Genomic DNA, 70,571 nt, shown 5'->3' with positions numbered 1-70,571 from the left:
TTAATTGAGGAACTGGTTATGAAACCTTGCCATGACAACAATGGTGCTGCAATTTATGTTGGAAGGGCCGCGACCGTGCACAATCCTTTGTTTTAATGTTTATGCTACAGTTGAATATCTTAACAAGAACGCTTCCATTCAGTGGTCAGTTCCTCCGACACATTTCAAAATCTATTGTAGTTTGTACACGGCCAAAGCCAAAAATGCTAACAAAAACATATAACAAAGAAGTTTGTCAGGCTTCATAACCATTGCCTTTAATTAACTATCCTTGAACTCACGCCTTCTCGACAAACATTTCGGTTACCTTAAGTGTTGGAGACAACCCGAGTCGACAGTACAAGTAAAAGCCATGAACAATCTACGTTACCACGACATGTTAGCGGTGACCTTTCCTATAATCACTCGGAAAAAGGGTATGTAGTTTATTTCCAGGGGCAGTGTCACCTGCTTTTAGCGTTTATTTTTAGCCGCATGTACGTTTGGCAGACATTTGATGAAGAGTTCGTTTTATATTGCTTCATGTAAACCTACCTGGTCTGCACCGGAACCTGGCTGAATAGTAACCTCCATTAGGGTTGGGTATGCTGTTGCTGATTGAGGAGCCTGTGGAGCGGGCTTGAGGCTTAGCAACACCTTCTCTAACAGGAAGGACGGAAGCTTCTGCAGCTTGCACCAACTCGTGAACAGCCAACCACGAAAATGAACGCAAGATCATTCTATAACGAGAAAAAACTTTTACTTTGCAAACAAGACAAAAGAAGCTACATTATATTTTTAATATGCAATACAAATTTTTAGCAATATCTCCGTATTTTCCGAATTAGCCGAGTGGACTGAATTACTTTGGAATTACAAGTGCAACACAGTAGCAGATGGGCATTTTGTCTGCGCATGATCAACCGGGTGTCTTCTCATGGGCGTATCCGCTGTCATGCGCCTGCTCAGCGCGTACACGGCGCGGTTTTCCCGCCATTTTGCTGGATCAAAAAGTAGAGAGCATATAAACAATAATGGCGGTCTTCGCGGCGAAATGTTTTTTTCGTAATTCAGTTCATCTCGCTTCTCTTGCTGAGCACAAAGGATGTGAAAAAATCACGTTTTACAATGACAGCGTTTCTGAAGCGTCGATCGCCCACCTGTAAAACCGGACAGCGCGCTCTACAGAACAAAAAGGCGCCAAGCTTGTGTTCGATTGCTTATCTGATGAGCATGCGCAGACAAAATGCCCATCTGCTGCAACACAGTTAAAATGACAAATTTACAATAGTATAAAAGAAAACAAACGTAGGATAAATAATTGAAACAAATTTATTATACTAAACAAACCAAAATTTTAGGACATCACGCTGTGTGAAGCCCCTACCACATGAACTTGTCGAGTGTTTACAGGTAACTTTCAAATCTTCCCATAATAGTCATCACTTTCTTCTAACCTTGTGCGCATTTATTTTTACCGCATTCCTCTTCCATGTGGTATGGTTGGTGTTTGAATCCTTGCATGATAATTATATAGTCATCGTAGGTGAATTACAAGGGTCATTCAAGGTGTAACATTTTTAGTTCTTTATACAAGAAACGGAAAAGAAAATACCCTGACCAATCAGGGATGACGGAGCAGGAGAAACACGCGTGCACGTGCAAAAGTGGAGTTCGCGTGTTTCGCGCAACCCACTATCACTGAGACAAATGAGAGACTATCCACAGACTGGAATCACTAAATTTGACGCGGAATTTTTAATTCCTCCAACAAAAAATCAAACAAAACGAAACCAGAAACACAAAAACAAAGCCAGAAAAATCTGACTTCTTTTTTACTTTGACAAATGCAAGTCCTGTTTTTTTTTTTTTTTTTTTTTTTTTTTCTTTTTTTTTTCCTGGCCATCGTAAGTCTCGCAGGACGGAGAAATACAGTAATACTGTATATCAAAGGCGCTCACCTCACTTTCCTCTTGAACTCTAAGTTGTCACTCTGGCTGTTTCTGACGTTACTTGCAGACGGGCTTGATCCGAGGCGGGTACGAAGGTCAACGTAAGACAAGCCAGACCTGCTAAGATGGACCGACAGCTGCCGGATCACAGACCTCAGAAACCTGACCCCTACCATCAGAGCGACAGCCCCTGGATTTGACGCATCATGTCGCTCGCTAATGCCATGAACGGTTTCAAGTGTTAGGTTCTCGGAATGCTTGTTCATTTCAGTGACGATCGTCTCCACGAAGCTTACAAGGACGGCTTCGTCAGCATGAGATAGCAGTTCAAATACGAACGAGTCAAGGGAACACGATTCCATGAGGCTGGCGCGAGATGACGACTTTTGAGCAGTGCTGCTGGAGCCCCTTGGTTCTTGCGCCATGTGCACATCTGTGGAGTTCACTGGATAGTAGCCTAACACGGTTGACGCGACCGAGTACCAGTTTTGGGTGAGCTGTATCAAAACTGGCAGACTATCGCTTGATAGATCATCAGAAACAGCACCAGCGCTGGGTGCAAAACTGATAAGATCGGGGATCACTTGTGGGTTATCAGAAGCAGTTGTCGCATTTTCCGCACTCGCAGTTGTTTCACTTGCAGCCGTTTTTGCCTTGTCCTCAGAATCTCCTGGTGCAGTCTGCTGCTGCTGTTGTCCCTCGCCCGACGAACACCGTCTCTCAAGAGCAGTCAGGGTATCCACAATGCTGCGGAAGCTGCTTGAGATGTCGTCAAGCTGGGCAAGCAGGTTGCTTTCCAACATGGCGGGATCAGCCACTCCTGTTATATTGATTTCCGTCATTATTTGTTCATCGTCTGGAGATTGAGGAACTTGCGGCTGAACAGTCGCTTCTCGTCTGGCTGGGAATGTTGTTTCTTGTCCAAATAAGAGGTTTCCGTATTTGGTGAGTCGCAGCTTTTGGTTGGCTGTGAGCTTGATCCAGCGATAGTTGTTCACCAGGAATGCCAAAGCTGTTTCACCTTCCTTGTTCCTCGCAGTAGCAATCTGGGGAAAATATGTACATGTAGCTTTCAAAACAAATCCAAAATCAAACGCGAGTACAGTAGGTAGCTGCCTGAGTTAATGCTTCATGAAAATAATTATCCCAAAGTGTGAAAGATGAAAACATCCAATTCAAAGTTCTCACCTCTGAATATGACAGAAGGCGAGAAAACAGCTGACAGATTAGCTTATCTTCTGCGGCCTACGAAATAAAGAACAAAACAATAAACCATTAACCATTGGGTCATTGACTTGACTCGCCTCGATCAGCGTTGCTATTTGCGGGTCAGTATAATATATACCTTATTTTTTGTAAATAAATATATTGTTGTTGTTGTTCTTGTTGTTGATGTTGATGTAAGATCAAAGGAACTGTAGCAGACTGATCATTGACTCGGACTTTGGACCAAAAAGGTTTAGGCTGCTGAAAGGTGAGCAACTTTTATCCGTTCATGTCAAGTTGCCAGTTTTTAGAATAAAACCGTCTTGAGTTATCCAATAAAATGCCGCGGAAATAATTGACATTTTTGGTAAACAGCATTTTATAGTGTATATTTCTTGTTTAAGCGCTTTAGAGCCTTAGTATAAAGCGCTCTAAAAATAAAAAATAAGTCTGATTAGTATTATTAGTACTACTGAGTAATAATCAAAGATTAGGGAGTGCGACACCAGGCTCTCTCTCCTTTGCCAAGTTGGTGATGATGTCATCCGCCACTGCAAAATGTACGGGGATGTCAGATACGAGTCCCAAGATCCATTCATGCAATCAACGTTGTCCGATACAATTTCGACTCCAGTCTGTATTAGGAGTCTGTTCTTTCTACGTCAAACGCAATTAAACAAATACTATGGACAAACGTATCTCACAAAAAAAGAAAAGAAAAAAAAAAAAAAGAAAAAGCCAAATACTGTAGGTCTTTAAAACGTGAAATTCACTTTTATGACCAAAGAAATTCAGCTCAATACCAGCTATACATAAAATTGACTCACCGCCATCTTTTCTCGCGTAGTATCAGCAGTCTGTGTTTTGGGGATAATCTTGGCCATCCCTTCAACATTGGACACGTTGTACACATTGCCACGCACACCCACCTCCATCTCTATCTTTTCGGCCTCCCCATTCTCCACCTGACAACCAAGTAATTGTTACTGGATATTTATTACATGAGAGAAATGAGATGTTGAATAAATGATAGATAAATTTTCTCAGCCAGTGACGCAGCCATACTAAGAAAAAAATTCGAGTTTCTCCTAAAAGGAGTCGAAGCTAAGACCTTCCGATTACCAGTTCGTATGCTCTACCACTGAACTACAGGAGACACGTGGGAGCTTGGCCATTAAACTTGGTTCATGGGACAAACATGCTACATACTGTTTAAGGACGGTGCGTCCTTTTGCTAAAATAACTGCGCATATGTTCTGCGCATCTCGGGATGGTCTGAGAAAAAAGGGTTTCTTAACGGTGGTGCCTGCTAAAACGAACATAGTTTTGCCCAGTTTACATGTATAACTACGTGGGAAAAGCAGATCTTGGCAAGGATTATTGGACTCTCAAAAGGAAATTAGGGGTAACCACGCAATTGTCAAGGCAGTTAACATCGGCAGAGCGTAATTGGCTAACAATTTTAGTGCGCCCACACCTCAGTGAGTTTGACGTGCAGTACGTGTTGTACCAAGCTGGCGAGTCCTCCTTCAGGTGCCGTCATCTCACTTGACACCATGTGGTGATCCATTTCCACCAGAGCTTGTCGGAGTTCTTTTGGATCAGAAAATGTCACCATACCTAAGGCAAGAAACCATGTGTACGTTAATAATAAATATTATTATATTTTCATTGTTAATTTATTATTAACAATTATTTCACAAGCGCGCGTACGATATGAGATGATAGATAGCCAACGAGGCGTGTAGCGCCGAGTTGGGTATAATCATACCATAACCAACAAACGCGAGTGGAATAATTGTTGTTTTCAAAACAACTAAGATATATTGCTAGAACGTGCCGATTTTGCTTTGCAAGAACAACGAAAAACAATTAATAGCGGCTATTCTTTGACATGGTATAATCCCGGGCATAATGGCTGATTTTCCATGGCCGTTAAGCCAATGAAAACTCTGGAACTGCATTATCCAATGATCACGTTTTATTCATTAGGAAAAGAGAGCTTTCATGTACTACCTCATCATCATCATCATCATCATCATCATCATCATCATCATCATCATCATCATCATCATCATCATCATCACCATCATTGAAAACCCCTTACCAGTCAATGATTCTCGTCGACTGTTCACAATAGGTATTCTTCCTCCTTCTCCAACATAGCGCCTTGACCAAGGATTGTAATTTATGCTTGAAGTTGTTGGAGTCAAGTGGTTTCCTCTCTTTGCCTCAGCAGGTTTCTTGGGTGTCTTTTTTACTTTGCCCTTCTCACGTTTTTCTAAGAATCTTTGTTTTGGAGTCTTAGTACGATAGCACTGAAAACAGATAACAGTTCAAAGTGGTACATTTTTTCCCTTCCTTTTCTTTGTCCCCTTTTTCAAACATGATTCCTAGGCTATGATTTGCAGCCCCCTGGATACGACTATCTACCTATACTAGTTTTAATACTGAAAAGAAGAAAGATCCTCGCAGTTAGTACGCAACTTAAGCAGTTGCAAAAAGAAAGCCTGAAAAAATTCAGGCTTGAAGGGGTTTCAAACCCATGCCGACCTCTGCGATACCGGTGCAGTGCTCTACCAACTGAGCTGGTCATATTGTGAGTTCTTAATATACCTGTCAAGGATGAATAAATGAATATGAATATATGAAACATCATAATTATATTGAACTGCGAATGAACGATCAAACAGAAGAAAGATCCTCGCAGTTGGTATGCAACTTAAACAGTTGCGAAAAGAAAGCCTGAAAAAAACCAGGCTTGAATGGGATTCGAACCCTGAAGCACGGGCATCACAGAGGTCATGGGTTTGATTCTGCTTATAGCGGACACCTACATGTTACTTTCTAAACAACCTGTTATTTGGTTTTCACGGTCAGACTTCCAATTAGCGTAATCAACTCCCCTCAAGATAAAAGATGGACACAGAACTATGATATTACACTGTAGTTATCATTATTCTTCCTAAATGTGTATGATAATGAGGCTGTTGGCCAAATTAGAAATATTTTGGAGTGATTTTCCTTTCAAGAATAATATGATAATCTTACAAAGAAACTTCATTGGTTAAACAACACTACCTTTCTCCCCTCCATGGTAACCGGTGGTATTGTTGCCCTGTAAGCTGAGGGATATCGTCCTTGAAACAGCTTCAACAGAATCCTTGGAGTGTAGCTGGATGGCAGGTTCGTCACGGTTAAACTGTTCCCCAGCCCACTGGGCGGCAGATTCTCTGTGCAAGCGATAGCAAGTGCATGAAGTGGAGTCATGCCATTAAATGCATCCGAGAAAATCACATCCTCCATTGAACACTGCAAATTGGGACTGGAGTTATCTACAAATGGCAGAAAATGTCTCCATTAGGAAGTGGTCATGAAAGTGTGCTAAAGGAGGATGCACTGGTCTTGGGGTTAATACATTGTAAAGTCAAACTTCAAGCCTACATGGCCCATACATTACAGCCAGAGCTCAATCTGGTTTGTGTTACTGTAGCATGAACCAACAAGGTACAGTAGTCTGTAGGTAGTCCATCATAAGGTTACCCCCAGCAGTACAGTGTACGTTGACTGTACTCATTTAAATGTACATGTATACACCTGGGTGAAGAGAGACAATATGGACTACATTGCTTCCAGCGACCATCCTAGCCTAACTACAGTGTACCTACCCTTCAATCTTCTCATTGAAAATCTAACTGAAAGTCTGATGTGTAATACCCACTACTGTACAGTGCCTCCTTTGAAGTCGAGCAATTATAATAAAACATGGCTTAAGCATAAATGCGTAGTCCATGTCCTCAATACTACAACTGCACCTTTATTACTCTCCACAAAATCCAGAATATACATGGCAGCCTTAAAGTTGTGACACTGGATAGCTGTCATGAAGGGTGTGTATCCACGGGCATCACGCTCTTTCAGCTGCAACAAGATGTACAATGCAATTTTACTAAAAAAAATGACATCAAATAAATTACAGCTGTAATTAATAAACAAATCCATGGAAAAAATTATGACAGTAAGACCTGTGACTATTAAAATTTTTTGAGATCCGTTTTTTTTTTTTGAAAGACCATTTGCCTACACACAGGTAAGCCTGCAGTACATGTCCACCAACAAGGACAAAAACTGGAGATATCTAGCTTTCTAAGTAGCTGCACTGAAGCTATGGAACTCGATGTACCCAGTAGTACATGTATATGTTTGGCTTCTTAGTTTACTGAATCGTTTTTTTTTTTTTTGTTATGTCACATGTTAATTAATACTTACCATTGGTACAAATTCTTTTGCAAAAAGAGAATCAGTCAACAGCAGATGCAAGCCTGCTACATCTAAAGAGACATCCTTTGCACTCTCGGAGTCAATGCCTGTAGATACATCAACCACTGTCAGAAAACAGACCATCATGTCAGTTTCAACTCTATAATCACAAGCTACAGTATTCCTGTGTCCCATAAGCTTAAAATACAAACTATTACTACATGTACAATACAGTACTACATGTAAATTTACTTACTAAAGCTGTTCAAGTGCATTACAGAGTATTTCTACACTCCAATGAGATTTTGAGTAAAATTCACTGGTATGGTGATTAAAGGTGAAAGTGCAGTCTCATTAAACACCACCAATAAAAAACCTCCAGCACTTAAGTGATGCTGCTAGCAATGTGTGGAGTTGATGGTTACTGTGTATACAGCTGTTTCGACAAAGGTTGTCCAAAAAAGCATAAAAGCATACGCAACAATGCCTAAAGGTAGTCTAGGAAATATGCAATAAATTTCCATAAAAGTGCAGAATCCATATTGCCTGCCAACTCAAGTCTTCGCTGTACAGTCAAGGCATTATGAATTCTGAGCTTTTATTGAAATATATTGGGTATTTCCCAAACTACCTTTCAGCATTGTCGCGTACGCTAATATAAGCTTTTTTTGGACAACCTCTGTTGAAACAGCTGTATGCAGCAGAGGTGTGATTGTAGTAATCTAAGTTGTTCCCTCCCTACCTTTCCAGCGGTCCTGAAGAAGACTAGCAGTGTCTGGTTGTCCGCCTTTCTCAGCGTAAGTTGGATTGTTGCAGCAAATGTGCAGCACATTCTGGTTTGAACAAGAATGCTGATGAAGTATTTGCAAGACTCTCTTGCTGATAACAGCAGCGTCTCCTGCAGCTTCCTCCTGAATCTGCCCCTGGCTGTTGGCAATGCCTATTTTTTTGGAGCCTTTGACAATCCCTTTACCTCCTTTTCCAATGTCTTTGCTGCTGTTTAGCTGCTTGAGCCAATTCAGTGCTTCTTTGATCCTTTGCAATGTGCCAGATTGTACCGCTTGCAACAGACGTTGCTCTTGAAATGCTGCCAAGAAAAAAATTGACATTAAGGACAGTGCCTACTAATACCAAAGTATTTTTGTGTGGTTCATGACTATGCGGGAAAAGCAGATCTTAGCAGGGGCTATTGAAATCCTACACATTTTTCAGAGATAAATAAGCAACAATTATTCTAAAAAGCAGTAAAATACAAAGCAATGTATGGCATTTTTTTTTGTTTTGTTTTGTCCAAATTGAAGCTTTATTATATGTATCTCTGAAAAATGTGCACGGTTACCCCCAATGTTTGTTTTGGATACCGAAAGCACTTGCTAAGTTCCACTTTCTCCACACCACCCAAAAATATCCTTGTATTGGTACATGTAGGCACCACCCAAAGGAAACCCGAGTATCTTGAGATGCAATGAAAAGGATGCGCAGTAACAAAAGTAGTTACATGTACACGTATCCAATTACATTGTTACATGTATGTGCTGGACAATTGAAGGGCGGAGAGCATAACTGACCTGCATGTACATGTACTTGTAAATGACATTATTTTTATACCACTTTTTGTTGTTTTAGCTCAGTGTCACCAGAGGTTTTGCACGTGGCATTGAATTCCTTCAGGAAATGTTGCTTCAATGTGTTATCCACTACTTTGCACTTCGTTTTGTGATAAAAACAGAAATCTTGTCCATAGTCACAGGTTTTCATTGCAAAAGAGGTGCAAAGCAGCGGAAACAAATCCACCATGTTTTACATGTCATGTAAAACATAGAGGATCATACACTTAAAAATTCAAAATATCAACAAAATGGACAACAACACATGAAGGCCTTCCCATTCCTATGCATACAATGTACAAAATCAGATGTTGCACAAGAAACAACCAATATCCCTGTTCTTGGATTCATTCATTACATGAGTGAAGCTACTCACATTAATATTATTTTTCACACCACTTCTAGCAGTATGCAGGATGTTTGTCCCATGAACCTAGTTTAATGGCCTTAGCTCCCATGAGTCTCCCATAGCTCAGTGGTAGAGCATCCAAACTAATAATTGGAAAGTCTTACTGTAGGTTCGACTCCTGATAGGAGCACTCAGATTTTTTTTTTCAAGTGTGTCTGTGTCACTTACTGAATGATACATCATTCTCACCACTTCTACTGTTAGTAATTAACAATTTCTGAACCTTACTTGTCTAACACCAGAAAAGACAAAACAGTGTAGATAAATGTACAGCAACCACACTTACCTACAAATACCATTAACATCCTTTCAGGTGGTGAACTGCCCTCCGGCGCCTGACCTAGCCTTGTTCCAAGACCAAAACTTTGTACTGGAGGAATTTCCCCGACATTTGGGTTGGATAGCTTGGTACCATATGGCCTTGGGTACAGACAGCCATTTATATCAGTCAGCAAAACAACATCACAGTCACTTGTTGAATGAAGCAAGGGATATCCGTGGCTGGAGAAATTAACATTACATGGGCGAAGGCCATCAATTTTGAGACCGGCCATTGTATCTTGAGCAGGAATTGAAACATCATCGTCACCCTCTTCGTCATCATTTCTTCTTCTCTTTTTCCCAGTAATGATTTTCTTGTGAGAAATTGATGTTACTAAAGATGTTGGTGTTAAAGCCGCTTCTCGACTATTGATGGATTCAGCTTCTATCGTACAGACGCCATCATCATTATTATTTGAAACATTCACATCACTACTGCAGGTGTAAACTTTGCTACTGTCAATCACTTGTTCCAAGGCGGGTCCCAAGAAAAATGCCTTGCTGTCAGAAGAACGCCGGGCAACTAGAGAAATCCCCACTGATGTGGTTGCAATGGCCACGGGCATGAGGCCAGCAAGCAGTTCTTTGTTGCCCAGTTTGCTTGAACTGCCGACGATGCCCTTCGGAGTATGCTGAATGCATCCCCTGTATAACGAGCTCGTCAGTAACTGCTGGGCACCAGAACTTCCATCTGACGTTTCACCTTCACTTGGCACAGACTCCAATTCAGAGACTTTGAACACCCTTAACGACGACTCTGAGGGTGACATCACGTTTGCTACCTTGACAATGACATGAGGGCCATCAATGGCAGCAACCGTGCCTAACAGTTTGTTCTCACTTTCAAGAAAAACAACATCTTTAACCTCCCAAATTTCTGAGCCACTGGTTACAGTCTTGTTGGAGCTCTGAGCCTTTCTTCTTACACTGGTGTGAGGACTAGAGGATCGCACAACATCATGGTGACTTGAGATTAATTCCTCTTCAACAGTCCTTCCTCGTGGAGTGTTCACTGAAGAGGATTCTTCAGTTAATGGCAGAGCAGCAGTGTCAATCTTGTTATTCAAAGGCTCAACCCTGATTTTTGTAACAGTGGTACTGGTTCCTTCGGGTGACTCATGGCCCATCAGACGTCCTATCAGGGGTCCCCTTATCTCACAACACTTGTACACCAAAGCACCAGGGAATCCTGGGAAATGCTGACGTAGCTGGACTTTGTCATTGACACTAATGTGGCTAGCTTCACTGGTTGCTTTGCTTAGCTTCTGTTTGAAGTTTTGCCGTTCTTCAGCAGGTAGTAAACCCCTACAAGCAATACACACAAACAAAAATTAATAAAAATACTGGCAACCCATTGCACATTGATACAACACCTAACACTAATTTACTTGTTCAAATAAGGGGAAAATAAGCAAACAATAAGAATAAAAGTTGGCTAAAATCTGGCTAAAAAAGAACTCCGTATGCCTTGAGCTTTCAAAAATCAGACTGCAATCTTTGATGAGTGAAACAGGAGAGCTGTCAATATTTTGCATGTACGTAAATGCAATTATACAATGTAGGTTAGTAAGGTGCTTGAAGGGCAAGGTTCTACTACTAACAATGTACATAGTTACAGTGTAATTTTCTTTGGCTTAAAAATTTCCAAACCAGTTTGATATATATTTCCCTTTATCTCAGATTATGGTTACCATAATGAATACTCCACAAAAGAAAATAAAAATTAAACTGGTTTGAAAAATTTTAAACCAAAAATAAATTCAAACCACAATGATGCTAGACTCGATCCTCGATACTCAATTCTTGCGAGCATGGAGTTGAGACTGTCAACTTACATTTGAGCGGTACTGTACACATACAATTCACAAACTCAAAACTTACCACCAGAGCACTTTACCAGACTGTGTCAGTACACTTGATAAGAACTCACTGCAGCTGATGGACAGAATTTTCTCTCCCTGAAGTTCAGGGAATGACATTGTAGGATGAGAGAGTTCCTGTATGAGAGCTGGAGGGTCTCCACAATTGGACTCTGGGGAAAAATGGACTCAAATGAATAAGACATGCATTGATGTTCATGTACACACCCACAAATGCTAGTACATTTAGTCAAATGTTATTAAACCCCAACCTTGGTAAGAGGAAAATAATTATTATAGAAAAAAGTTAATACAACACCAGGCAGTAACCAGTGACTCTGGTGGTATTTCATTACACAGTCAGCACCCATCAATTATTACCTCTAATTATTACCTCCACTATCAATATTTAATTTAATTTAGATTATTTAATCTGGCTCCCTGACATTTTTAGCTTCTTACATATTTCAGGCAGTTAGTAAATATTATTAAGTTCATTCTTTTGTAAATTAACTTTAACTTTTGTTATAATTAAAAGTTTTGAACATTGTTGTTAAAAAAGTTGTTAAACTCACACTGTATTTTCATTTCTACTTTCATCAGTTCAAAGACTAAATAAGTAATGGAAAGGTAACTACATGTATCATCATGTAGTAACCTAATTAACACTTTTCATTGCCAGATTACTGTTCAAAAAGAGGGTTTTAGGTCCATACACTCTGCTAGAAAAAAATGTGTGTGACTGCTAGACAGTTCATGGACACGTTGTGGCTCATCAAAATTGTTTTGGTTTAAAACTTTTCAAACCAGTTTGATGTTTATTTCCATTTGTCTCACATTATGGTAATGAAGCTGCTGCACAAAGGAAAATAGACTAAATCAACTACAGTACCTTACTGATAAACTAACTACTGATAAAAGAAATGACAATGAAGCTGCTTTACAAGGGAGCCATTTGTAAAAGAAACAAAAAATATATATCTGCCAAAGCAGCTATGTTAGGTACATGTAATCTAGTTTTTCATTTGCATGACTGTAGTTCCAGAAGGACATAAATTTCAAGCATTTTGTTGACAGTACACATACCCACTCATACATGTACATGTACACTGCTGTAGAGACAGACAACATCAAATAAAGTTTCTTGTTTACAATGCACAAGTCTGGTCTCTAACCACAGATCTTCTGGCCAGAACTCTGGCTGAAAGTCTAAGTGATAAAATAACCACAACTGTGCCTTCCCAAACACTGTATGGCTAAGAACTTGTAAAATTATTATAATACATGTACACTGATCTCACCTCTCAGAAGCTTGTCATAAAACGTGCAAATCTTTCCACTTGCTGTCACAAGTGAGCAGCGCACACTAGATGATGATAGAAGACAAACTTCTTCAGAGTCCAGACCTAATGCCTCTCCTAAGGGGTGAGGCTTTGCTAATGGCAAGTATGTTGGTTCTTGGGAGGGCGAAATCTCCATGGCAATGTCACATGCTACATCACTTTCATAAGGCCAGTGATAAAGGATTCCAGTTCCTTTCTCAACCAGTAAGAATTCAGAATGCATGGCAGCGATGTGTGAGAAAACAACTTCTCTACCCTACGACACACAAAATAACAGAAAATACCATGAGGGGGTGCTTCACCAAGGGTGGTGCTTATTTGAAGGGATTCCCTTATTTAAAGATTTGCAGTAATTAATGCTTTTAAACAGACTCTTGTCCAAAGATGGAGGCCATAAACTGATCTACAGTAACTGAACAGAAAATCAATAGCCCTAGGCCCAGTTGTTCAAAGTCTGATTAAGCTAATCCTGGATTAACATAAACGTTCATTCACGTTTAATTACTAATCAATTATAAAGATTTTTGCCCCTTGGTTTTTTGCCCCGGCCGGCCCGGGACTTGAAATAGACCTGCAATGTAGAACTCTTCAGTTCAAGACCTTCTCTGACCAGAAGCTGAACTTGTTTCACAGTACCCAGTGACTGTGAGAACATAGCCAAATGGTCTGTCTCCTGTTAGTTGTATGTGAGAGGTTAGTCATTAAGTATACAGTCATTTAAAATATTTGTTTTTGATGTTTGATGCCTTGGTCCCATTACCACCCACTGTTACAGTATAATTATTTGCAGAGAACACATAAAGTTCTGTCATTACAGAATGTACATTGTACAGCTGTAAATCTACAGTAAATGCCTTTTCTACATGCTGTTTGAAAATTGAGTAAGTTCAGTTTCAGTTCCATAAGATACCATAATTTAATTAGTTCACTTACATTTTCTGCTTCCAGCCACTCCACACCACCAATCTCTGGATAGCAGAAATCAGCGTCACTACAGCTTGCGCACTTACTCTCGTTTGGAGGCCTGTCTTCACGTCGCTGTGCACTAGCAGTTGTAGGTCCCCTTGAAAAGGCACCAGCTTCAGCTAGTTGAGCTCTAACAACGCGAGGCTCAAGACGCAACGATCCCCTTGACCCAAATATTGGCCCATTTGAAGAACTGGAATACAATGGGATTGAAACACTACCTGCTGGGAACAAAAAGGGTGTGGAAAACTGCCTCATGATGGGATAATTTGTGGTGAAAACTGTCCTTTGAAGAAGTGTTGGCGAAGACACGGACCGACGAGTGTTGGAACTCTGCGAGGATGACACTAATCTGCCATTCAAGGGCATATTTTCTGCAGAGTTTTCCTGCTTCTGATTAGTACTATTTTGAGCTTTCGATTTGTCAAATTCGGTTATTCCTTCTTGATTTTTTTCCGTCTTATTTGAAGTTGATGGTAGTGCATTTTCCATGGTGGTGGTTTCATTATTGGGATCCATGCTTTTAGCTGAGCTGTTTGTTTGTACTGATGCGTCTGCTTGGCTACCACGACTCTCGTTGTCCACCAGTGACGAGCTGGTACCAGACGACTTGTCCAGATCAACTCCTTCCGTCTGAGATTCACGTGTAACTGCAGCCGGAATGCTATTATTAGCAGCTGGCATGGCAGACGGAATAAACCTCTGTGCTGTCCGGTAAGTAACAAGCCCATTGCCAAAAGCTGATCTACTCGAAGTACGAGAAAGCTGGTTATTAGGAGAAAAAGAAATAGAAGAACCTGCGAATACCGGCGATCTGCCGGGGAGAGTACTTGTGGTCGCTCCACTACTCAAAAACTCGTTTTGAAGTTGACGAGCATAGGCTTCATCGCTTTGAACTTGAAAGCTCGGTTCGTCTGCGGTTCCTTGAGGACCCCACGGTTTCTTTGTAGAATCAATGTTTTTCGTAACACATTTAAACCTCCCAACACGTCCATCGTCAAACAGAAGGCCCACATACTCGGGTCCGACCGCCACTTGTTGTATTCGACACCCAGCAAAATCCGGCAACGTGATAATATTTTTAGCTTCCTCCGACGCGCTCCCATTGTCATTGGATTCCTCCAACACCTTACTGATGTACTTGAATATTTCATCTTCAATGGCGTCTTTCGATTTATCCTTTCCGAGACGAATGAATATTATCCGAGGAGATAGAATTGCCGACACATCGTTTTCACTATCATCGTCCGCCATACTTGATGGCGTCTGAACTGAAACTACTTTCCAGTTTCTCGCGACTAAAAAAATCGCACCATGAATCGCGTGATTGTGCGTGACGAAGTACATGACAGATGAAACATTGCGTGACAGATTGCTTAACACGCCTAGTGCAATTTCTTGCCAGTCAACAGTCAACTTTAAACAATTTCAGACTGATTGGAAACGTAACATTTTCTTTTTTATTGAACTACAAATAAAAGATGCTTTGAGAAGACGAAAATAGTAGTGTTCCTGTACTTCTTCCACAAGCAAGTTCCCCTGCAATGAATACCCATGGAGAGGCGGGGGGTGGGGGGAGGGGGGAGGGGGAGTGAATTCGGTTGTTGTTTGTTGCTTGTTTTGCTATTTGCTTCTTCGCTTTTATTTTAATTTTGTTTTGGCTTGGGCCAGACAACATTAACGAGTGAGCAAAGTCATTTGGCTTCCCTTGTTCAAAATAATAGCAAAAACGAATTATAGATCCTAGAGTAAAGCAGAATGCGCTATAATACTCGGCCATTGCATATATGAATCCGAAGTGGTTCAGGCTTGTCATCCAGGTGGGGTCTTGCATACTACGCGTCAGCTCGGTTAATCCGGCTAGCGCACCCAGTGAGATCTGGATACGAGATTAGAGCTGGCTTGTTCCAACCAAGTTCCAACCCTGCCTCCGCCGAGAACAAAATTAAAACTTTGCTTTGACCAGATGAAAATGTATGCAGAACACATCGTTCCGTAGGCCGTTTTGTATTAATAACGTTGCTAATTGTTCCACTGGTAACCGTTTTTTCACTTGATTCTGCTTCAACCGATGCCCAAGACGATTTAGGACAAAGCAAAAGTAAACGACGTTCTCTGGTGCCGTTTTCCCTTTACTGTCTGAAATGAAACAATTCTGGCTTACCTATTCCGGGTCTAGAATAACATAACACACAGAATATTAACCTGAAAACCTTCCCAAAAGAATGCAACTCTTTTTATTCTGAGTAAACCGTATTCCGTTCCGATTCCGCCGAGACCTCAGGGGCTTATTGAATGTTCATACTGAAAACAGACTTGGTGCCCCTTCTTCCGCCCGACCAGCGTATATTGCATCTCAGTCCACGATACTCCAAAAAGAACGCACCCTAAAGGCACTGTGACACTAGGCAATTTTTCTTGCAATTTGTCTCCCAGTTTTGTTGAGACACAAGTTGCACGAACTGTTGCCTAGTGTAAAATACCCTGAAATGAAATTATTTTGTTGCCACCTCGCCCTTTGCGCAAAGTAGAAGTCGTTGCTACTTGGTGCAACAGTGACTGCAACAAAATTATTGCGAGGGATGTTTACTTCAAGGCATATTTAATACACTACATAACGTTTCGTGTAACTTGTGTCTTAAGTGCGCAACAAAGTTGCAAGACAAGTTGCTTGGTGTTGAACAGCGCCTGAAACACTAGCCAATTTAATCGGTTCGTTGCAACTTGTCTCGCAATTTTTTTTGAAACACAAGTTGCACGAACCGTTCCCTAGTCGGTAACATGCCCTGAAATGAACAAATCTTGCATCGACCGTGCGAGACAAATTGCAAGAAAATTGCTTTATTGGTGCAACAGCGCCTGTTTGATCGCTCAAATTCGAAGTTAAACAAGGCGTTGCTCTGGAATATTTTTATAAATGATGAAAATGTGAATACCGCGAAAAAAAGCAAGTGACTGAATGCATTAAAAATTATAATGCTAATTACTACACGTTTGTCCGTCGAATACGTCGGGCGACTGCATGAAACAATATCAACTGTGGTTTGATCACGACAGAAATTTTTTATCGTAGCATTGTGAAGAAATTTCCAATGCCCATAGGATTTTAATGTGCATAAAACAGCTTGTTTCTTGTGGACGGCAAGCTTTTGCTTCACCGCACAGTCAGTGTCGCACCCAACCCTTCGTTGTCCGTCAGATTAGGAAGAAGGACAAACAATGTTCGGCTGCACTGCACTCACTCGTCTTTGTGCTCTGGTCTTCTGCCTGTCGATGTCAAACTTCTCTACCGGTGAGTGCATATGCCGTTCAGCTTTATGAAATAGTCACAGCTGTTTGCGATTTGTTATTTGTTTGACACGAAGTTACCGAGCCATCGAGATTTTTTACTTTATTTCTGCGTGAATTACCTTACTGAGAGTTGAGAAGTTTCAGTACGCTGCTAATGTCGGTACAAACGGTCTCATTACACCGGCGATACGCTACGGTAACAATGAAGCTGGCTTCGAAACGATCTCCGGCAGTATTGATTGGTTACCGGATGATATCATCGAAATACTCAAGTTTACGGCAGTGACGAGCCAGTCGCTCATGCAGACACCGTGGGAAACGCACCAATTTAAATCTGATTAGTTGTTCTCAGGGTGTGGTTTATTTGTTGCAAGGACGTTTTAGCTAAGATCGATCAACGTTCACGAAGGTGAAGATACGTCTGGTACGTTGTACTTTCACGGGCCCCAACGAAGACAATGACCCTTTTTAAATTGTTAAGGAACCTTTAGGATAGAAGATATAGAACTTTAGTTGAACAATTTTGAACAAGCAAAATGCAAAGGTTAGAAAAACACTGCGTTGTTGCGAGGGCCATCTTTTGTAGAAACGGAGTTGAAAATTGAGATTGATTTTATTTGACTGATTGTATTTTATAACTTATGATATTAAATTCACCGGTTTATGTATCCATGTACACTTCAATATAAATGTGAATTCTTCGGAACACCTATATGTGACTCGCACGAGGAGCATTCTTTGTTGAAGTGTGATTTCTGAGATTGTGCAGGTGCATGTTCAACGGTGCTAGGTCACGAGAGAGCAAGAAATTTATCAGTTGGCTTACACATCGAGAGTTTGCGAGATAAAAATAGGAAAGGAAAACTAGAACTAAACAAGGCAAAGTTAAATTTAATTTAGAATGTCCGAAAAACCTAAAATAGAAAAATTTCAGCCGACCCCAATACATTAATTATACATGCACTACCAGTCATATATACTAACCCTCGTCCAAAAACGGTGAATATTATGAATAGAGTTTGAGTTGCAAAATTGTATTCATAATAAATGGGGCTGTGTGGAAATCTTGCCACAAACAAAACAAGTATTTGACAATTAAACGGAAACAAGCAGCATGATAGCAGGAAAGCACTTGGTCAATAGCTTGTGCCAGAGTAGCAGATTAGACGCCTTTTTAGGCCTTTTTTTTTTCTAGATCGTCCATTGCGGAAAGAGCTTTTTTCGTCGCGGGTGAAACAAATGACGGAAAAGGCGTCTCCTGTAGCAGGTTTTAAACTGATCAAAAGTTTTCGTTTACGATAGCATGCTGATGTTGTCAAATCAAAGGCAGCAAGGACCGTCAGGAAAGTAAAGCTTGATCAGTTTCATTTAAATTGTCGCCACATTTAAAGGTTTCATCCCGACTCAAATAATGACCGCCTTTACCACGACAAACGAACATAGAAAGTTACAATGAATAATAGACTAGGATTGCCGTACTGCATAGCAAACTGCAATTAACGCATGCGCAGCGAAGTACTTCCGCGGTCTCATCATGAAAGTAACTTCGAGCCACAAAGATTCGCCTCAGTAGTCTACCGACAAGTTTCAAACCAGTTACTTGTTCTACGTCGATTTATATCGGGGGAAGTAATCTGCTATGCGCAAGCGTAATGTTCTGGCCAAACTGTGGAAAAGGTACAATTCGTCCGTTGCTCTGTCAAAGGTTTCGCTGTAGGAATTGATCAACCGAGACTCAAGCAACAGGAACCACCTCGAACAGAATACAAAAAAATATCCTACGAGCAACTGCACAGCTCAATAATAGTCAAATGAATCACAACACATTAGGAAATTGTCCACAGGCTCAACTGGTTGGAACCGTGCTCATTGTACAACTTCACAAACACAAAACACTGTATTTATAAAGATAATAATAACACTGATGATGCGGTAGCTTTTATCTCAATGGTCACTCTTCCGGGTTTTATTGATGCCCGCCCGAATTTCAAAACTACACCGTCAGTGATAACTTGTGAACTGACGTTTGACTTTGTTGAGTACCCCTCCCCCTCCTCCCTCTCACTCCTTCAATCACTTGCCCTGGGAGTCAATGGTGTGTTTTGCTGTCATTCTAATGGAATGCCTCTGAACTGTGTTTTTCCATTACATTTTCAGGTCATGGTTTATGCCCAAAAGATGAGCTCCAGTGTGATACCAATAAATGCATCAGCAAACTGCTTCGTTGTGATGGTGAATTTCACTGCGAGGATCGCAAGGATGAGATCAACTGCGGTGAGTAGGAAAACCGGTCAAACCCACTGTTGTATTTGTCTTTCTGTCGTCTGTCTGCCTGTCTGTCTGTCTGTTTTTTTTTTTTTTTTTTTTTTTTTTTCATTTTTCTGGTAAGAATGTCCACATTTGGTTTTCCTACTGGTTTTCCTAGCAAGTTGAAACAAAATTGGTCATCTTGTGACACGTGACATGCGCGTAGATGTTCACATAATTTATGTGGCGAATTCATTCCTTCGTCTGCGTGACATCTATAGTTACTAACTCGATTTGAAAGTCGTGGCGTAAGTTGTCCAAAACCTCAAGACGCCTCCATCGGATTTCTTGCAATTAATCCCATTGCATGTGTGGATGTTTTTTTATGGGAACCTCCACTCTGACAACAAATTGATGGTAAATTGTCGGAAATAGTGTCTAAATTCTACATTCAATCACTTGCCCCGGGAGTCAATGGTGTGTTTTGCTGTCTTTCTAATGGAATGCCTCTGAACTGTGTTTTTCCATTACATTTTCAGGTCATGGTTTATGCCCAAAAGATGAGCTCCAGTGTGATACCAATAAATGCATCAGCAAACTGCTTCGATGTGATGGTGAATTTCACTGCGAGGATCGCAAGGATGAGATCAACTGCGGTGAGTAGAAAAACCGGTCAAACCCACTGTTGTATGTGTCTTTCTGTCGTCTGTCTGCCTGTCTCTCTGTCTGTTTTTTTTTTGTTTTTTTTTTTTTGTTTTTTTTTTCATTTTTCTGGTAAGAATGTCCACATTTGTTTTCCTACTGGTTTTCCTAGCAAGTTGAAACAAAATTGGTCATCTTGTGACACATGACATGCGCGTAGACGTCCACATAATTTATGTGGCGAATTCATTCCTTCGTCTGCGTGACATCTATAGTTACTAACTCGATTTGAAAGTCGTGGCGAAAGTTGTCCAAAACCTCAAGATGCCTCCATCGGATTTCTTGCAATTAATCCCATTGCATGTGTGGATGTTTTTTTATGGGAACCTCCACTCTGACAACAAATTGATGGTAAATTGTCGGAAATAGTGTTTAAATTCTAAATTTTAGTTTAAAATAGTTGAACAATTTTGAACAAGCAAAATGTAAAGGTTAGAAAACACCGCGTTGTTGCGAGGGCCATTTTTTGTAGAAACGGAGTTGAAAATTGAGATTGATTTTATTTGACTGATTGTATTTTATAACTTATGATATTAAATTCACCGGTTTATGTATCCATGTACACTTCAATATTAATGTGAATTCTTCGGAACACCTATATGTGACTCGCACGAGGAGCATTCTTTGTTGAAGTGTGATTTCTGAGTTTGTGCAGGTGCATGTTCAACGGTGCTAGGTCACGAGAGAGCAAGAAATTTATCAGTTGGCTTACACATCGAGAGTTTGCGAGATAAAAATAGGAAAGGAAAACTAGAACTAAACAAGGCAAAGTTAAATTTAGAATGTCCGAAAAACCTAAAATAGAAAAATTTCAGCCAACCCCAATACATTAATTATACATGCACTACCAGTCATATATACTAACCCTCGCCCAAAAACGGTGAATATTATGAGTAGAGTTTGAGTTGCAAAATTGTATTCATAATAAATGGGGCTGTGTGGAAATCTTGCCACAAACAAAACAAGTATTTAATTAAACGGAAACAAGCAGCATGATAGCAGGAAAGCACTTGGTCAATAGCTTGTGCCAGAGTAGCAGATTAGACGCCTTTTTAGGCCTTTTTTTTTTCTAGATCGCCCATTGCGGAAAGAGCTTTTTTCGTCGCGGGTGAAACAAATGACGGAAAAGGCGTCTCCTGTAGCAGGTTTTAAACTGATCAAAAGTTTTCGTTTACGATCGCATGCTGATGTTGTCAAATCAAAGGCAGCAAGGACCGTCAGGAAAGTAAAGCTTGATCAGTTTCATTTAAATTGTCGCCACATTTAAAGGTTTCATCCCGACTCAAATAATGACCACCTTTACCACGACAAACGAACATAGAAAGTTACAATGAATAATAGACTAGGATTGCCGTACTGCATAGCAAACTGCAATTAACGCATGCGCAGCAAAGTACTTCCGCGGTCTCATCATGAAAGTAACGTCGAGCCACAAAGATTCGCCTCAGTAGTCTACCGACAAGTTTCAAACCAGTCGATTTATATCGGGGGAAGTAATCTGCTATACGCAAGCGTAATGTTCTGGCCAAACTGTGGAAAAGGTACAATTCGTCCGTTGCTCTGTCAAAGGTTTCGCTGTAGGAATTGATCAACCGAGACTCAAGCAACAGGAACCACCTCGAACAGAATATAAAAAAATATCCTACGAGCAACTGCACAGCTCAATAATAGTCAAATGAATCACAACACAGTAGGAAATTGTCCACAGGCTCAACTGGTTGGAACCGTGCTCATTGTACAACTTCACAAACACAAAACACTGTATTTATAAAGATAATAATAACACTGATGATGCGGTAGCTTTTATCTCAATGGTCACTCTTCCGGGTTTTATTGATGCCCGCCCGAATTTCAAAACTACACCGTGAGGGATAACTTGTGAACTGACGTTTGACTTTGTTGAGTACCCCTCCCCCTCCTCCCTCTCACTCCTTCAATCACTTGCCCTGGGAGTCAATGGTGTGTTTTGCTGTCATTCTAATGGAATGCCTCTGAACTGTGTTTTTCCATTTCATTTTCAGGTCATGGTTTATGCCCAAAAGATGAGCTCCAGTGTGATACCAATAAATGCATCAGCAAACTGCTTCGTTGTGATGGTGAATTTCACTGCGAGGATCGCGAGGATGAGATCAACTGCGGTGAGTAGGAAAACCGGTCAAACCCACTGTTGTATTTGTCTTTCTGTCGTCTGTCTGCCTGTATGTCTGTCTGTTTTTTTTTTTTTTTTTCATTTTTCTGGTAAGAATGTCCACATTTGTTTTCCTACTGGTTTTCCTAGCAAGTTGAAACAAAATTGGTCATCTTGTGACACATGACATGCGCGTAGACGTTCACATAATATATGTGGCGAATTCATTCCTTCGTCTGCGTGACATCTATAGTTACTAACTCGATTTGAAAGTCGTGGCGTAAGTTGTCCAAAACCTCAAGATGCCTCCATCGGATTTCTTGCAATTAATCCCATTGCATGTGTGGATGTTTTTTTATGGGAACCTCCACTCTAACAACAAATTGATGGTAAATTGTCGGAAATAGTGTCTAAAATCTAAATTTTAGTTTAAAAAATAGAAGTAACATTCAAGTGTGCTAAAATGTAGATGTGATTATCACCTATTTTCGATTTTAAATTTCCTGGGCGCCGACATGTTGGATTTTATGACGTCATACGGTTGCTGCTATTGTTATTCAGCAGAACCATATTACGTCATGAAATCCAAGATGGCGGCGCCCGGGAAATTTAGAATTAAAATTGGGCGATAATCAAATTCTGTTTTGTCTGACACAGAAATATTATTTCCGTGTTTTCCAACGAAATTTAAAATTAAATAGTATTTTCAACGATTTAACGTTTATTTATTTCAAGAGTGGAGGTTTCCTTTAATGTCTTTTTTTCCCTTTCCCTTTTTTTTCTTTTTTCTTGTCGTTTGGATCACAGATATGAACGAAACAACCAGAAATGCTACAGACGACACTTCCTCGGCCAACGAAACCACGCCACTACCTACTCTCACAAGCAGCATCACCACACAACCACTCACCCACCACCCTAGCGACAACAAAACTACCGAATCCACTCCCCCTACGAAGCGTAAGTCAAAGAAGTTCAAAAGAAAACGCGTCAACTTCGACAATGGTACCAAACGAAGAACCAAACGTCCTTATCACTACCAGAAAATTCCAGCTTGGTCAGCAAAACTACTTTCAACGGTGGCAGTGAACACAAAACCAACTCCTATCATCACACACTGCTCGGCACAGGAATGCCGGAAGTGGATTGCTTGTTGGCATGACGTGAAGAGGTCACACAAGTGCGCATGCGACCAAGTGACGTGCAGTCGAGAATGGAAAGGAAGTGCGCATGCACGTGCAGGAAATGACAAGGACACGAAACTGACAGGTATGGGAGGGGCTTTTTCTTAGGAGAATCGCTTTGGAATTACGGCAACAGGATATTTTCAAAACTTAAACTAGTAGTGAGACCTTTAATTGTTGTATTGAAGTTTGACAAGATTCGTTATAGGTGTATTTTAGTCGAGTGTCAATGGGAGTTCTCTACGCTTTCTGAATTATTTCACGGAACATGGTACTGACTGACCACATGACGCATTCTAACCACATTAAACATGGTATTTCGCTACCCTAACTATTCTGATTGCATTTGGGACGACACTGTAATTATAAGGAGGGGAATGAGCACTGAGCGGAAATTATGCGAGTATGACTAATCGAGAACGCCCTGAAAATTGTACGAGCAATTCTACCTGAAGCACATTTTTATGTTCACTTGGAAACCTCAAGGGATCAATTTCCAACCTCTTTTGTTATAGGGTTTTCTGTTTAGTATTCGTTTGTAAGTTTGGCATGTGGCGGCGGAGGGAGTGGAGGGGAGGGGAGGGGGAGGATGCGTTGGATCGTTTTCGCTTCTGATCCGCAACACAATTTCGGCCCTCGACGTAATTTTAGCATGACCTGTTTAAGGAAAAACAACAACAACAACAACTACAAAACAAGGACAAGGGAACGTTTGCTACAGATGGACTGAACATTCAAGATATAATTTTTGCAGTTAGGTTTGGAAGGGAAAATCTTAGAGCTGAGATCGAAAATAAGAAACGGAAATAGTCGGAGTTATAGGCCTTTAAAGCTATGGCTTACCTTAACTCTGAGCTCACTAATTCCTTCATGGAACCCTCTCCGCTCGTACACAAGGTCATTCAGTTGGGATCTGGAGATAGTCTTCTCCACATGACTGCGTATAGAGATGGAGGTCTCTAAATCTGTTTATAAGTGGTTTATTTTAAGTAGGTAAATAGTTTTCTAGTCTGGGAAGCAAGCCCTCTTGTTACAATGTAGACAATGTTCAGATATGATTGTTGGCAAAATTGAAAAGGACTTAGAACGTGGTTTTGTTAAACACCGTCTAAACTGTCTTTTAGTAACTGACCATTGGTGAATTGACGATCCCTTCTCAGTAACGTGTAGTAAATTATGTGTACTTCAAGGCTGCGTTGTTAATTAATTAACTCTTTGTTTATTTTCCTCCTTATTAGATGTCTTTGAATGGGTCACCATTTCACTCTCATCCACCGGACTTTTCTTCGCCATCATTGTTCTCCTTCTGAAACGAAGACGCCTGCGTCATAACAATGTAAGACCGCTGCACGTGCGTACCGTGGTGTGCTATCAAAACGGGCAAGAGGACTGCGCGTGTGTGGTTTCCGGAACAGCTGCTGAAATCCGCCCCTTGTGTGAGAAGGCCAGGTACCCAAGTGTGGTGGCTTGACAAGAAGGGAGCGTGTGCTACATCGATTACAGTGGCCAGGTCAAAGGAACGGATTTTAGGTTAATGGATCACATGTAACTGATGTTCTGAACTAATGAAAATTGTGACACTCAATGGACTGCTTCACTTCGGCGGCTTCCTGGCAGTCTCACAAACATTATCGTTAGATGACGAGTATTTGCAATAGCAACGATTGACAACGAAGGAACGTGATTATTTATTTCTGCGAAGGGGGAGGAGGTCAACATTTGGAAAAAATTTTCCCCAACTAGTTCCACGTTTACTGGGCCTGATGTCTGATTCTTTCCTTCACGTTCTTTTATCAAGAATCTTGTTTCTTTAATTGTTCACAGCCTTCCCTCTCTTAGAAATAAAACTGTCTGTCGGAGGCCATTTTTTCTTCTAGGTTTTGACGAGAACAACGGACATGCACAAGTAACTAACGGCAAAGTCGCTGGAACACTCACATGAACACTCTTTATATGCAAATGCAGACGGTTGTTTAGCAAGAGATCGATCATATTCCTTGCGACACACTGCAACGGAATGGAACTGTTGGAATTATTGGTGAACAGTTAAGATATTATACATGTGAAAACTTACTAAGATCCAAAGTAGTTACCTTGATTGGCATTCTGAGGAAGACGGTGGCATAAATTATTCGATGTAGGTAGATATTTAAATTGTCAAAGAATTAAATTACGAGCATTCAAAACTGGGTGGTTTCATTTGTTTTGTTTTTTTTCTTTTTGTGCTTGGAATTTTAGTCTAGACTTGCAAATAAGGGGGACGGAGGTGGGGATATGAAGGAAGGACGGAAGACACGAGCGGGAGCGTAAACAGCTGGAATTCAGTTGTTTTCTGATAGTAAAAAATTGCGGTCCCTTCGAGAGTTGTATTCTTTGAAAAAGAGAGAAAACGAGCTCCCTGGATATCTACCCTGGAATCCTTCTCTGTCTTGCATTTAATATAACGAATATATATTTGGTTTTATCAACAGTGAGAGTTGATAAAGTAATTTGTCCACCGTACTGAGACATTCGAGTGCTGACGTTTCGAGCGTTAGCCCTTTCGTTCGATGGGCTAACGCTCGAAATGTCAGCACTCGAATGTTTTTACGGTGGCCAAATTACTTTTTAGAGATTTTAGAAAATATTTCCAAGGTTTTTTTTTTTGCTTATTTTGTTACAAAAAAACCCCTTGAAACTTGGAAGAGTTTCATCACTAGCGATTTTAATGCCCCCCTCACAGTATCGGTCAGCGGTTTTACCCATAATCCAGCATTTTTTGCTGTCACTGAGTTCAAAATGGCGACAGTAGCAGAGCTTGTTGATTTGACTGAGACTGAGGGTGCTAGTAGCAGTACAGAGAGAGACAAAGAAGTACTAACCATACTTGACGTTTGAAATGCTCCGAGTGCAAGTGACCTAGCCAGAAAAAGAAAGCTTTGCATTGGTTTTGGCGCAGAAAGCTTACCCAGTTTTGTTACCACTGTTCTCTCCTTCATAAGACGGAGTCAAGGCAGCACAGCCGGGTTTCGACCGTTTCCAACGAATGATTTTCCAGTAATCAGAGACCCATGTATGCGCAAAGGATTTTGCGATCGCCAGGGGGCAAACATTGCTAGTCGCTAGAAAGAAATGTATGGCGTAAAGTTGTTTCTTTGTCAAAAGCAGTGGTTTTGAACAAAGAGTAACGCATTTTCGCCGTGATTTCGTGAGAAGCGGAGGTGACTAATGTTTGTGCGTGGAAATTGTAAGTTTTTGTGTGGTTAATGCGATAAAATCTATCGATAAACACTCTTGCTTAAGGTTGATTGTGAAATCTACTGAATCTACATCAAGTTATTGTATTGAAAAAGTACAAACTTAGGCAGTTTAGGTGTAAATTTGAGGGGATTGGCTCAATAAAGCTTTTCAGTTGTAATTATGTGTGTCGAGATTGTTTTCTTTTTAGTTACGTACGTGAGTTATAACTTCATGGCTGCTGAAATTTTACCCAAACAAGGAGAAAAATTATTGTGCGAGGGCGGATGGAAATTACCGAGTTATTGCGCTGTGGAGGGTTGAAACCAGTGATAGTTAACACGGGGAAATCTCCCCTGGCCAGAGCAACGAGAATGCTAACTCAGGATAATTGTCTAATCATTCTGTGGCGTAATCAAAACACAGGAGGAAAATACTAAAGCTCCCACTACACAAACCTCACAGTTACAGAGCCGATCGGCGAAGCGATATTAACAAAAACACAACCGTGACTAAAGAGGACTTAAGCCCTCAATTTAACGCATTGCATAGCTTTCAAACAATTAAGCTACAATGATAAAGAAAGGATCAAAAGACAGATAGCCGTGATAAGAAACATAACATCTTGCGACAACCGCAAAAGCAAATAGCCGGGCTCAGCAACACAAAAGCTGCAAGATTCATACATGTACATCGTTCAAATCCTATCCTTATAGTGATAAAAACAGAGGCTATACTGTCACCGGATGCACTGAAATGGGCCATACCAAACCTGAACCAAATGCCACAAAGTACATAAGAACGGCAGTCGCTAAACAGAAACAACAAGAGTTCTAATAAACGATACGCATAACCCAGAAATGACCTTTGAGATCAAAATACAAAGCATGCGACAGTGACCATCACGCAAATCTTACAAACCATAAATGGCATTTAATAAGAAGAAAATCAAGCTCTTAAAGAAAATTTACGGGGGACACCGCTCATTTCATAAATAAGAGGGTGTTCTCAAAAAGATATACCCGTGAGGGCAAAACTAAACCACGCACGTGAGCGCGAAGGCTTGACACCTCATATAGCACAGTGATTACCACCTGGCATAGGTTGTTTTAGCGGCACACATACAATTACAACTGAAAGGGCTTTATTGAGTCAATCCCCTCAAATTAATACCTACGTTTGTATTATTTCGAGACTATATTGGGCACCATTACTTGGTGTAGATTCAGTAGATTGCACAATCAACATTTCGCATTTATCGATAGATTTCATCCCAGTTATATCACAAAATCTTACAATTTCCACGCACCAACATTTGTCACCTCCGCTTCTCACAAAATCACGGCGAAAATGCGTTATTTTTTGCCCGAAATCACTGTTTTTGACGAAGAAACAACTTTATGTCATACATTTCTTTCTGGCGACTAGCAATGTTTGCCCCCTGGGATCCCAGAATCCTGTGCGCATAACATAGGTATCTGATTACTGGAAAATCATTCACTAATTGACTGTACCACCCTGGGTAGCGCGAAATTTGACCTTGGACCCAAGCTTCTTCCGCGGCCGTGAGCGATCACAAAATCACACGGTGCCGCAGAAAGGAGCGATCGTGGAATCTGCGGTGGAAAATGCTCATCTTCAGCGTAATGCGCGAGGATTTTCAAAGAAGAGACATTTTTGCGGGTGCAAGGATCATAGAGCTTTAACTGTGGGCGAAAAAAATTCCGATCGGATGGATTTTCTGGACGTAAACCGCCTCCGAGTTGGAAACGGTCGAAACCCGGCTGTGCTGCCTTGACTCCGTCTTATGAAGGAGAGAATAGTGGTGGCATAAAAAGCCTAAAACAGCGAAAATAACGAAAAAGCACAACGGACACACAAGAGGTGAGTTTTTTTTAATCATCTTACGTAAAAATCGAGGATATTTTAATGTATTAAGCGTTCTAAATGAACGATATTTTATTCCCCATACAACGTCTTACAAAGCGCTCAAATTCTCAACGGTTCTCATGTTACCTAACACCGCGTAAGATGAAAGGTCACGTTCCAACTCACACAGCCGTGACGCATATATGAATAAATAGATAATTAATTTTTCGCTTTCTCTAAACGTGAGCTTGGGACGCCTGTGTTGTGACGGTGCGATTTTGCACCGACATATTTTCTCGATTTTTTGCGCTAAGGAACACGCGCGCTGAGCATGATGGACAGTATTGGGACGACTCGATTAGGAAGCGTCTTCTTCGTCGACGCAATAAATTTCACTGAAAAATTTTGCTTAGGAGGCCACTAGCCAACCACATTCGAGTTTCTTACATCATTAAGTGCAACGGTTTTGGACGAATGAGACCAAAACTCACCTAATTTCAATTATTTTTGACCGTTGATTTTTCGACCTTGTGTTAATGCTGTAGGCCAACGAAAGCTTTTGCTCGCCGCCAATGCAGCATAACTGGATTAATCGATGGAAAACCCAGGAAAAAATTCTTGAATTTAATAATCCTGGCATCGGTTGTTGAAAGAGCGGATACCGCTCTCCAGTGGATAAATCGCTATCCAGCGAATAAAATGTACTCGTACCAACACATTTTATCCGCTGGATAGAGACTTATCCGCTAGATAAAGTTATCAGCTCGTTGAACATCTGGAATCTCTAGCGTGAATGTAATAACCGTAATTTTTTTTTTGCCTCAGATGTTTTTGGCCTATTATTCTCAGACTGAACAAAATTTGTCCCTATAATTATCCTAATGGCTTTCTCTCTAAATGTTGCGTCTATTAGATCCAAAATTATTCCGAACGATCTCCGCAAGCATGGGCGTAAAGAATTATTTTTAAATTTAAATACATGTTTGTTCGGGCTTGGTCAGCAGGTGTGAAAAATAACTGAAACAAGGAAGCCAATAGGAGCTTTCTGCCTTTGCACAGTACATCAATCAAATTTGGTCAGTGGGATCTTTTGCTTAGTATCTTTAATTTGCATTTTTCTTTTTGGAAATAAGTAAATAAAAATATTCAATTATTATTCTTCGGCCGGCCCCTTTGCCAACTCATTCATGTTGTTATATGCGGCTATGCGGACTCTTGGAGTCATCAATTATTAAGATTACGAGACGTTTCGATTCAAAAAGAATTTCTTTTAGTTTAGATATTTATGAAAACAACATTATACTGAAATTGTCCCAAAATGCTACGAAAAAGCTTCGTTTTCGAAAATTTGTCTTAAAATATATTTTTCTTGCGCTTCAGGGAGTTTCTTCTTGTCAATGCTCAAAGGTTTCCATGGCAACTAAGATCTAGAAAATTCATAGAACGTTCGGGTTTTAACAGGTGTTTGCTAGCAAACATAAATTTGACAAACGTAAAAAGATGAAAAATTTTCTAGAATTATTGACTATCCAGAAAAGTTATCGTTTTCCGTTATTTTAGGAGAGAAACGCTAATAGCTTATCTGTATTTGCACGGAAATTCTTGACGGGCCATGTTATGCAAAATATAGCTTCAGTGTAGCAGAATTATATATGGATTGATAGCTACTGATTTAAACAAGGCAATGACGTATGTGTGGCTGACCGATAACAGGTAGCTCTATTGTTCTTCAACGAATCTCTTCGTAAACAAATTCCTGGTTTGTCTTTTATATATACACAGCAAAATACAGACGTTTTGAGATAAGTTCAAGCGTCCGACATCCGAAGTGGATGCTACAGCCTAAATTGGTCAGATTCGGGATATTTTAGGGTGCAGAAAATTTGGCAAAAGTTGCTATTATTTGCCATGGCTTATGAAGATGCAGATGCAATGTTTTCTTTTCCTCAAATGTTGAACGCGATGTCTTCGGAATGGCCCGTTGAGGTTCAGACGAACGGAATATATCGATGCAGCCAAATCACGTTATCGCAGTTACAAGAAAAAGTAATGCGTTCTCTATCGAAGAAATACGACGACGACAACTTGCAAGTAGTTCCCCAAAACGACAACGCTTTTGAAGGGGATTCTCCGAGCTCGTATCGTGAATCGTGTGCCGTGAAGTGCCGAGAAAACCGCGCGAAAATGGATCCAGTGGGAAACAACAGCATTCCTTCCACTCGAGAACGAACGGATGAAGATGATAGTCATCAAAGCCTTTCGCAGAGTCCTAACCTGCGAATTACACCGATTTTAGCAATATCAACATGTACCTCTACAGAACCACTGCGTACTCCGACATTTCAGTTTTCTCCGCTTGTAAAAAGTCCAGCTCATCGTGTTAGTGCACCTGTGAGCCCGTTGGCGATGATGATTATCAGTCCGTTCGGTCGAAATCCATCTGAAGATCTTTCCATTTACCTTCCCGAGAATTTCACCCCAGCAGCAACACTGGAACGCCTCGAACGCGCAATTAACACAACGGTTTTCGAATTCCCTAGTGTAGAAGAAAATCAAACTGACAATAAATCCGTGAGAAGCTTTGAAAGAGGAAAGCTTAAAGAAGAAATCGAAGAAGAGGACAGCGATATTAATTCAACTAGAGACAACTTCCATGTAAACAATGACGACGTATTTGTGGATATAAATGATGATGATTATTTCGAGTTGAAAACGGAAGGAGATTGTAACTTTGGAGAGCAGTTAAATTCTTTAGAAGGAAGAAAGAAAAGGGAGGGGAGAAAAGAAATCGAGACAAATCGCGGTGAAATATTAGGTTTCAGGAACAAGCTCGAGAGGAAACGGCGCAGTGAAATGAATTCCAAATACGATAAACTACGACAATGTATTCCAGATATCGACAAAAGACAGAAAGTTGCGAAGATAGTCGTTCTCAGATCAGCTGTAGAATACATTAAAGAACTTCAAAGGCAAGACAAACTGCTGACGAAGCAAAAGAACTTAGAGAAATTGAAAAATGACGAGTTACTGAAGAAACTCGTAAAAATTAACTCATAGCGTTCCTAAAAATACATATACAGAAACATTTAGTAGTTATAATTATAGAGCCGTAAATAAATTCAGATATATTTAGAAATACATTATCTAATTGCGTATTCATTGTTGTGCTGTTAGTAGAGTTGCTAGCCACTTCTATTGGTTAACTAAATTTAAAAGTGGTGAAGATATAAAAAAAATAAAATAAATAAAATAAAATAAAATAAAATAAAAGAAATGAGCGTATATTATTGATTTGCACCCAGTTTTAATGTCCGGTGGTGGGCTAAGCAAAAATTGCGTGATGTACAGGATATAGTAGGGTTGCTTAGAAACAACAATGTGTGTGAAATATTCCTCTGACGCCTACCAAAATGGTTTTCGAATGTCAAACCTTGCGGAGTTAAAACGTGACGAAAATTTAATCATTGTTTGCTTTTTTCCTGTTATTGTGAAACACATATTAAACGTATACATTGGCAATATTGGAAATTTGGTTGTAGCTGGAGTGTATACTCCAAAATCATATTTCAAGTGAACATCTGTATTTGTAAAGCGCTGACTGGATCGATCAGTTATGAACTTTACACCCTGCCTGTAAGCACTTGCCGTGCTTGCTATAAATCCTTCTTGCTCAGAAGTGAGTAGGGTGGTCTTTCCACTTACAAATAAAAAGGCTTTCAAACACAGATACCCAGGTGAAATTTGATTTTGGCACATCAATTCTAAAGACCGGGCAACTCTCAGCATTTTACCCTAACGAAAGTCAACGTCGAGAAACAACAGTAATTGAACGCGAATCAAATTTCATTTAGAACAAAAAAACCCAACCGCAATATCTGCATTGATTTCGGAAAGATCGACAGTTTGTAAATTAGCCTGGGCGTCGAGGCACTAAAAAGGAGAGAATCTCGTTCCCGACTGAAGCTGTGTTCTTTTTTGTCCCGCTCAGCACCAAGGAAGCAAGATTTGCACGTACGTGCGAAGCGAGGCTGAAGCCGCGGAAGAGGAAGAAAAGGTGTTCTCCCACGCGCTTCGCGCGCGCGCCCAATTCCCTTCTTCCGTGCCCTTTTCTGTCACCCTGACTACTTGGGTCTACTTGGAAATGTAAACTTAGACGACGTTGAATTATAGTAAACGTTCAGTGAAAATACGCGTGACTAAATAATGACATAACATATAATGATGTCTCCACGCTAAACAATGTGAGGGGGTTTCGAAACACCTTGATATTTGCATTGTGACGATTTTAATACTGTTCAAAGCTTGCAACAAGCCCGGAGTATAGGAGCAAGTGACGGGTTAACAGTTCTTCAAAATTAAACCTACATGTATGTATGCTCTGGGCAAGAGTGCGGTCCGGTTCGTGTTTTAGCTATTTCCAGGAGTGATGCACTATTTTTTTTTTATTTATTTTTAATAAGAACATCTTATTTGGGCCGGCCGAGGTTGAACGCTCCTATTTTTGGTAATTCGAGCCTGAAAACGTTCTCAAGCTGTCTATTATGCTATTTCTATAACGGCAAAGCGCACGTGAGACCAGGAACCTATTAATCGGCATGATTTGCTGTAATATAACGTGATATCAAGTTTCTTGTAACAAGCCTGCGCGGCTTACCCTAATATGATGCTGCGTACAAAATAGTGACAGCCAATTGTTGGCTTTTGGGTTAATTGGACTGTATAGACCCTTGGTATAGACCTTAGTTTTACATTTTAATTTAACCGTATCCGGCGTACTGCTTGTTTTAAAAATAAAAACGTTCTTCTTTAATTGTTGGTTGACTTGAGTGTTTCCCAGCACCCCTGCTGGACAAGTTTGTTGATGAAGTCATCCCTTCCAGCAGCCAAACGCTCTCTTTTACATCTTGAAGTTTTTAAATTAGTTACGTCCACCATGGCATTAAAGGGACTCTAATTTTAAGGGAGTATCATCGAATTATCCTAGTTTAGTTGAGGCAGATTGCGCCGGCCACGTAGCGCATTTTGAACCAATCGTAGTCAAGCAAAATATTTGGACAGGTGCATTATACACTCTAATATGAACATCCTTTCTTCGGGTTGAACGTTCTTTAGGTCACGTAGCGATATGTTTCATTACGACTAAAGCAGTTTTCACTTGAGTTTCGTAATACCATAACCAAAAAAATTACTCTGGCCAATCACATCAGACGCAAACATCGTAATGAATCAATCAAAAGTAAATGTATGCAGCCGGTGATAAGAGCGGGAAAACGCGTGAGAGCAGGTGACGTGTCGGTTTTGCTTCTTAATGGTTGAGAAAGTGGCAGTAGTTTTTTTTTTTAAACCAATCACAGGGCGTAGCGAAGCAGAACCAAAGCAAACGCAAATTTATTTTCGACACTCGATCGAAAAAGCTTTTCCATTACTGCAGAAATTTTACCTCAGAAGAGTGATCACACTCCAAACATTCGGTTATGGTTTAACCCTTAAAGCCCTAACAGGTGATCAGCATCAAATTTCTCCTTGTCATATCATGTTTAGTCAACTCCTGAGGTCATGAGAATTAAAGATTTGGTCGCAAGGTAAATTTTCTTGATGTTTGAACAGCTTCTACCCAGTACTTTTATATGAAAAGTATGGGGACAAGATAGGAGAATTTGTTCTTTGATATTAGCTGTTAAAGTGTTAAAAGTGAGTAAGTTAGTCGATTAAAAAAACAAAGATAACCCACTTTGTAAAATTAAACCATTCAGTAACTGACTGATCAAGACAGTCAAAAAGCATGGGTACCAACTAAGTCTGCTACACAATACATTTATTGTTACACCAAACAGTGACGTGACAAAGTTCAATAACAAAATGTCTGAAGGCTGCATTTTATCCTCTTTGCGGCCTTGGAGCATCATTTACCAAGACCCTTGAGTATGCAATAGTTTGAAATGCTGCAAAAGAAACCGGTGTAAAGTAAGACAACTGCAAGAAACATAAGCAAACATTATCATTTTATATGTTGTTTGGTCATGCCCCTGGACTCATTCTACTCCGCTGGGGTATATGCCATGCACTACAAAGCTAGGCGTTTGTTTCCTGCTCCCGCGAAGATTTCGAGAGTCCTGGATAACTTGCAAGGCCACCATCTTAATACTAGCTTGCTAATCAAAACATTAGTATACCCCGAAGTTTTTTTCTTGCCTCAACTGCGCTGTAAAATATCGTAATTCTAACATCCTATACGTGCGATAATATGTGTTTTTAAGGACGGTGCCTACTAATACAGAAGTACTTTTGCGCGGTTTATGACTATGGCTATGCATGGAAATGACATTATTTTCATACAACTTTTTGTTGTTTTAGCTCAGTTTCACCGGAGTTTAGTTTGCATGTGACGTCGAATTCCGGCATGAAATGTTGCTCCAATGTTTTATCCTGCTTTGCACTTCATTTTGTGATAAAAACGGAAATCTTGCCCATGGTCACAGGTTTTCATTGCAAACGAAGCGCAAAGCAGCGGTTACGTGTACATGTATTAAAACATAGTGGATCATACACTTAAAAATAACATTAACCTCGTATTAGTAGGCAATACCCATAGGAAGCCCGAGTATCTCGAGATCCGAAGAACGTAGCGCAGTAACAAAAGTAGGTACTGTCCTTACTGGTTGCAACAAAGAAGAATTGACTTTCGACATGATTTTTTTTATTTTTATGTATAGTCTTCATAAATAAAATATTGGGTGAGTGCTTGCGCTCTTACCAAACATAGCCTTCTATACACTGTTCACTGCTTGTGCACACTGGTGACGCGTCCTTATAAACGCAATCCTCTTGTAAACCCATCTGATTAAAGAAAAGGAGATGTAAAACAACAGGGCCCGGTTGTTGGAAAGCCTACTAACGTTAATACACGATTAAAAGTTAACCGAGGTTTTCAGCTCGCTCGTTTAAATTGTTTTTAAACTCAAATGTTAAGCTAGTGGTAAAGAAAAGTCAACGTCAACCCTAAGGGACAAAAAAATCTTTTTTGAAAAATTTTTATTGTTGTGTAATTAAACTCAAACCAAGTTCTTGTTAAGCCAGGATTAGCTTAAAGGGGCTTTGAACAACTCGGCCCTGATCTACATGAAATGGTCTTACACCAGTTCAAACACTATCCAGTGACCCTCCTGATTTTCAATTCTATCATTTCCCCCTCTTAACTTCAAGAGCTTGAAAGACGTGAATTTTTTTTTTTTTTTTGGGGGGGGGGGGGGGGGGGGGCGGGGGGCTTCATACTATGTCCAGAACTTAATTTTTCCTCTGAGGTCTCATAAATGGTGACGTTATCTGAGGTGAGAATGATCCACATTGACTCAGGATAATCAAACGAAGAAAAAGAAGTCCTTTATGGTGTACAAATGTAAAAGTTATGACCGTCCAGATGAACTTTAAATATTTCGTATCATGAAAATCAGGTGATGCTAGGATTATCGATTGTCCCCATGATTGAATAGTATATCTTTTTACGTGCTTTATGTTTGAAATTGGCCAATTAAAAGCTGTAAATTTGACTACTTGGAAGAAATGACAGAAACGTTTATAAGTAAATATTATTATGTTTTATTGCATTTCCATACCTTCTTCTTCAAATCTGAAGCCACAGCCACGGAAACAAGCATCAATAAAACAACAGCTGTATGCAACTTCATCTTAATTGACTGAAAAAGAAAAGTAATTTAAAAAATGAGGCAGAATTAATATACAGGACTTGAAGAAAAGGAAAAGAAGATTTGATTTGAACAACAACATCACCTAAGTTAAACTAAGCAGATTTTTATGAAAAATTATGAAAAGGAGAATGGGAGCTTTCTTGCTGACTGCATTTAATGTTTGTAGCGAAGATTAGATAACACTTTCAGTTTATGTTTCATCCATTTGAATTCGGTAAGCGCTTGGGGTAGCAGGGATGGCGCAGTGGTGAGAGCACTCGCCTCCCACCAATGTGCTCTCGGATTTGATTCCTGGACTCGGCTTCATTTGTGGGTTGAGCTTGTTTTTGGTTTTTGTCCTTGCGCCGAGACGTTTTTCTCCGGGTACTACGGTTCTCCCCTCTCCTCAAAAACCAACACTTCTAAATTCCAATTCGATTTGGAAAGTGTCCCCAATTAGTGTTTGCACTAAATATATTGACACTTAAATAAAGTGATTTTTTTGTTTTTGTTTTACTTTGCTCTGGAAGAGACAAATCATTATAGCGGGATGAAATATGTAATGTCCAACAGGCATGTCGCCAAACCTGTATTGAGTAAGGTGATAAAACTGTTAAGTCCTTTACGCTGGAAACGCAAAGAACGGAAGAGGCTTTTGGCTTCCTTTTAATTTTTGTAGGATGTTTCACCTGGCATGCACGTGGTTGCAGCGTGGTAAGTGAAGCCCCGAAGGCATGCGCCAAAAGTGGTCAATAATTGTATCGTGCTTTGCTTACAACGCTTGTAAGAGAAAAACGAGCAGGGAATAGGCATACACTCTTTTTATTTATAAGAACCATTTTTTATAAGAACGTTGAGGCTGAGATTAAAATTTAAGAACATACTAAGAACATTACCCAGGATGAGAGTCAGTTAAGAACATTTTTATTTTGACCAAATGTTTTAAAATGAACAGTATAAATACGGATAAAATAATACACGTAAACTGGCTTCAGTCTATACAGTCCAATGAACCCTGGTGATAAAGACACGCACTTTAATATTAACAATGGATTTCTTATTGCATGCCTGGTACATGGTTGATTATCGATCTTATTTTGTCTCAAACTTAGGCTGTATCTTCATTCAGGACATTAAAAGTATAAACAGGGAACTTAAGTACGTCTTTTTCAGGCTTGAATCCCCCCCCCCCCCCCAATAAAAAAAAAAGAAGAAGAAGAAGAAGAACTTTCACCCTAAGTCCCCAAATTAGGCGTTCTTATAAAAAAAAGTGTATACATTTTTTTTATATAAGATAAGCTTATATAAGAGAACTGTAGTTTATCGGATTGTAATAATCTGTCTACCTCATTGTAAAGTCCGAGGAAAATGTGCCCATCATCGCTACTTTTTCTCTCCGCAGGATTATCTATCAGCTCCTAACAACGCTTATAACACTCTCCTTTATATGTGATTACTGCTAGTATAAGGGTTCACGTTGGTTCACTGAATATTTAAGGCGGCATTTCCTCCAGTAGCGTCTTCGTTTGAGAAGAGGGCCCAGTTGTTCACAGCTCGATTAAGCTAATCCTGGATTAAAAAGAGAATTTTGATTCGAGTTTAATTACTAAACAATAAAGATTTTTCAAAAAGATTTCTGTCCTTCAGTTTTGACTTTGACTTTTCTTTACCATTGGCTTAAAATTAGATTTTAAAAACATTTTTAACGAGCGAGCTGAAAATCTCGGTTAATTTTTAATCGTGGATTAGCGTTAATCGGCTTTCGAACAACCGGACCCAGTTTGAAAGGGAACTAAAACACAAACATTCGTGACATTGCCACAGACGGTAACCCGAAGGTACCTGTTACTTTCGCGTCTCCTCGTGAACTGATATAAAAAGTCTTCTTTTGGTAGGTGCTTTGGATTGTCATTTTTATTTTACAGACTAGACTATCTTAGAAAATGTCAAAAAGGGCACATTCTACGTCCGGTAGTCGTCGATTATAAACTGCTTCATATTTCGTACAAAGGATGAAGGATTTTATTTTCTCAGTCTAGGCCGGCTTGATCACGAAGAATTGTACGAGTTTTAGCTGCGAATACGGGACGTGTTTGATCGCCTTAAAAGCGGGTTTAACGGCTCCATGCCGGTTGTGTCCTTACGCATTGGCTGGGACTAAAATCTTGGGCTTTGAACATTTTAAATTTATTCGATGATTGATGTGATTAGTTTGCTGATCTGACTGAGCTACGGACACCAAGTTGTCCTTGGTAGAATGTGAAAAATTCAGTAAAATGTCGCTCTTGCGTAGGATCTTGTGGTATACACATGTAATATTTATCAGCTAACGTGCGTTTGTCAGGAATGAACCGCTCCAGTGAAGCTTGTCAATGATTCATCGATCGTTGAGTTTGATGTTTTTTTCACAACAAGTGTGGCGATCAATTTAACTGCTATCTCGTAGTGAGGTTTTTTCTATTACAATCAGATTTAACTTTAGTCATCCTACCTCTTCGGCAAGATCAGTATCAGTTTTTGTGGATATCCTTCACTGTCTAGCTGTATTTCTTCAGCATTTAGCCATGACTGAACCTTGAAGTTTATAACATCTATATATTATGCAAAAGTTGTAGAATGATTAGAATATATGTGGGCTTTGGTAATAAACAACATTCCCGGTGGAGTAGAGACGGCTATCATAGTAACGATAGTGGATGAAAGGAAATTAAATGACGCAATTCAGGTGCACAAAGAACAAAAGATTGTAAAGCAACAGTAGATATTTAGGGATCCCATAATCGTAGTTGTGAAATACTATCATTATTCCCGCTCCTGAAATATGATTTATCTTTTCTTTTAATCAGGCGAAAAGTGAATTTTATTTCTGTATTTTCGCGGTGTAAATTGCTTTTAATATCAGATAATTTTACTTGGCCCAACAGCTAAATAAGGCTAGAGAAGGAAAAGCAGGAAGCAGAGGAAGAAGAAGAAGAAGACGGAGTCTTATTAAATGCGGGGTATTTTGTATACCAAATGAAGGTAAAAGTAAGGTCGTTTCGGGGCCATAGAAAATCCAAGATGGCGGCTGTGCAGAACCTACGGAGGTAATTCTCATGCCATGACATCACTCGCCCCAGTTTTCGACGTAGTATAGACTGCTCAAGTTTTATTTATTTATTTATTTATTTATTTATTTATTTATTTATTAATTTATTTACTAATTCACCAATGGCTGGTAAACAGACAAGAGTCCCCAACCGATTCCCAAAGTAAAACATTAAACCAAGCCCAAACCCACAATTTAGATAAGAAGATTAACTGAGACCAAAACCTAAATGTAAGATTACAAAGAGCGCGCTTGTAGTGGATTAATGCAGTCTGTGGCATCTAATTTGGGGCAGATAATTTGTAAGTTCGTATACTGTCTGCACGGCAAAGACTTTATGCAGACAAAAAAAAATCAGTATTTTTTTCAGCTGGTTTTTAAAAAATATAGAGGTTTGGCACTATTTAAGGTATCAGATACAGAGTTCCATAAGTTGTCTATCCTGTTAGAACAAGTCAAGCGACACGAAATTCACCACAAGCGGCCTTCAGGTAATGCCAGTGACAATAACCGAGTACGAAGAGAACTCCCCTGGCTGAAGTTTGCAAACTGTGAAGAAGACTTAACTAATTCAGCCATTCAGCCCCCATTTGAAAAAGAAAACAAAATCTAGGAACTCTAGCAAGTAATTAATACTAGGTAATATATAGATCATATCAGTAACCTGTCTTTGGATATTTTCAATCAAAAAGGATATCCTTAAGTACTGACTGAGGTGCCCAGAGCTTGAGAACACTAGGTGCAAGCATACTGTTGAGGAATGCAGTAAATTCAGAGCTTTGTAATCCAAGATTCCTCCATAGTGTTGAGCACTCGCTTGGCTTTGAGCGGGAGGTTCAACCAAAACTTATACTGATCACATTTTCAGGTTTCTCTTTACTTGACAACTAACAACTCACAATCTTCAACTAACTCTAAGAACTGAGAACTGACACTGTAACACAAAAGCACAAGCTTGAATGTTCGCGATTAAATACTCTAAGTTGTAGACATGTTTGGGTTAACTGACCGTGGGAACTTACAGAATCTTGTTTACCACTCAACTAAGAAACCCAAAGAAAGTTATACGACCACACCTCGAATGAAAATCTTTGAAAGTACCACAGTAAATTGTTCAAAAACAACACACTAAGGACCCCTACACGATGGTCCAAGCCAAGGTCAGCAAGAATTACCAAGCGTGTCTATTTCGGAAGCTATCGTTAAAAGACCAAAATAATCAATCAACTAGACGACAACACTTATAAACTACTAAACATTCGCGAAGGATAACCTAGACCTTGAATCATAAGATTAACATGACGGTCAGAAGTTCTTAAGTCATGCAACTAAAATAACTCAGAAACTCAACTCGCGTCTCTAACTTACTCAATTATGAAATTCTACTCCGGTTTAGTAAACCAAGCATGCTGTTAGCTTTCCACATATGCATCGCAGTAATTAAATGCTCTCTTAGCCTCAACTGATATCATTGCTTACCATGACACCAGGATCCGATCTGTGTTTGCTGTTCGTATAAATTGGTGGGATGTCTTCATTCACATTTCCAATTAGTTGAATGGATAATGATTTAAAATAGCTGTTATGGAAGTAGCTAACGAATGGACGCATTCTTTAAGACAACAGGTTGTGGTTGATCTGGTTTTTAAAAACACATTTAGTGAGCTGAGGAGGTCGCAAACTTCATCTGCATTAACCCGTATTAAGTCAACTCGCTTTCTGGTCAATACTGATATATACAAACTGTCCTCTGTTTCTTCACACTAACTATGATGAGTGCTTCTTAAGCACTGACTGGAAATAGTCATTGTCATAGCTAGCTTAATGGCATTGAAGTTAATAGGCCGGGGATAGCACGTGTACCCTTACAGCCTCAGGAACTCAAAGAACTTTCCCAGGATAAATAGGGTTGAAGTAATGTGAGCAAGAATACCATTAAACTTTTACATTCACATTATCCCCCCCCCCCCCCCCCTCGCTTCCCTAAAACCCCTCTTCACATCTCCCTGTCTCATATATGTATGAGTTTGGAGAAATCAATAGACTAAATGTCACACATCTGGTATTTCATGTCCTGGGAGCTGGGGATTTCCTCGCCAAAGGAACAGCCTTCTGATCATTCTCATACAGAACGACAAAAATGTTATCATTTTTTTTCCAATAAAAAATGCACCGTTTAGTTGTTTGCGAATACAGTTCAGTATCATTTGGATGCATTTGGCATGGCAACCCTTACGTCAAACGGCCACTTTATCCAAAGAAAGATAACCGGTTTCTATGGCAACTGTACAAATATTTGTCCTTTGGAGGTGATCATTCTTTAATCCTCGCCCACTTTAAACCTGTTGTTATGGAAACTGTGCCAAATATTTATCACTTGGGTGTATGTAAGATGACTCATACAGAGCATGCTTCATTCTAGGCGAGGGCAAATGTTCATGTATTTTTAACTAATCTCGTCTTCTATTGAATGAATCAAAAAGCACTCGTGCTTTTCGTATTTAACATGGTCACTTCTCCGAAAAATGGCTCCGTAAGTCAAGACAAGGTAATACCTGATGAAGAGTACACATTTCTCGCAAGCATCCATTCATCAGATGACGAAAGGGAAAGCGACGAAGAAAATGACGCATTTAATGAAAGTTGCCACGGGAATGACTTCAAGCGAATGTTAGAAGAATCAAACTTTTGCCACGATTTCGCTATCAAGCGGAGAAAACTACAAACACAACTGGACTTGATGAATTCAAATCTCATGTCGATGGGATTTGGTTGTAGCAGAAAGGTCTTGGAAGGGCCATCCAATTTACCTAACTCTGTTTCGCGGGATAAAGGCCAAAGAGAGATGACAGACGAAGGATATAAAGTAACATTTGGAAACATCGGAGAAAATTCGTCACCAACTACTACTGAGGGCGAAATTAGGCCAGTCCGGACAGCTAAACGGAGGAAAATAAAGTGAGACCCATGTGGAGTTATCCAGGCCCCAAAGGGGATGGTGCGGGGGCCCTGGGGTGCCCCGGCAAAATCTTTGCGATAGAGCCCCGGAGCGAAAAGCCTAGCTATCTCTATCTGGAATTCGTTAAAATCCTGATTCAGGGTTTTATTAGGACTTGCAGCCCCGATTTCTCTGTCTAGGAGTCCTGGGGTCCTGCATTTTGCGGACCAGAGGCGTGGAACGCTAAGTTCCTTTGGATCCCTTATATAATAACACTGAATGAACTCATCAAAAATTACGGAAGATGTGGTTCAATTGCATTTCATGAAGTATATCTGAAGTAATTTGTACTGGAACATTATACTAAAATTATATATCAGAATTATAAACATTAACAAAAAAGATACTATATATAGACTGGATAAACTTTTACCCGTCAAGCAATGAGTCATGCCTTGACGCGGCATTAAAAACTTGACAAGGCAAATGAGACGTTCGATCAGTTAAGATTTTTTTTATTTATGCACTATTTCAATAGTTTACTACAAAATAAAATTACGATACATCACAACGACAATCTAAAATGATGCCAGTTGCGGTTAACTGGGGATCAACTTGCTGTTACATGTCAATACAATTTAGTGCCTAGAACAAATTGAAAAAAAAAACAACAACAACAACAACAAACAAACAAAAAAAAACTATTTGTAAAACTTGTGTAAAAACGAAAAAATAAAGGGAATTGTCATTAATTACACATTATTAATTACTATTTTTTTATTAATCGTACTAATTATTTATTGTCTAAATTGGATTATCTATTAAATTGAGAGAGAAAATAGGGGAAATATAATAACAGTTTCTCTGAACTGGAATACAGTCGAAACTCCCGGCAACCATCCCTTGTAAAGCGACCACTATTCCCAAATACTACTGAAAAATTTCACGGTCAGTTCACTAGAGTTAAAACCTTCTGATCCCCTAACTACACGACCACCTCTCGAAAGCGACCGCCACCACTTTCAGCGCTGATGATTTGGATTTTCAATCGTTCTTAATCCCCGGTAACAGACCACTCAACCACATGAACGACTCAGTAGACACATGATTCGATCTCACTACGGGAAACAACCCAAAAATGACGATGATTTTGTTCTTAGATTAGAAGTGTTATTTCACCTGTTATTTGATGTTGACTTATGTGCACCTCTCGTCCAGATATGATCAGTTATAAACGCTCCAATCATGCGACTGACTGAAGCATTAAACATGTCACCAGTGTTTGATCTAGGGGACGGGCCCGGGTGGCCCCGTGCCCCCTCCCCCCTCCCCTAAATTTTTAGACTAAAACCGAGTCCTTTAGGGACGAGGTACCGAGATATCTCGTTTTACCAAAAGAACCATGTCAAGCGTTGGAGGGCGGCTCCCACTTATATGTAGGTCTGCATAGGTCCACCATTACGCATGGGCGAGATAAACTTCAGAGTTCGCTCCTCGCCTGTATTAACAGATTGGGTACTTTGTTCTCGGTTGCCGTATTAAATGAACCTGTCCCTTAATTAAAAGTCGTATTAGGCTTTTTCTAAAGTTAGTTACAGCATCATCATGTTCGGCAATCACCCTGGAAATTACTTGACTGTAAATATAACGTTAACTATTTTGTGACCGACCGGCCCCTTCCGTTAGCGACCATGTAGGTTTAACATTTTGGCTGGTCGGTTATGGAGGTTTAACTATATCAAAGAACTTGTATTTGATTTGATGTTTACTTTTTTTAGGTGTCAGTGATATAATGGATATTAGCAAAAATTTCGGTTGATACACCTGCTAATGAGAAAGGTAAAGCTAGGCGAAATGATTGAGAGTCGGTTTCTTTTAAGGCAAAAAAGTAATCAATTGCCATGGCAACTATGTACAAATATTTACCAATTTGGGACCCGCAGAATGACAGAAATGAGAAAATAAGAGAGTTCTGGTAGTTGAAGTAAAACGTGAAGTGATTGAATGGCCAAGTGTGGCTCGTGATCTGATTATCTTTGGGGCCGTGGTTCGAGAATTGCGCGAAAACAGAGAATTAACTTGTGGTTTATAAATAGATTTAATTTCAGGAGAAATGAAATAACACCCTTAAAAAATACCGAAGATAGGCAGTTCTTACTTGTCATAATTCAACCGTCTTCTTTATCCAGTTAATCATTAACTCTGGTCGTGTCTCCAGAATTTAGGAAGCTGGGCCGGCGTAGCCAGAATTTTTTTTACAGGTACGCATAATTTTTCAAATGGACCCTCTCCCTCCTCCCTAATCCCCTTCCCCAAATCGTTTCCACGGACTTAGACAGTTTTAAAAATTTCTTTGTCTTATCTGCATCGCGAGGTTAGCACATGCAAGAGTTTATATTTACTATGAAATGGCAGGAGCCTAGCAAATGACGGCTATAACGTAAAGTTTTTTGGGGGACTGCTCTGTTTAACTTTTGTTTTCTTTTAAAAATCTTTGGCATTTTTTTAGGTTCGCAGGTGCGTACAGGTAGCTACTACGCCCCTGCGAAGGCAGTAAGTATGGTAAGTTCACAAACCATGGTAACGAGGAGTGAGATTGTTTTAGTGTGGTTTTACGTAACCAGCACGGAGGCTGACCAAACATTCAACCAGCCAATTCACAAAGAATAATATACTCTCCTGGTATCTGCCGACCAATTTTAAATGGGACTTTTCTGGGGGGGGAGTGGGTGGGGGGGAACTCCTGGAAAATAAGCTGACGCATAAAAGAAAAGAAATCCCATGTGTTATAAACTTTATTGCAGACAGAACGATGGGTGTTTACAATTAACAATACCCACAACCGATTATGGATGATACGCTAACCCGGAAACGAAGCTGCTTATTTATTGATTTATTATTTTAGATTCATATATCAGCTGATCAGAGCATTCATATCTCTTTCAAGTCCGTTAAACGTTTCATCAAATGCTAGTCTTTAAAGTTGAGAATTTGGGAACTTGACTCACATCGCAAATTGTTGCAATTGCCTTTGACTTTGTATGAGGGCAGGTATTTTCGAAGATTTTTCTTTATTTTGCGCTATCCTTAGCTTTTCAAAATTGAATTAACTGAAATCCATTTGAATACTCCCGCTTTAATATATCTGTTCGTCTGCATAAAGGTTTGCTTATATGAAACACAAGTTAAGATATGGTCGCTTGTCCAGGTACACGTGTTGAGTGGTCAACGCTTTGAGGGTGGGGATGCATTTGGGCATTGTTTCGGACTGGAAGAAGCCATACTACAAGAGAAAAATGCAAAGAATGATTAGTAACAGAGGCATCCTTATATATAGTTCTGGGAAAGGGAAGGGTATTGAGGTAAGACAGAAAAAAATGTCCACCAACGCTTTTGCAGCAAAACGTTTTCACAAAGTCCTCAAGTCGTCAGCTTTACATTCTGGTTCTTGGAAATCAACCTAGTTTCAGAACGTTTTTTTTTTCTGATCATTAACTATGGTATCGGTTAAGTTTGCAATACGTCCTTGTGAGGGTGAATCTGTCAAAATGGGCATGGGGTGCAGTGGTACAAAAAAAAAAATAAATAAACATCAGCCAAAACTAGCGAAAAAAATCATACAAGGTATCTAATTGGAAAAAAAATTTCAGGTTACAAAAAAGCCCCCTTCCCACTCTGCCCCTCCTTCTCCCGAACAAATAGAGCAAAATCTTTGGCTCGCTGCCAAGCGCGGCAAAGCGCGTCAGCGCATATCATGATTGGTTTTGGTTTTGGTTCTCATTGGTTGACAAAGTGGCGCGAGTTGTGTGAACCAATCACAGAGCGGAGAAAACTGAAACCAACCCGCAATATTTCGGCACTCAATGGAAAACGGCTGTATATAACCTTTTTCATTGGTCAGGGCTCAGATTCATAACACAAGAAGGCGAGGTAATAAGGCGTAAGGCGCATGATTGAGGTTTCTGAAATACAGTTACTGCTTAGGGTCTTTGTACAAGACTAACCTTCAGCCTGGTAGGGGGAGGGTGCTCGTATCTCTCACTGTTAGCATTGCCCTGGGCGACCCAACCGAATCCCGTCAAGCGATCCTTGTTGTACAGGAGAAACATCGGGAAGAAATCTTTGCAGTCCATGTTGGCAGAGATGTCATACCAGTAATGGCGACCTGAAAAGTACAATGATATGCCTGATCAACGGGGAAATGTTACGCGTCAATTTATAGTATAAGCAACCACCCTCACTGTTAGGCGAACGATGTTTGAGTGTAGAGGACTGTTATTTGAAAGAGCGATCAAAATCGTCTTTGTGTGACAGTTACACAATAATCCCGAGATCCGCGTAAAATCATCCGACCTGTTTTTTGTTTCTTCAACAGAACTGCTTTCCCTATTTTCTACCTACTAAGCCTGCCTTCTTTCGTGAAAAGCGAAACACCACGTCACGACACACATGCTTATAGCTAAGAGGGAGTTTTTCCCTTGAATTTTCTAACTATATTCAAGTTTCCGATCGACTGCTTTTTTGCACACGTTTTTTAAAATACTCCATTGGCGCGCCTTAGGGAGAAAGTCACAGCATGTGTTTTTGTCTCTAAAAAATCGCAGTAAGCTACATTTCATGCTGTGTTATCAAAGATACGGTGAACGCTACCTCTGGACACCATAGTGTTATGAGCAGTCTCGGGAGGACGGTTTGCTAAGCAGTCACCAATTCAAGCTATTGCTAAGCGCACTGTCACTCACTGTCTTTCCTGCTTACAGGGGCTCTCAACCAGAACATTAAGCAAAATAGTTAAAATCTTGTCCCCTGAATAGCACTACAAATTTAAACCTGGAGATATAAGGAACAAGAGAGAGCATCTATTAACTGCAGCAACTAACTATAAAAATACACCAGACAAAATTCATGGTTAACTAACCCATAGCAGGGAAGCATCCTCCGCGAACCCATTTCGTTCCCGCCAAATCTTCTTGTTTAAAAGGGATGGACATGAGGTTAGAAGTCTCGGGTCCATTCTGCAAAAACAGTTGGTCGCCCAAATAATCCGAGGAGGGTCTAGATCCAGAGCAGATGTGCTGGGGGTTGGTAAAGTAAGCGGTGATGACGTTCATATCACCCTCGGATATCCAGGGAGCCTTCAGGGCCCCAACAGCTGACTTGGACATCTAAAGGGAAAATGGAGAACTATTTTAGATTCTAGTTAGCTGAACGGTTTGTAAGATTGTTATCAATTTTACATAATTGTTGCCATGTATTTCGCTAGACAGTATCGTGTTAGACTCACTTACGGTAAAAACGCCGTTGTTGACGATAACCACTGACCCCACGAAAGTCATTGTCAATCTTGTGTCATTACATGCTTTATCTAATCTTATCATGATGATAACGATGATAACGAGCATGATTGTATGATGATGATGATGATGATGATGATGATGATGATCATCATCATCATCATCATCATCATCATCATCATTATCATCATCATCATCATCATCATCATCATCATTAACATTATCGTCATCACAGTCATCAGTTTAGCCTTTGCCATCGTCATCTTTAAAATCAGTTTGTTACGCCGTGCAAACTAAGGGATGTATGAGGCAAACCAATGCAATTAAGAAATTAAAACAAGAGCCCACTCAACCGCAGTGAAACGTAGAAAATAAAGAAAAGCCCTTTGAGGATAACGTTTTTATTTTTAGAGCTCAAAGTTGATGTTTTTTGTGAGTCTGTGAGTGTATATACTAAAAAGTGAAGTCTGATGTCGCCCATGCAAACAGTAAACACATATACACAGTGCAGTCGTCTCTATTTTAAAACTCATTAATAATTCATAAGCCATTGACCTATCAAATGGTCGATAAAACATCACTTGCAGTGGTTTAAAAACCCTATAAAACCTCCTCCTTATGAGTATGCGGTGTTTAATGTTTTTCTCGTATGCTAATTTCCAACGTTCACAAAAGCATTATTGTTATGAACTCTCTTGACACACGCTTTTCTGGGAATGGTTTTGAAGCCGTTAAAAAAACTTGCAGCACGTGTTTTATCGGGTCTAAAACCACTCGGCTGCGCCTCGTGGTCTTAAATACCGATGAAACACTGCTGCTCGTGTTTTAAACATTACACAATTCACGTTTATTAAACTTCAAACTTTTTTAGTAAAACATAAAAAGACTTGGCAAACCGACAGACTCACAAAAAAACTTATCAGCTTTTGAGCTCTCAACTGATTAAAAACCTTGGCCCACGATTAAAAGTTAATCGAAGTTTTCATCTCGCTCGTTAAAATTGGTTTAAAGGCTAATGCCAAGCTAAAGGTAAAGAAAAATGTATGTCAATAATAAAGGACAAAAATCTTTTGGAAGAATCTTCATTGATTTGTAATTAACTCTAATCAAAGTTCACGTTAATCCAAGATTAGCTTAATCGGCTTTCGAACAACCGGGCCAAGTCTTTATCGGATTTTTTCTTATCTTTTACATTTCATCGTGGTTTACAAGGAGCCCACGAGCTTCTGGTTAAGATACGTTGTCGTCTCTCACCCCATTTTGAATTCCAGCAATTTTCCCGTTGAAATCGAACAAGAGCATCACTGCCGTGTCACCCTTCAGAACATAACGATTCCCCGCAAAATAATTGGAAGCTGCAACATTTAAAATCAATAGTTAAAGAGGATGATAAGGGTTTTCAATGCATACTTAACAACGAATGTTAAATTAAGGTAAATTGGCCACCATAAAGAGATTCGAGTGCTGGCGTTTCAAGGGTTAGCCCTCCGTCAGACGAGCATTAGTCACTCGCTCTGACGAAGGGCTAAAGCTCGAAAAGTCAGCACTCAAAACTCTTTACGGTGGCCAATTTACTTTTAGTTATCAACTCTGTTGATAAAACATTTTTTTTCTACTCCCCACCGGCCCGATGCAGCACCGCAGTTTCTTTAGAAACTAACCCGGGCCCCTTAACATGAATAGTAGTTGTGTAGATGACTGAATCACATAAAGGCGAAAACAGGAGACGTAATTAAGAATGTAATAATATGAACAGCACCATAAATAAGATATGTGCTGCAAGGCCTTATGCCATTACCCAGAAAACAAGCGCGCCGTTGAGAAGCTCAGATACTGCCTAGATTGACATGTTTGCGTCGCACAGCTGGCCAAAAGCACTTTATCTCAAATTATGGTTTATAGTGCCGTGGATCGGAATCCAACTACAGGTCGTTGAATGGAATTTGCGCAATGTAGTTATTTTCAGTAGAGCAATTTGGGTGTCGAAAGCAATTTCTCGGTCGCTTTGGTTTTGCTCCCAATAACGTTTCGAGAAGTATTCACCATTGTCGACTTGCAGTTCATACCTGAAGTAAGTGGTACGCGGTAGGTCGATCAAAATCTCGCGAGCAACTTGTTTCCAAATAATCATCGACAATCACGAAGGATTAAGTTAACGCTATGAAATGATGGGCTTGAAACAAGACTATAGCCCCAATTCCCCCCAGCGCCTCCCCCCGGCTCCGCGGTTCTTGTTTTATCAGGGAAAGGTCAGCATTTAAGTTTTTAATAACGCGATCTTTTGTAGGTTAGTAGTGGACTCAAAATTCGGTGGCAGAGGTTGGGTTGACAGGATATTGCGGAGGACAATACAAGAACAAGTTCATTTTTCGAGAAGGAAAAATAAAGTTGAGAAAAGTTGTTAGTGTATATAACACTGTAATGATTTCCCCAGACCTAATGAGAACAAAACATGATCAGTGCATCGACACACCTATTATGATTGACGGGCTGTCAGTCATTTCTTACCATTGCATGACTTCGTCTTAGTCCAGCCCTCGGCCTTGGCTTGGCTTTCACTCATTGGAAGGCCACTGAATTTAAGGAAAGTCACTATAATGGAAGACACCCAAGGTTTAGTAAATAAATTTTAAAGTCAGAGATGTCGAGAGAAGCCATCTGTGTGACAGCCTACCCTGAATGCCTGAGGTATTTTGTATTCGAATCCGTTTCAACCACAGATGAAGTTGATTTCCATTCTTGCTTTTTATTCAGCGAACTTATGGAGTGGAGACAGTGTGTCCCTCCAGTAGTTTATGAGAAGTGAAGACTGCTCAAGGCGTTTATGTCAGTTTGTGGGCAAACTGGAAGTAACGACAGCGCGCAAATAGTTTTGCGAGCGTAAGAAACGGAGACAAGTTGAGAGGTGGGGCGCCCACAACTCGCCATGCACGTGAAACCTTTTCAGGAAACGAGATGATATCTGGGCCCAGTTGCTCGAAGCATGGTTAGCGCTAACCCGGGTTAAATGCCATGACAACCTATAGGTTTTAATACCTCTTAACCAATGGTTAGCGCTAACCATGCTTCGAGCAACTCAGCCCAGGTTGTTTGGATAATGATAATAGTTATTTCGTTGTGTCTTGCTTCCATAAAAGAAGAAAACAACACCAGCAATTATTGATCATTTCTTTGACTAAGGGCGCGTCCTTCTGGAACTACTCCGGAATAGGACTACTCAGAATAGACGGTAGTTGTGTTCTTTTGGGAGTTATTGCGTTTTTGGAATGAACAGAATATCATTCTGTTCATTCTGCTCCCGATAGCAGAATGAACAAAATGGAAGGAATTTTTGGCGGGAAATCCTACGCGGCCGCTCGCGCGCGCAGACATAGTAGTTCTCAGGTCACCTCCGCCATAGGTATTCCGTTTCCAGATTTTTAGGAGCGTTCTTTTCAAAATTAAAATTCCTTGTATTCTGTTATTCCAAAACCGGAATAAGAATAGCTAGAATAGTCCCAAAAGAATACATCCTTAGTGTCCTCCCTTCATGGAAATCGTGAAAACTGAGATAAAAATCCAACCCTCATCCGAACTAAAAATAGGGCATTAAGTTACCGGAAGGTTAAACGTTTGTTTACATTTAATGTTCCAGATAATCAATCGAGTAACATTCAATCCAGACGGAGTGGTTAAGACCACGAAATGGCACACTTTGTCTCTTTAAATAATGACCTCAATTTTATCGCGTTCGTTGGAGTTAAGAGAAAAACGGTCTACCACAAGGAGCACTAATCGTCTAACATGTAAACTGACTCGAATACAGAATATGTTGCTTCAGTTGTTTTTACATATATGGAATTGTTAATTAAGCCTTTGGTGCTTCACGCTGTTTAACCAAAGGCAGAGCAAGGAAAACATAAGCTCCATACATACCTGAGAGACGAGACCATTCGGGTGCTGGAAAAAAAAAGAAAAGAAAAGAAAGGGCTTAGTTTGGTAGGTTAAACGTGTCGTAATATTCCTTCTACAATTTGAGCGAAAATAGTGTACAAATGGGTGCATTTGGTTTAGAAACCAAAAAAGTGATCTAATTGTCGTAAAATTTGGTGAACTTCTACTCGAAAAACAATCTCCAAGAATTATTAAGGGCTCAACCGCACTCGAAAGGGTGTTTCATCCGACTTCCAATTCTAAAAACCTCGAAGTTGGAATTGTCGAAGGGGGAAAAAATCCGCTGGTGCGCCTCCGAGGAGAGGGGGGTGGGGGAGCTCTGTCGTCCTTTTTTCATTTGGAAGTTAAGGTTAGGCACTGCATTTTCTGCAAGGCTATTGTGGGGAGGGGTGCATGGGGTAAAATGAAAGCAAGGATGATATGGGGGTAGGGGGTAGGGGCTCAAAGTAAAATAAGTCAGTCAAGAAGGGGTCTTCATTTTTCTTTTCAGTTGAAAGTGTCTATTTAGGACTTAGAGATTAAACCTAACTAAATGTGCAATATTTTCGGGAAGGAAGTATCACACAAGGATGAACAATTATCCTCTAACATTTTTTAAAAAAGTCCTTACATAAACTAGTGAAATGAACGAAATAAGGGGAAAAGGTCAATAATTATCTCTTTAAAAACGTGGAACTACGGTGTTACTTATATTGATACACAGCCAGTCTACACCATCGCCTGATGAAGACCAACTGTATCAGTAGCGGTCGAAAAGTTGTGATTAAAATCTATGACACAATCATGGGGAAAACGATTATTTTTGAGCTTTCAAGCTCACGAGTAATGTAGTTCTTTGAATCTTAAAAGATAATATATAAAAGATGAGACATGTATTAGTTCTCATCGTGTTAGCTGGGGCTGAACCTCCAAACGTTAAGAACTGAGACAAAAGCAGAAGGATTTGTATCGAGTCGTTGGGGCATAACAGAGCTAATATCTCGCCCCCAAATTGCAATAAGATGCTGATTTTTGGCAAGTAGGCATTTTTGATCATGCTCTTACCGAATATACTAACAAATCCCATAATTTCCAAAATTCAAATATTTATGACGTCACACTTTAGGACTCTATATACGGCTTGAATGGCCATCTCTTGCCGCCATGGATTCTGCACTAACTCGCTGTTGACAAGTATCAGGAAACACATTTCATTTTCTCTACGAAACGAACGTATAGTTAGTAACGGCATTTCAGGGAGGTTTACCGACTAATATACTTTTAAAATAAAGAATGAGAGTTCACGCATCGAAGCCCTTGTCGACGGTTTATTCGCGCTAAAATTAACTTGCTTATAAATTCGTTGTTATGCTGAAGAAAGTTTCTCTTTTTGCCCTTATTTACCTCAAGGTAGAGTGTTTTGTCTGGGCATAAAGATATTTAGGCGCTCGTCATATGCATGTAACTATATAAGCTTGTTATAAACGTGAGAGTAAAAATTATTCGAATCGAGAGACACACATGACTACTTGACTTCAAGGAGCAATATTTGAAGATACATCTAAATTTGAGCAGATTTTTGTTTGTTCAATGAACCATAAAAAATAACCGCCACCAAACTCCTAAACCGCAATGAAATGAAACGACTATCCTTACAGAAATAAGCATAGAAATTCAACTATTTTAAAAGAGTCGTGGAGAAGTCGTGCCGTGTCAAGACACACGGTCAGAGGAGTTAACACGGCTAAGAAACTCAATAATCACATTTCGTGTGGTTTTGAGATTCGTGCAGACGTTTCAGCTCGGAGACCCTGTCGTGCTCTAGCCCGGGCAAGTAAAGCTACTTTCAGACATACTGATCAATAAAATCCATATATTTACCGATGTATATATATATATATATACACGTCAGTTATATAGTCCTTCAAGAAATTAGCGTTTTCTCCTGGGGAAAGGAAAAAGTGTTAACTTGAACCCTGTCAGTCATGGTACTATTTACATTTAGTCCACAGAAATGAATCGTACACGAACATAATTATAGCCGGCGCAAGAGGCACCTATCACAGAGTTGGCTGCGCGAATTCATCATGTACTGACAAAATTGAGAAAACGTTATATTCTTGACCTCAGCTTTCTTTACAAAAAAAAAAAAGAAAGAAAGAAAGAAAGATTTCTGAAACCACACATGACCAGCATAACGTCTTAGAACAATAATATAAAATTCAACTTACTTTTCGGCTTCTGCCAAGGCCAGCGCCAGGCTTGAGCAAGCGTTCCGAACAAAGCAAAGAAAACGATGAAATTCATTTGTTTGGCGCGTTGGAGCCGTTTGATACTGAGATGCGTGCAGATGAGGAAATGAACCGACTAATGAGCCGTACGAGACTCAATCTTTTTTTAAAAAAGAAAACCTCCTACTTCATTCTCAGGTCTCTCTCCTGATTAAATAGTGATGGGAGACTGGAAACAAGCTTGATATATGATCCAGGTCTGCGATGCCAAGTGCGGAAATACTGACGCTTTCTTTCTCCCTCTCTTGCCTGCTAAATATTTTAAGGATATGCTTCAATCTTATTATGTTTTTAATTATAGATTCTCAAAAACACAACAAGCAAGGCACTTTCAAAAATATTGCAACTTGTCCGAAGATAATTAAATAATCTGCATTAAATAATTTCCCATTATCCAGCAAAACTATTACAAATTTCCTGACCTCGTGTTAAAATATTTTTTGTTATGAAAAATAGTTTTCATTAATATGCAAACAAAACCAATTTTCATATAAAAAGTTCTGTAAGGTTTTAATTCACGGCAACTCAGAAATGGCCTATTAAATTTCAACATTCCAATTACCTTAAAAATAGGTTCTAAGGATGCACGAAAATTACACTTCTTTATGACCCTGATCGACTCGTTTTTGCAAAGTCACGAGGCGACGAAGGTTGGTTTTGTAACTGGATGCACAAGCAATATTGCAGTAATGAAAATAAAGACAAATTATTCGCAAACAGTTCACAGCACGGAAACAATTTAAAAATAAGTTTACTTCACAACATAGCGACAGACTAAAACCGACAATACAGCAAACTATTTCTCCGACAATAATTTTCATTAGAATAGTGGAAGATCCGTATAACTTCTGCGATTGATGGCTTCAAGCGAAAGGATTAAAATGTTGACAATATTGGTGTACGTTATCGACAAGGGATAGCAATAAACTTTTACACCGGCTGCTTGGGAAGACTTGACCAAAGGTCGTTTCTCAACGATTTTTCTAGCAATCGCGTTTGAATGCTTGCCTTTTTTAAATGTTACTTTCTTTAACATGTTATAAACATCGTACGCGAATCTTTTTCGAAACTCATCAGGTAGCTGAGTGTTAGGAGGGAAAATCAGTAAATTATTGAATTTGTGTACTTTTGGGTTTCTTGTTGTAGATTGACAAATTATGTTTTGGACCGTTGTGGGCGTATAAAATAAGCAATATTTAGCACGACGACACAAGGCAATTATCATCACTTCGTGAGCCGTTTGACAACAAATTAGTGAGTGTTACTTATTTTGCTCGATGTGGACGTCGAAGTTCTGAAGGGAAGGCGTATGTTAGGGAAACTTTGGTCGATGTTTATTGTACTCATATTCGAATTTATAGGGAATATATTTCATATTTGTCCAAGTATATTTTGTGGCTTAACGTTTTGTTATTGTTGGTTCTATATCGTATATCGTTCAATTTGTAAAGGGAAATGGTAACCTTAGTTTCCGTTTTAGCTTTTCAATAATTTGCCGAGCTGTGCAAATGTTTAGGAAACCGTATAATGCTTGTTACTAAAGGGAAAATAATTAGAAAACCAACAGTAGCTATGCTAGGAAGTATTTTCAAATTATCTCCGTTGACCTGTATAAGGTTAATCAACTTGGAAGTTCTAGAAGTGTTACTCAGTTGAAGTAAATTGGTTTCGGTTGAAATGAATACTCTTGAAATGAGCTCCGTTCTGTAATTGCGTTTTCAGGAGTATTCAATACGATAACCTTTTAGTTATGAATACTAAGTGAGTTTCTTTGTGAACTGTAATGACGGTAATTACGCGACACGAGCCGTTCACTGACACTTCGGAAAACTCATTAACTACGTTTACACACCACAAGAACTTTTAACTTATCAGGACAGTTGAATAGTGCAAGTTATCCTTGATTAACAAGTGTAGTCGTTAGCTGGTCGTTAGTGAAGTTTTGGTGCTAAAACTTGGCTTTTTAATCTTCTAGGCGTTATCAGCAAAGTACTGCCGCGTCCTCTGTAATTACTTTTCACATTCACACGTATTGTATTCTGTTAACAATGGATACTTGTCATATCATATATATACAACTCTGTAAGTAGCGCTAAGTGATTACATCGCTGATTACAGCAGTGATGACATGTTTACAACCTTGCTGTTGGACGAACTTATGTCAGTTCGTCCTTCGAGAATAAACTGCTGTTGGAACCAAAAGTGAAGTTGTCGCTGTTAATTCTACATCCAGTTGCGGCTAGATCTTGGTACCTCAAGGGAGTGACGGCCCTTACTCGCAAGCGATCTCTCCTTGAGTTAATCTTCCCCCAAGAATTGTCACAGAAGTTCTCCCGTTGAAGTTCAGAATAGCCCGAAACGTTCCCGTTCGCTTAGAGTGGAAAAATCTCCCGTCACATGAGTTTACCAAACGCGAATATTTACAACCTTATCGTTGTTCTGTCTGTATTTACATTCTACTTTGAAGTCACTTAATTTAATCCATTTTAATTTTGTCAAGTTCTTTACATTAATCATTTACTGTTGCTTCTTTCCTGTTGATTAGTGCGTGGTGACGCCGGTCGCTTGTGATTGGTTTGTCATGTTTGCTATTGTTATTTCCCTATGTAAGCACGACACCACCCGGATGGTTGGGCGGAATCCGTATACTGTACCGTATTAAACGTATTCGTATTTAATAAATTCAATACATTAAAATACATTACAAGACAATGGAAGACTATATAAATGCTAGATAAGACAAAGGAATGCAAAACAAGACAAGACAATACTGACGGGAAAGGCAATGCATTAAATTTTCCATACATTACAATACAGTACATTGACACACTGAACACACAACACGCAACACAACTGAATTCGAAGTCTTGTTAATGACTGGCATATTCCTTCAGCCTAGAAAGTCTCATAATGTGCACAATTTCTAGGGGTATGTTCTTGAAAATCCAGACAGATACAAGAACGTCCAATTTTGCGTCCGAGGCTAAATCAACTGAGCGTTCTTTTTTTTTTTTTTTTTTTTTGGAAAGTTGTCAGGAAATGGACAAAATTCCAGCTTAGTGCAAACAGTTGAAGTACCTTTTACAAAAACTCTTGCTATAACCATTTCATAAATTGACTCTCCTGGACGAGTTTTTAAGCTTATTGTTTCTGGTTGAAAACGATGTTCGGTATTTATAGCTGGGGGTATCTTTTTTTTGGGTCAAATTTAGCCTCTCTTCCCACTGGGTTTCCGCTGACGTGTGCGAATTTCGAGCCTGTTGTTATTAGTAACTAATCTTACATTCTAAAATCCCGTTCCTTTGGTGCACCATGTTTCGAGTGTTCTCGAATCAAAAATCCCGATCCGGATTACCCCAGTGGAATATACCCTGATCGTATCTTCAAAGCGCATTTCGATTATTACAATGTTGATTGGGGAAGTTTTGGAATAAAGCTGTTGGATAAACTACAGATGCTCCACAATCGTCCAGTCGGGGTTTAAACCTTTTCACACTATGAAGCTTATGCAACCCAACTGATTCAGTCCCTAGGTTGGAAAAATCCCTGGGGGGGGACTCCCATATGAAACAGACGGGGATGCTCGTCGGGTCTCGCTTAGGGGTGTAAATTTTGGATTTTGGTCTCGCTTAGGGTGTTCCGGGCAAAGCGCCAATATTTTAAGCCGCCAAGGTCTCGTTTAGGGTTCCGCGAAGAAACGCAGAATTACGCGAAGAGAAACAGAAGTCAATTTTTCTTTTTAACTTGTTTTGTTTACCGCATTAGGGGTCAAAATTTGCTTAGCCACGCCCAGATGGTCTCCTTAAGGGGTTAAATTCAAAATTTCCGACAAGCATCCCTGTCTGTTCCATATGGGAGTCCCCCCCCCCCCCCCCCCGGGGGGAAATCTTTGTCTTCAGGGCGAATTCGAAATCTCTCAGTTAGCTTGCCTCTGAGTGTTTCTAGCTGAACTGATACTAGTTCATCACACAGCTCTTTTCGAGATTCCGAAAACAAGTTCCATTACCAAGCACAAATTATCTTCGCAAAAGATTTCGCTACAAAGGTGTGTTGTTCTACGAGTCTTCTTTGAAATAATCTACCTCAAAATGTATTAAAGACAAGCGGAATCTCTGAACAAATTTTGAGGATCGTTGAAAGTTTACTACTACAACAATAAGAGATACAGCATTCATGGAAAACACTGAGGCCTAAGTCTTAACGTTATATGAAATTATTCAGAGATTTCAGCTTCTGGTTTTGTAATTAAACTTGATATTTTAATCATGCAGTATTTTAGCTCCATATTTTTGTAAGCCTGATTGAAGAGATCAGCATTTGGCCGGGAATATTTTTTAACAGATTACAATGCGGTATACCTTGTCGCGTTGCAGTACACTGTATCGTTACTTTTAAAGGGTCGCTTCTTTCGATGTTCAGCACTGCCAACTGTGCTGTGGGAACTTCATGGTAATTAGTATGGATGCCTTTCTTACGAACTTAGCCTTGCATGCAATTGAGACGACTTTTCCGGCTTTGTTTCACCCGCTCATATTACGAGCTTGGACCGTCGATTGTCTTGGTTTTTGAGAAACCGGATGATGTTTAAATGACTACGACTTCTCGTTTCTTCCCACCCCCTTCATTTCTTATCTAATTTCGACCGACCCTAAATTTTGAAACCGTGTCGACCACAAACGGAGGCAAAAAAGAGAGATGGGCTAACGTCAAAATTTGTTTAAGTTAAAGGACCGTAAAAGATAACTGTCATCGAAATCTTTACAAATCTAAGTAAATCTTAAACCGCAACTAGCTGTTCACAAAACGACCACCACGCATTACACAAACAAGAAGAAGTTTGGTCGAGAAATTAAGTTCTGAGAAAACAATGATTACATTTCGTCTGGTGTTGAGTTTCGTGCGGACGTGTCAGCTCAGAAACCCTGTTGTGCCAGCTCCGTCGTGCAAGTAATCTACTTTTTACAACCTAAGACATACTGATCGATAAATATAATCCATACATTCATCGCTGTTTCAGAATTTTACCGATGTGTATATTAGTTATATAGTTCTCCGATTAATAAGCGTTTTATCCTGGGGTTTAAAACAATTCAGTTTCTATTTTACTCAGTTTTCAAGGTCGTATGTGATGAACGCGCGCAGCCATCTTGGTGATGGTACGTGCCTGCATGTTTGGGTGTAAGTTTGAGTTCAACTCAAGTCTGTAGAATAACTGTTTAACAACAACATGATCTGCCGTCAAGACTAACTGTCCAGGGTACCTTAGCACTTTTCCTTCTCTACAATATTCTAAAGTGAAAGACTGCCTGATTAGAACGATATGAAACTTCAACTTACTGTCGGGCTTTTGCCAAGGCCAGCGCCATGCCTGGGTCAGAGCAGTCAGAGTTCCGAATAGCGCTATGAACACGATGAAATTCATTTGTTCGGTGCGATGCCGTACGTTTGATACTGCGGTGCGTGCAAACCGAGAAGATCCAATGGCTAATCTGAAGCACGAGACCCGTGCGCTTTAAAAAAAAAAAATCCAACTTAATTCTCAGGTCTCTCTCCTAAGTAATAGTGATAGGACACTGGGAAGGAGTTTGATATGATCAAACTGATGGTTCTCCCCCTCTCCCTGGCCCCCCTCCTCTTTCCTAGTATAAATTTACATGCATCTCCAGCCGAGTTCAAGAGATCAGATACTCATGATGGTGCCCTTTGAGTTCTGGACTAAAAGGAAATTTAGAAATGTTGGTTTTTGAGGAGAGAGAAAAACAGGATGGAGGCTTAGAGAAAAACCCGGGAACCAACGCAAACACTGACTTATATATGACGTAGAGTTCGAAAATGTAATCAAGACCCTAATGGTGGGTTAGTAGTCGTTACTGATCACTGCTACCAAGCTAAGCATACTGAAAGGAGAAGTAGTACGTGCTTTTCTTTCTCTGACCGAAGGATTTAGGTTGTCAGTACGGCCGTTCTCACACCACCAACTAAGAAATCACGATATGTATTTCCCGCACGGGTGCTCAGTTAGCGAGTACACCGCGGTTAATATTTGGGTCGAATTCTCCAAAGAATACATGCATTGTTGCAATTGTTGATATTTTCTTTGGCTATTGTTTTGGCTACAAGCAAGATCCTCAGCTATGTACACTGAATATACAAAAGGAACTTAATATTCAGTAAAAGCAGCTGATACAAAATACTGATCATGTTTTAATTGTCCATCACATTTGGCTTTGAATTCTACGAGAACGTGCAGGGCCCAGAAAACTTAGTCGACACGACAAGACACGACACGGTTTTCATTTTGACTATATTAAAAAAGAAAATACTTTTTAGGGGTTTATCAGTTTTAGGGAGGGCTTCTTTGCGCGTTTTCGGGGAACATGTTCAATGAAGAAAACTTTGCGTCTTTACAATATACATATAAAAAAAGCTTGAAACAGTAAGCTTGGCATGAAATAACTTATTCTTATCGGAATTCGAAGATACGCGCGGTTTGCATCTGAGCTTTCAGGGGCTATAATTAATATTAGGAGTCCATGTCGTGTGAAATTCAACTTACTGTCCGGCTTCTGCCAAGGCCAGCGCCAAGCTTGAGCCAAAGTTCCAAACAACGCGATAAACACAAGGGAATTCATGTCTTCGCTTTGAGCCGGTTGTCGTAGTTGATACTGGTGAAAGTAAGGGGATTTCGAGGGCCCGCCGAAGATGAATGAATGAATGAAAAGTTTATGGAAAAAACACCCAGAGCTGTTTAAACAGCACCCCTGAAATATTGTCTGATATTTACTGCGGCTTTCATTGTACCTATTTGTTTAGGCGCGCATCAGTTGGTTCTTAGCCAAATAAAAAAGAGAAAAAAAAAGAAAAATACAAATATGCGAATCGTTACATGTAAGGTTCATTAGTGTGGAAGCGGATTGATTTCCTCCTTCATCGGATTTTCGTTCATTGTAAAATGACGTTATTAACCACGGCATAAATTTCAACAGATGAACCGAACGTTTGATTCAAAGTAATTGTGTTTAGTTGAATAGCACATTGATCAGCTGTTGAAGAATTGCTTATACCAAATAAATCTCTTGTTGAACCTTAGTTTAATTTGTTCTGTATTGTTAAATGCCCACCTTTTGAACGCCATTATTGTAAAAATATCCGACGTTAATCATTAACAACAAATAAAATCCTTTAAGAAAACTAGCTTTTAGATGTTCAATCAGGTTCATAGTTCTATTTGTAGCATACACGCATAGTTGAAATTTGGTCGTAAATACTCCTGTATGTTGTTTTTTATTGTGCAAAACAATGACTGATCAGTTTAACTTCGATTTGCACAATTAAAAAAGCAAACGCGACATAATTAATTATACGCGTATTAGGTACAAATCAGGTCAAGCCTTTGTTGTTACCGAAGTCTCCTTCATGAGTAACTCAGCTTGCCTCAAAACATACATTGGTTTTTAATTAATTTGGACAACCAAAGTAAATCTAAGTTATCCCATTTTTTGTATTATCCTCGGCTTAAGATTCTTTTCTTTTTGCTTTTATTGTTTCTACATTTATTTCTTACACACAGTTGAGTACAATTTTTACAAATACTAACGGTAAATACCAACAACAATGCTACAAAGGGGAAACAACACAAAAGAAGTAAGCAAAACAGAGCGGGTATTTACAGAGACTTAACGATCACGGGTCACAGTTATTAGAAAAGTTAGCCAGTTACAAAGACATTCTTCGATATGAAAGTTTTCGCAGACATATTACAAGCTTAAATATATTGCTTAACGCACAAAAGGAAAAAAAATTCTGGTCTAATGCATGATGATTTACATAAGGAAATGGAAGACTGAAATATTGGCGGAGGGAAAGTTGCAATTTAGACAGGGTAAGAGAGGTGTTACGCCACGCCGATGTTAAACCACAAACTGACATAGTACTCGACTTCTTGATAGAATCGTATAAGCAAAATTGAACTCAAAGAAGCTATAATTTGTTTTGGAAAGCATGTGTCATGTGGGATATCAGCCGATACTCACCATGTCCGAGAAATTGATAGAGGTCACTACTAATACTTTTTGGTCTTCCTTGAAAACTGAAATCAGCAAGATCTAGCAACATTTCTTGGCTACTTTTAATCGAGCAATTATTCCATTGATTTTGCGCGTGTTGGGACTCATAGTCTTGTCACAGAACTCCCTCTTTAATACTCCGCCCTGCCTGACCCCATGCTGGGTGGAGTAAGAGGGGAAGGGCTTGTTGGGGTATAGATATCATACAAACGGATTTGATACACCAACTCTGATTATCTCATATCCAGCGCTTGCTCATATAACAATTGTTAAATGTTAATCTTCATGTGTCAGTATCCAAATACTGATTCAAAATAGTCTGCCAAAGTCATTTAAAAAGTGCTAATACGGGCTTGTTTACACAGAGGATGTAAGCTTGAGCATAAGCGCAGGAGTTGCCGAGGAAAGTCGACACGCTAAGGAAACGAAGGTTCTCAAGTTTCATGTGTTCAAACAAACCATACGGATCTAAGGCTAGGTTTTTTCCGGTTACGTACGGCTCACTAAACTTTGACGAAAACTGTCATAACCCAAAAAATCATAAAACACCCCAAATCATTGATTTGTGTAATGAATGGAGGGTTTTTGTATTGCTTGAAATGCGAACAAGATATTTCCATTTGACCGATTTTAAGCGGCGTGAAAACGGCTTTCAGGTAAACCCCCACCTTAAGGCGGGGGTACACCTGAAAGCCGTTTACACGCCGCTTAAAATCGGTTCAACGGAAATATCTCGTTCGCGTTTCAAGCAATACAAAAACCCTTTGCTCATTACACAAATCAATGCCTTGGGATGTTTTGTAAATTTTTGGGTGATTTTTAGGTTTATTTGGGAGGAGATAGTTTTTCTCAAAAGAGTAGTAAAATTAAGAGAAATAAGAAATATTGAAGATTCAGTGAAGTTTTAAAATTAGAATTTGTAGTTAATAATTAATAGACGGATACCAAGTTAGTCCGACTAGAAACCCGGGGTGCTCTTGCGTGGGTATCAACTGTCTGTTAGTGTTCCAAAAATCATTTTCTTTCTTCTATCCATTCTTAAAACCTCTTCACATTTCACTCAAATTCGGGTGTACCCCCGCCTTAATTAAAGGGAGTCTCCCCAGCCCTACCCCTACAGAACCCCTACAGACCCTTGTATTTGTTCTCAGGCCTAAAACAAGGTAGACACCCTAACAGACTGCAGCGCTCCTGCCCGTGCCCTTTGCTCCTGTTTATGTGTTCAGCGGTTTCAAACAACAGGACATGGCTTTAAAGCAAAATGGCGGCGAGTTGCGGTGAAACAGCACCGGGTGATTCACGAGGAAAAAGGCTGATCTACGAAATGACACAACCACTGGCGGTTTTTGAAACAGAATTTTAAGGTAGATTGAAATTTATCTTCCTTGTGTGGTTAAGTATCTTATCCATCGAGTTCAATTTCTTGCATTTTCCCGCAGGTCTAGTGATCGTATCGACGCATTTCTGAGAACTTACATAAGCTTAATCCTTACAAGTTGAGATTCGGTCGAGGGGCCATTTTTTCTTTATATCTCTCACACAACTTCATTTTTATTGGAAGTTTAGTGTTGTCTATAATCCAAGCAGCTGATTTTGGTTCAGTTTAAGCAAACATTGTTTTCGCATTGGACAAACTGCCGCGGAATAATTAACCACGGCCATGCCGCCAGTCGCTGTCTGAAATGAAATATTGTAAGTCTTAATTCATGTGATAAGCATCTACAATGGCATTCTATCAACATTCCACTCAACCTATTTAGTTTCTATGTCGCTATCGCAGATACGTTGGCATCGAAATAATGCTTCAGTACTAGTTTTAGAAGAAACTTCTTTGTGTAGAAAACCCACATGTACATGATTTGCGGTTTCGGTTTAGAGCGTGTAAGCTTTCATTTCAAAAGGAGTTCAAGGGAGGGCGTTTATTGCAGACAAAGTGCTTATAATTTATAGCGATGTGGCATGTGTTTATTTCTACTTAAACAGCTGAGAATATGGAAACACCAAGTGAACAGCAACAAACTAAGCAGAAAGTTTTAATTTTTGGTTGAACTGAGGACACCATAGACCCATCACGGTTTATAAACTTCTGACATGGACCAGTTAGCGAAAATCCATCGACATCGCTGGAAAGAAGGCCTTAAAATCAATAAAGTTGCCAAGCCCCTAGACAGTAACACTCTCCCATGGCTGGCATTCCCCACGACCCAGCCATGAGCCCCCACGTCCAGTCATCCGGACACCCATCACACTGCATGCATAAGCAGTGGCAAAAAAAAAACCGAGATGAACCAACCAGAAACTCCACAAAGTCCGCTACACACCGCCACACTTAAACGCAACCACAATGCAGTGCTCTGCGCATTCGCTACCTACCAAGAGCTGCTGACCGCCCAATGAATGCCAGCTTTTCTTTGTTGTTAGCTTAGTTCAATTGCATTTAACTGCATTTAACTTTACTAAAAAGTTTCTCAACAAACTGTTCTCACAAATGTTTACCTGCTGACAGAATAATGAAGAAGTAACTGTATTCTACCCAGCACAACCACTGCCCTAAGAATGTATATAATAGCATCTTATTTCCAGGGTTCTATCTTTTTACCTCCCAACATTTAGGGTTATAATTATCAATGACATTTTTCTCTTAAATTTGTGTATTTGATCTGACAACAATTAATTTTCTGCCATTAATTTCCTAATGCATACATTTAAATACAAATTGTATTCCGCGCCTACCCCATGCGACCTAGAGTACTTTGGAAATGATTATGAGGTCCATTTAAGGTTCTGTTATTTATCAAAATAACGTTTGAACAGAGATGATTACATGTACACTCTGTAGGTTGACTAATGCATTTTATTGGTGTGTGTATACGTATATGCTCTTCATGCAGTTTCAGATAGAAAGACATTAATTTTTTTTTTATTCTCAAAAATCTGGAACTTTTAAATTGATTGCCAGGGTTTTCTGTTTATTTTGCTTCAGCAGTTGCACTGTGCCGATGTTTTGATGGATGACAGCAGCAGTGATAACGAGGATTTTGAAGGTTTTGTTGTGAGCCCAGAGGAGAAGGCAAGTTACAAAGTATGGACAAGGAAAAGAAGAGCTTCTGAGGCTTTAAGCAGTGACAGTGAAGATGATATGAGTGGAGATGATGATGATGATGATGATGATGATGATGAGGATGATGAGGAGGTGGAGGAGGATGATGATGATGGCGGTGATGAATCGGCCATAGACGAGGAGGAAGAAGTTGGAGGTTGGTTGCTATATAAAGATACATGTACATGTATGTTGGCTTTACTTACAGTGGATGAAAGTGTATAAAAATTAGCCTTGAAAGTATTGTCAATGTATATTTCATTAATTTTTTAAATTTTGATTTAAATTTTTGTTCAATATCATTATTATTATTTTTTTTGGCTTGGATAGTTAAACCCCCCCCCCTCCCCCCCACCAAAACCACCAAAAACAAAAACAAAAAAGAATTTTTTTTTTTTCACAGCCCCATGTAAAAGCTAGGAGGGTTTTTGAGACATGTCATACATGTCATATACATGTATTTCATTGAGGAACATCTTATAGCTACCACACAACATTAAGTTTCTGATCATGTACCCTAATACTGAAAAAATAAATGCACACAGTCAAATTCCAAATGTTTGGTTTCAGTGTATTATCCTACTCTGCACTAGAGCAGAGTTGCTTTGATCCTTTGTAAACCCAGATAAGTCTTATCTAGGAAAGATCAAAGTGACTCGATCTGCTTGCAGGATAAAAATATCCATACCCACCACATGGAAGCTAGGTTGTTGGAAATTCTGTGGGAGATAGGGGACTTGATAACAAAAGTTCGTAAACAAATAAATGAGCTAAATTGAAATTTCCAGGGGGCGGGGGGGGGGGGGGGGATCCAATCCAATCTTTTGGAGGGGTATGGAAATTTTCTGAAACATTTTTTAATAAAATTCCCAATTAAAACATTAATTAACATTGGCTTGTGTCCATATGTTTTGGAAGACAAATAATATAATATTACTGTATACACAAGATTTAAAGGTATTCTTGATTTTACAAATACGTGTATGCATGCAAATACAAATTGTACTGTCTTTATACAGTCATGTAATGTAGCTGACGTGATCTTTACAACATCAAGAATCTCAAAATTATCTCGTATCTGTTGCATCCATTTTAAACCACTTCACACAATTGAACAGTTTATTTCTGTTGATTTGATAGATGAAGATAATGAAGACTGTGATGATCCAATTGATGATATAAATATTGAAGACTCTGGTAATGAGATGTCATCTGGTAATGTTGATCAATGCCCAGTCTGTTTGATGTCTCTGAAAGAACAGCTTCTTGGGACACCCAATAACTGCCCACATGTGTTTTGTTTTGATTGCATACAAGAATGGTCAAAGGTGAGAATAGGCACTACCTAGTGACACTGTTATTTCAGAATGGGTACTGTGACTACCAGCAGGTAAAAGTCACAGCCTAGCCGAGTTAGCCTGCAAACACAGATGTATTTTTGGCTGTCCCGGAGAAGCAACAGCTGGAAATATTTCTGCATTCACAGGCTATTAGCCGAGTTGACAGTCACTCCAAGATGTAAATGCTGGCTTTGTATGCAGGCATTGATAAGGGTGATTGGAGGGGACAGCTTAAAGTTAAGAACATACTTTTCCAGAAGTTCTTGCTTATAATTTATTGGCAACTTCCTGCACAACCACAACATTTGTTGTTTTTATTGCAAGAGAATGATCTGAAATTCTTTGTTAGCCTTAACCTCCTTTATAATTTCTTTGTCATCTCTATTTGATTTGCTTAAGCTGCTACAATTGTAATTGATGCATTGTTGCTGAATTAATGAATACTTTAACATTGAATTTTATGTTTACTTACAACATTACTGTATTCTAATTGTATAATTTGTAGAATGCCACTACTTGCCCAGTAGGAAGGAAACCATTCAGTGAAATATTGGTTCATGCAACAAAGAAAGGACCTGTTTTGCAAAGGGTAATTTACATGTGTTATTAGATGTATATCAATATTGTTTGTTTGTTTTTTAGGGTACAGTGTATAAATAGTTTTGGTGTGATCATTCTCAGCTGTATACGTAATCATGAATATGGAAATTTAACAAACTGGCAGGAGTCCAAAGCTGTCAATGGACCAGAAACCTGGGGGAATCCCCAGCTATTGAAATTCTGAGTCCTGGCCATGGCTGATTAAAACTGCAGACATATAAGTGACTCTTAACTCAAAAGTCAGGTGTACTAATTAAATGTAGATGCACTGCCTTTATTAGTGCTGCACACCCTGGTTTACACGTACAACGCAAGCATAAGCATAAGCACAAGCATGAACACAAGGATGTTTATACATGCGATAAGCATCAGCATAATGTGACATACGCAAGCGCAGAAGCATAAAAATTTGCTGCCGCCATTTTGCAAATGGCAACGCATGAGTAACTAGAATGTACGCTGAAAACTTGTCATTGTTTTTCAGTTTTATTTCCTTGTGCTCGGCTTATGCTTGCGTCGTGCCGGTTTACACGTACGACGCAACGACGCAAGCATAAGCACAAGCACAAGCACAAGCACAAGAGAATGGAAATCATTCCATTCTCTTGTGCATGTGCTTATGCTTGCGTCGTTGCGTCGTACATGTAAACTGGGATGACGCTAGCATAAGTGCAAGCCCAAGCATAAGGCGCTTATGCTTGCGTCGCACCGGTTTACACGTAGGTTTCTTCTGCTTATGCTTGTGTCGTACGTGTAAACCAGGCTTTACCAATTGCAATTCCTTTATAGTAACCACCCAGCAACCAGTTATAATAGCCTAGGATTCCCTAACTGTAGTTTCCTGGTACAGGAATGGTGGCACAGCATAGTGGCTAATATGTACCTTAATACTGAATTCAGTTGGAGGGTTTGAACATTGATGGTTTGAGGCTGTGCTGGTCCTTGCATTGTCTGATAGCTGCTTCCTTAAACAAGGCACAAGTGTACTGTATCACCAAACTACATGTACAAGTGATATGTTACTAGGATAACCCTGCGATGGATTACCGGTCCCCACCCATGGGGGAGGGGATATTGAAATACTTCAAGTTATTTCATGCTACAGAAAATTATTATAGAGTGTTATATACAGTATAGTAGCCAGCAGAACAGATGTTATTTTTTGTGCTTTTTCATGCCTGACTCGCACTCTACGTTTGCCTAATGCTTGCCCGCGAAAAACGCAAACAAAACAAGGCCTGTTCTGCAGTCTGTATATTTAACAATTATTCCACGAGCGCGCATTGGATATGAGATGATAGATAGCCAACGAGGCGCGTAGCGCCGAGTTGGCTATAATCATCTCATATCCAACAAGTGCAAGTGGAATAATTGTTTTATTAAAAACAATCAAGAAATATTGCTAGATCTTACAGATTTCGCTGTGCAAGAACAACCAGAAGACAATTTAATGATCGTCATTTCTCGGCCATGGTATAATGGCTCATATACCATGGCCTCTAAGCCAATCAAATCCCTCGAATTGCATTATACAATGATTCAGTTTTTAATAAATATATATACGCTGTGTAGCTGAGTGGTCCACTTAATGTGACCTGAAGACTTAACCTTTACCTACTGTTAATAGATTCCTGTTGAGGAACGACCAGCTGGAGCTGAAGAAGAGGAAGATGACCCAACTTACTGTGAGGTGATGTGCAGTTGGGGTTGATTTGTTGAATTACCCAATACATAAATGTGCATTAAAAATTACATGTAAATTGCTCACATCAGCATGTAAAAATCAAATTGAGTTAGAGTATGTCTCAGTGCAAAGTCTGAAATGAGTGTCATAATTTGAAATTTTAGTGTGCTTTATCATTTCTTCATCAGGTATGTGGTGAATGTAACAGAGAAGCCAGAATGCTGTTATGTGATGGTTGTGATAATGGGTAAGTTACAATGCCTGAGAAGTCTCACTGATAATGGACAGTTTTTTAACTAAAAATGTGTTAACCTTTTTTTCTTAGTGTGCCATGCCTTAACATGCTTGCGTTCAGGTATTTGCATTACCCAGTACCATGTGCCAGTCCTTTCAAAAAAAATTTGTCAAATGGTGTGTTTTGTAGAACATGCCATGGGCCTCGTTTCAACTCAGAAATGTGGAGTTTTTTTAATAACTTGTTCAGTTTTGCCCCGAGCATTTTGAAGTAAAAAGTGGCAGGATTTTTCATTTCACTTACTTTATAAAGCTTGTTACCATCCCGCCTTTAGGTATCACATGGAATGTTTGACTCCACCTGTTGAATTTGTTCCTCTGGATGAGTGGTTCTGTCCCGCGTGTACATCTCGCGAGGACGCTGAAGAGGAACAACACGAAGACGAAGAGGTGCTAGAGGTACGTGAAAGAGAGGCACCACGTGCGCGGGTCACGCGCGGGAGACCACGAGGAAGTACTGCAAGACGAGTTTCCAGTTCAGGAAGAACAGGTGTGGTTGTTTGTGTACAATATAGGGATTTTTTTTTTTTAGTGCGGGAACTTTATGGGTACTGTTTGAAAGAGGTGACACTGAATCATTCTGAAATACCACCGTTTTACTTTCACAACCAAACCTTCAGTCATGTTACAGTGTACAGTCAAACCTCTTTATTACGGACACCACGGGGACAGGAATAAGTGCCGTATTATAGAGGTGTCCGTTTTAGAGAGGTAGACTTTTTATGGATTTCAGTCTCTCGGGGACCAAGTGAACTGTCCGTAATAGAGAGGTGTCCGTATTATAGGGTCGTCCGTAAGGAAAGGTTCCACTATATATGGTTTTAACTTTTAAGATGGTAGATGAGATCCTGAAATGTGACCATTGAAATTCCCTGCATGTGGAGGTGGTTACTTTGCTTACAAGGTTTAACAGGTCATGTCCGCGTCCACATATGAAATCCTGAATTGCCACAATTCAAATGAAGGCAGCCAAGCAGTGCGTTTGGGTCAGTGGTACAGAAGTTTAGCATTTGCACCAGTGGGCGAAGTCCTACATCGCTATTTAACAGTACTTTCGTGTGGTACTGTTCAGTTATGCTCTGATGCCGTGCCTGAGGGTTTCAATGCTTCATTATGTGAATGAAATCCTTAAGTACGACCATTCAAATGAAAGCTACTGAGAAGTACTTTCCTGTGGTGCTGTTTATTTTGCTGTACAAGATGGTTCTAACTTTTGAGTCTGTATGTGACATCCTATGCTTTAACCATTCAAATGAAAGATATCAAGCAGAACTGTCATGTTATGTTGAACAGGGTGGCTCTGCATTTTGAGACAGTTGATGAAATATCACTTCTGTAAAAGTGTGAACATTCAACTGCAAGCTCTTCAGCAGTACTCTCTTATGGCGGTGTTTGTTATGCTGAACAGAGTGGTTCTAACCTATCACGTAGATATTGTATAGTGCACATATGTAGGTGTAAAAGTGTGACCTCTCGGATGTTTGTCGCTTCTTAATTCGGTAATAGGGACCTTAAGATTTGACTACGAGTACGAGATTGAGTACGAGTGCGACTTTTCAAATCTAGTTTGCGTGGTTTAGATAACGGCTTGTCACACTAAAACTTGTTTCTAGGGTCTCTTTATCTGCTGGTAAGCAACGGGAAAGAGCGAGGGTTCTGGGGATGTGGCTAATTTGAAATTTGAAAGTCGTACGCGAAGTCAATCTCGTCCTCTGATCTGAAGGTCCCTGATATGTTTAT

General features: G+C 39.7%; 5 protein-coding genes and 1 long non-coding RNA gene across 11 annotated transcripts in view; 3 read left to right on the top strand and 3 right to left on the bottom strand.

Moving 5' to 3' along the window:
- Positions 1–15,163, bottom strand: part of LOC146484670 (uncharacterized) — a 37,811-nt gene extending 22,648 nt beyond the window's left edge. The window contains exons 1-14 of the mRNA XM_085104751.1: positions 13,870–15,163; positions 12,895–13,192; positions 11,616–11,766; positions 9,700–11,039; positions 8,140–8,484; positions 7,407–7,522; positions 6,953–7,058; positions 6,219–6,472; positions 5,245–5,455; positions 4,615–4,757; positions 3,965–4,102; positions 3,120–3,176; positions 1,941–2,977; positions 535–719 (exon numbers count right to left, since the gene is read on the bottom strand). Coding sequence (XP_084960877.1) covers positions 535–719; positions 1,941–2,977; positions 3,120–3,176; positions 3,965–4,102; positions 4,615–4,757; positions 5,245–5,455; positions 6,219–6,472; positions 6,953–7,058; positions 7,407–7,522; positions 8,140–8,484; positions 9,700–11,039; positions 11,616–11,766; positions 12,895–13,192; positions 13,870–15,156 — 5,668 coding nt within the window. The 5' untranslated portion in view covers positions 15,157–15,163. The remainder of the gene's footprint in view (positions 1–534; positions 720–1,940; positions 2,978–3,119; positions 3,177–3,964; positions 4,103–4,614; positions 4,758–5,244; positions 5,456–6,218; positions 6,473–6,952; positions 7,059–7,406; positions 7,523–8,139; positions 8,485–9,699; positions 11,040–11,615; positions 11,767–12,894; positions 13,193–13,869) is intronic.
- Positions 15,164–17,045: 1,882 nt separating this feature from the next.
- On the top strand, positions 17,046–25,765 carry LOC146484669 (uncharacterized). Of its 2 annotated transcripts, XM_085104529.1 has the most exons (6): positions 17,060–17,194; positions 19,351–19,467; positions 19,980–20,096; positions 22,164–22,280; positions 23,078–23,539; positions 24,693–25,765. In XM_085104529.1, exons 1-6 carry the CDS (start codon positions 17,122–17,124, stop codon positions 24,923–24,925), a joined length of 1,119 nt encoding a protein of 372 aa, XP_084960655.1. In that variant the 5' UTR covers positions 17,060–17,121; the 3' UTR covers positions 24,926–25,765. The 2 variants fall into 2 exon arrangements, with proteins under 2 accessions (XP_084960656.1, XP_084960655.1); XM_085104530.1 differs by lacking the exon at positions 22,164–22,280 and having other exon boundaries at positions 17,046–17,194; positions 24,693–25,761.
- A 4,372-nt stretch (positions 25,766–30,137) lies between these two features.
- LOC146484668 (uncharacterized) lies at positions 30,138–31,780 on the top strand. The gene has a single exon (XM_085104528.1). It carries the CDS (start codon positions 30,448–30,450, stop codon positions 31,594–31,596), a length of 1,149 nt encoding a protein of 382 aa, XP_084960654.1. The 5' UTR covers positions 30,138–30,447; the 3' UTR covers positions 31,597–31,780.
- A 2,608-nt stretch (positions 31,781–34,388) lies between these two features.
- Positions 34,389–38,774, bottom strand: LOC146484667 (uncharacterized). The gene is made up of 4 exons (XR_014863587.1): positions 38,716–38,774; positions 36,153–36,233; positions 35,294–35,376; positions 34,389–34,481 (listed from the first exon to the last, which is right to left on the bottom strand). It is a non-coding gene; the product is annotated as an uncharacterized LOC146484667 (long non-coding RNA).
- A 6,253-nt stretch (positions 38,775–45,027) lies between these two features.
- LOC146484666 (uncharacterized) lies at positions 45,028–60,458 on the bottom strand. 3 transcript variants are annotated; one of them, XM_085104761.1, is made up of 7 exons: positions 60,304–60,458; positions 51,460–51,483; positions 50,053–50,136; positions 48,799–48,899; positions 47,169–47,415; positions 46,255–46,415; positions 45,028–45,533 (listed from the first exon to the last, which is right to left on the bottom strand). In XM_085104761.1, the coding sequence occupies exons 1-7, from the start codon at positions 60,377–60,379 to the stop codon at positions 45,420–45,422; spliced, it is 807 nt and encodes a 268-aa protein (XP_084960887.1). In that variant the 5' UTR covers positions 60,380–60,458; the 3' UTR covers positions 45,028–45,419. The 3 variants fall into 3 exon arrangements, with proteins under 3 accessions (XP_084960887.1, XP_084960885.1, XP_084960886.1); XM_085104759.1 differs by lacking the exon at positions 60,304–60,458 and adding an exon at positions 59,085–59,257; XM_085104760.1 differs by lacking the exon at positions 60,304–60,458 and adding an exon at positions 53,688–53,840.
- Positions 60,459–63,047: 2,589 nt separating this feature from the next.
- Positions 63,048–70,571, top strand: part of LOC146484665 (uncharacterized) — a 14,085-nt gene continuing 6,561 nt past the window's right edge. Inside the window, exons 1-7 of one of the 3 annotated variants that reach the window (XM_085104750.1) lie at positions 63,048–63,177; positions 64,797–65,070; positions 66,060–66,241; positions 66,759–66,842; positions 68,481–68,543; positions 68,726–68,784; positions 69,107–69,321. In XM_085104750.1, coding sequence (XP_084960876.1) covers positions 64,821–65,070; positions 66,060–66,241; positions 66,759–66,842; positions 68,481–68,543; positions 68,726–68,784; positions 69,107–69,321 — 853 coding nt within the window. In that variant the 5' untranslated portion in view covers positions 63,048–63,177; positions 64,797–64,820. Of the gene's footprint in view, positions 63,178–64,796; positions 65,071–66,053; positions 66,242–66,758; positions 66,843–68,480; positions 68,544–68,725; positions 68,785–69,106; positions 69,322–70,571 lie in introns of all 3 variants that reach the window. The other 2 variants (XM_085104748.1, XM_085104749.1) reach the window with 2 other exon arrangements.

This window comes from Pavona decussata, unplaced genomic scaffold, assembly GCF_977016875.1.
Source record: "Pavona decussata unplaced genomic scaffold, jaPavDecu1.1 SCAFFOLD_32, whole genome shotgun sequence".
Lineage (NCBI taxonomy): Eukaryota > Metazoa > Cnidaria > Anthozoa > Scleractinia > Agariciidae > Pavona > Pavona decussata.
This window is presented reverse-complemented; position numbering and strand designations above follow the sequence as displayed.

Coding starts and splice junctions, on each gene's coding strand:
- LOC146484669 (XM_085104529.1), top strand. CDS start 17,122: ATGTTCGGCTGCACTGCACTCACTCGTCTTTGTGCTCTGGTCTTCTGC. Junction 20,097..22,163: donor CAAGGATGAGATCAACTGCG/GTGAGTAGAAAA, acceptor TTTCATTTTCAG/GTCATGGTTTATGCCCAAAA. Junction 22,281..23,077: donor CGAGGATGAGATCAACTGCG/GTGAGTAGGAAA, acceptor TTTGGATCACAG/ATATGAACGAAACAACCAGA.
- LOC146484668 (XM_085104528.1), top strand. CDS start 30,448: ATGGCTTATGAAGATGCAGATGCAATGTTTTCTTTTCCTCAAATGTTG.
- LOC146484666 (XM_085104759.1), bottom strand. CDS start 59,169: ATGAATTTCATCGTGTTCATAGCGCTATTCGGAACTCTGACTGCTCTG. Junction 51,484..59,084: donor GCCTTGGCAAAAGCCCGACA/GTAAGTTGAAGT, acceptor TTTTTTTTCCAG/CACCCGAATGGTCTCGTCTC. Junction 45,534..46,254: donor CTCCCCCTACCAGGCTGAAG/GTTAGTCTTGTA, acceptor TTTCTCTTGTAG/TATGGCTTCTTCCAGTCCGA.